Here is a 72089-nt window from a genome sequence, read left to right as displayed (position 1 = left end):
TTTATGGTTTAGCCTAATGTCATATCAGGATGACTGATCTGTTTCCCTTTGGGAAACCTCTTATAATGAGATGGGCCATGCCAGAAGTTGTTTCTAGGTTAGGTTCATGACAGTCAAAGCCCTGGAAGTTTTATTTACCATTCTTATTATTTAGAAGTGGTTTGATCTCTCTGAATTGAACATTCTAGAACTCATCCATGAGGACAGATGAGAACAGAGGAGTCTCAAGAATAAATCAGTAACTCTGAAGGTCCGTGCAGCAGCAAGCAGCCTGGGTTTTGCATTTTAAAATTCCAAAACCACATTCTCAGTATTTCCCACATCATTAACTTTCAGTGGCTTTTTGTGTTTCATTCACATTGATTTCCTCAGAAAATGTACTCTTACTTTATTTGGGGGTTTTTCCAGTTTTTTAAATATCATAAATAACAAATGCAAAGCCTTACACAGAATGGTTCTTTGCATGATGAATGATTTCATGAGGTGGATTCATAGATGTGAATTACTTAAACAAAGGATATGAGCTTTTCAAAAAATGTATATATATGTATTATGTACATGAATATATATGCAGTAAAATGCAAACCTTAAGTATATAGCTTGAATGAGTTTTTACCTATTTATATATGTATGTAATTCTTTTCCAAATCATAATATAGAATATTTCCAGTGCCTCAGAGGGCTCTCCTGTCTGCCCTCTCAGTCTTACCTTCAAAAGGAAACACTGCTTTGACGTTTATTGCTATGGAATAGTTTTGCCTGTTTTTGAACTTCATTATAAACATAAGGACATAGTTTTTAAACCCTTGTTTCTATTTCTTTTATCAATAGCAAGTCTGTGAGATTCATTTGTTATTGCAAAAACTCAATTGCTTGTTATTTTAAGTTTCTGTGTAGAATTCCATTCCTTAAACACTGACAGTCCGTGCCTCATGATGGTTCTACCCATGCTATTTCAACTTTATGATGGTGTAAAAGCAATACATATCCAGTAGAAACCATTTTGGATACTGAAATTTGATCTCTGGGCAGACTGTTGATATGCAGTATGATACTCTCTCATCATTCTGGGCAGTTAGTTGATGAACCCTGACTAATTCCATGTTAAGATTGGGAGCCATCTCATCACAAAGTCATGAAAAGTTCATTTCTGTTTTACTGTAAAATAGTAAGATTTCTATTTGGCCTGACCATAATTTGATGTTTAAATTCTTTCTTGGGCTTGATCTTAGACATGCCGGACTCTCCTTGACCAGATAACAAGCCTCCCTGAAATCCCAGCTGCTCCTCGTTAACTCTGATGTTAAGCCCATAGATCATTAACCTGCTATCTGCCTTTGTATTACGTTTGCCTGAACCCTGTCAGCTGTAAGTTCCCAAGACACCTGCCTTTGTAATTTTTGTTATAACACCCCCTCATCCACCACCAGCCCTTAGGTCAGATGTTGTCCTCTGGTGAGGCAGTTGCTGGTCAGCTCTCTTGTGTATGCAATATAAGCTTGCTTTGATTTGGTTTAAAATTGGAGTCAGTGGTCTTTTCTTTGCATAATGTTTCAACACAGTGGCAGTGAGCTCATGGTTTTGGAGTTCACTGGAGCACAGAGTAGGATCTGGTAAAGGCCCCCTGTGCCATATCACCTCACAGAGGGAACATTTATATCTTTGTCTGTGTGGTCTTTCTCCTTCTTCTGATAAAGCCACCAGGATTCAATCATCAACACTCCATGCTAATGATCTAATCTACCACAATCACTTTCCAATAGTCCTACCTTGAAATACCTTAGTTGGATTGTTTTCACCCAATTAATACCATTAATGTAAAGCTTTGAGAATTAAACCCCCATGTGAGTTCCGGGAAACAAACCACATTCAAACCATAGCAACCTTCTCATTCAACATTTTCCTTCAGCCAAACAATAAGCACTTACTATTCCACATCTCTCCCCATTTCTTTGCTTCTCTGCTCTTTCTTCTCCTCCTCTTCCTGTGACTGCAGGTCTCTCCTCCTCTTCCTGTGACTGCTCTGCCCTCTTTTAGCTCACTCTCCACGGAACTCTAGAGGTGCTTTTTATTTATGTAACTAACATGAACGGTGTGCACTTTTTCCTGTTATCTGTTCTACACATAGAGATGGTTTTCTAGGTTAGATCTGAGTCCAGAAATATACAAGTCAAAAACTAACACATGCAGCTTCTTCTTCTCTCTTTCTCTTCTTCTATCCGAGAAAACTGGGTTTGAATCTCTTCCCAGGCAGCTTAATAATAGTTATTCTTAGAAATTAAGTTTGCTTAGATATTTTTAGTCTTGAACTTCAGTGTTGAATTAAATTGATGTTTGTTCATATCCATTCCTATTTCATTGTCACAAAGCTGCTACCAGTCAAACCTTTCTATAGCAAGATTGATATATACTCAAATATGCCAAGAAACATTCAATCCAAATGAATTTTGTGAATTAATTTTTATAACATAATTTTCAGTTATTTCCTATCATATACTTTGGAATTAATAAAAAAATAACCATAGGCCTTGCTTTAAAGTTGAAAAAGCTGGGGCTCAGAGCGAATGAACAACTTTCCCATGATTATACAGCTGATAACCCGCAGATCTGAGCTTTACCTGGTTTGAAGTTCTATTCCTTCCTTTATTCTCTGATTTCCTTAAATGACTTATAGAAAAGTTACAGAATAATAACAACATTGACAACAGCTAACATTCTTTTAGCTCTTTCTATGTGCTAGCCACTATATACTTTAGTCAATGAAATAATTTAATAATCATAATAAGCCCATGATACTATTATCTTTTGAAGGAGTGGAAGCCAAGTGCAGACAAACAGATATGAGGGTATTAAAAGACTAATACTATCTATGTACCCTACAGTCAGGGAAAATTTAGCTCTTATTTATTCACGTGTTCCCTTCATCAATAGTATTAATTTGTGCTTTTTTCCTTTTAAGTTCATTTATATTGTTTTTTCAAGAATTGTTTTCACTAATACCAATCATTCTATTAGTTTATTGCTTAAAACAAAATATTCTTCACCTTTTAAAAAGTCTGAAAATATGAAATGAATCTTGACAATATAATAATCAAGCAACATTCTTTTGCTACAAAGAATTTTATATAAATTGCAAAGGCTATGCTCTGATTTTGCAGTTCCTGAGGGCAGCAGAAGTTCCAGCTATTTGAACTTTTTGATGAGCTATGATACAGTGCTGTCACCTCTTACCATACTGGAAGGGGTCTTTATTTTTACTTTGGAGAAAGAATATTCTGCCATAGTCTAAAGTGATAGAAATTATTGAAACTACAGAATATACTATGAAAATGTTAGTACTTGGGTTGTAATATTTCATAGTAACCATCTCAGAAAATTTAGTTTTAAGTTTTTGCCAGTTTGGCTTTTAAATGATTTTACACAAAGCAGAAATATAATAATATTTCTGAAAGGTTACTTGAGAATTGTTTATATATCTTTAGTGTGTCTACCACACTGAATTTTTCACCCATTTTGAATAGGATTGAACTAAGAAATGCAAACAAAGCCAGTAGCTGTACTTAGTCTCTGACATCTTATGTTTTGATGGGCAATTGCTATAGCAATTACAGGATGAAAAATGATGCATTATAAGCCTTTACCCTAAAGAACCTGCAGATCACAGAATAATCATATATCCTCTGGAACACATGACAAAAAGTTGTTTGGTTTTTTTGGTACTGGCATTTGAACCCAGGGGTATTCTACTATTGAATTATACCCGAGAATTTTTTATTCTTTTATTTATTCATTAGAGCTTTCTGGCTATACATAGTAGTTGGGTTCATTCTGACATATTCATACATGCATAGAAATCAATTTTAGTTCATGATCTCCCCTTTTCCTCCCCGTTTCTCTTTCTTCTCATCTACTAAACTTCCTTTCCCTTCTCTATCAATTTATATTTGATAGCTTTCTTATGTAATCCTATTCTTTCATCCCCCTTTCCTTTATTTTACTCTAGCTTCCACATATGAAAGATAACATTCAACCTTCGAGTTTCTGAGTTTGGCTAATTTCACTTAGCATGATATTGTCCATTTCCATCCATTTACTAGCAAATGCCAAAATTTCATTCTTTTTAATGGCTGAGTAGAACCTCCATTGTATATATACATTACAATTTCTTAATCCATTCATGTATTGATGGGCATTGGGATTGATTCCATAATTTAGCTGTTGTGAATTGTGCTGCTATAAACATTGACATGTCTGTGTTGCTGTAGTATGCCTATTTTCAATATTTGGGGGGAAATAACCAGGAATGGGATAGCTGGATCAAACGGTGGTTCCATTCCTAATTTTTTGAGGAGTCTTCACACTGCTTTCCAGAGTGGTTGTACTAATCTGAAGTCTCACCAACAATGTACAAGTGTTCCTTTCTTCCCCACAACCTCTCCAGCATTTATGATTGTTTGTATTCTTGATCATTGCCATTCTGAGTGCAGTGAGATGAAATCTTAGTGTAGTTCTGATTTGCCTTTCTCTGATTGCTAGAGATGTTGAACATTTTTTCATGTTTATTAGCCTTTTGTGTTTCTTCTATTAAGAAGTTTCCTTTTAGTTCTTTTGACCATTTATTGATTGGGTTCTTTTTTTTCCATGTTAAGTTTTTTGATTTCTTTGTGTATTCTGGATATTAATCCCCTATAGGAGAAGTAGCGGGCCCAGATGTTCTCCTATTGTGTAGGCTCTCTTCATACTCTTAATCATTTCCTTAGTTGCACAGAAGCTTTTTAGTTCAATGGCATCCCACTTATTGATCATTGGTTTTATTTCTTGTGCTTTGGGGATCTTGTTAAGCAAGTCTGTGCCAGTACCCATATGATAGAGTGTTGACCCTATGTTTTCTTCTAGCAGTTGTAAGGTTTCTGGTCTAATTCCTAAGACTTTGAACCATTTCTATTAGAGTTTGGTACAGGGTGAAAGTGGTCAAATTTAATTTTTCTACATAGAGCTCTTCAGCATTCTCAGCACCATTTGTTAAAAAGGCTGTTTTTTTCTCTAAGATATATTTTTGGCACCTTGTGAAATATCAAAGGGCTATAGGTTTGTAACTTTGTATCTGTGTCTTCTACTCTATTTCATTGGTCTTCATGTCTATTTTGGTGGCAATACCATGCTGTTTTTGTTACTACAGCTATGTAGTATAATTTCAGATCATGTATTATGATGCTTCTTGCTTCACTTTTCTTGCTTAGTATTGCTTTGGTTATTCTGAGTCTCTTTCTTATTATTTTTTTTTTGAGAAGAGAGAGAGAGAGAGAGAGAGAGAGAGAGAGAGAGAGAGAGAGAATTTTAAAAAAAAATATTTATTTTTTAGTTTCCGGTGGACACAACATCTTTGTATGTGGTGCTGAGGATCCAACCCGGGCCGCACGCATGCCAGGCGAGCGTGCTACTGCTTGAGCCACATCCCCAGCCCAAATCTCTTATTCTTCCAAATTAATTTAAGAATTAATTAATTTAGGTTTTTTTCCTAATTCTGTGAAGAATGTTACTGGTATTTTGATAGGGATTGCATTGAATCTGTATGTTGCTTTCAGTAATATGGCCATTTTGAGGATATTGATTCTGCCTATTCAAGAACATGGGTGATCTTTCCATCTTCAAAGGTCTTCTTCAATTTCTTTCTTCAGTTTCTACAATTTTCACTCTTCAGCTCTTTTACCTCCTTGGTTAGATTAGATTAATTCTCAAGTATTTTAGGTGTTTTTTTTCAAGGTTATTGTGAGTGGGATGGTTTTCTTAATTTCTTCCTGGACTGAATCAGTGTTGGAGTATAGGAAAGCTATTGATTTATGGGTGTTTATCCTATATACTGCTACTTTGATAAATTTGTTTTCAGACTTTATAAGGCTTCCAGTGGAGTTTTTTTTTGATCTTCTAGATATAGGAACATATTTTTCTTTTCCTATTTGAATCCTTTTGATTTTCTTTTGTTGCCTGATTGCTCTGGCTAATGTTTTGAGAACTATATTGAATAGGAGTGGTAAGAGTGGTCAACCTTTTCTAGTTACTGAATTTAATGAAAATGCTTTTAGTTTTTCTCCACTTAGTATGATGTTGGATTTGGGTTGGTCATAAATGGTCTTTATGGTGTTGAAGTAAGTTCCTTCAATCTCTAGATTCTCCAGTATTTTTAACATAATGGATGTTGAATTTTACCAAAGGTTTTTTCTGCATCTATTGAGATAATCATGTGATTTTTGTTCTTAATTCTGTTTAAGTGTTGAATCATGTTTATTGATTTGTGTATTTTAAACCAAACTTGCATCCTTGGAATAAAACCCAGTTGATCATGGCATATTATCTTCTTAGTGTGGTTTGCTGATATTTTATTTAGAATTTTTGCACCTATATTTGTCAGAGATATTGGTCTGTACTTTTCTTTTCTTATATTTGTGTCTTTGTCTGGTTTTGGTATCAGGGTTATAGCAGCTTCATAAAAGGTATTTGGACATGTTTCCTCGCCTTCAATTTCATGGAATAGTTTGAGAAAGACTAGCATTAGTTCTTCTGTAAAGATCTGGTAGAATTCAGCTGAGAATCCATTGGGTCCAGGTATTTTTTTTTTGGAAGGATTTTAATTTTCAATTTTATTACTTGATATTGGATTGTTCAGGATTTCTTCCTGATTCAATTTTGGCAGTCCATATATGTCTATAAATTTGTGCATGTCTTCTAGATTTTCCAATTTGTTGGAGTATACATTTTCAAAATAAGATCTGATAATCCCCTGGATTTCAGAGGGGTCTGTGGTATCTCCTTTTTCATCCCTGTTCTTGTTAATTTGCTTCTTCTCACTCTTTGTATTAGTTAGTTTGGCTAAGGGTCTGTCAATTTTATTTATCTTTTCAAAGAACCAACACTTTGTTACATTGATTCTGTGTATTATTTTCAATTTTATTGATTTAAGCTCTGATATTAATTATATCCTGTCTTCTAGTGGTTTTGGAGTGGATTGTTCTTCTTTTTATAATGCTTTGAGATGGAGAATAAGCTTACTTATTTGGGATTTCTCTAATTTTTTTAATGCAGGCACTTAGTGCTATAAATTTGCTTCTTAGAACTGCTTTCATAATGTCCCAGAGATTTTTTTTTTCTGGGGAAGCAACTTTCTTTAACTGAGTTTATAACAGCAACAGGCAATTACATTGGATGGTGAAGAAAGGGATTCAGCATGGAGAACAAGGAGGGACAAGCCACAGCCAGATTGTTCTCACATGCAACCAGGATATATAAAACCTGCTTTCTGGTTTCAGCTCAGACAATAATTGGAAGCTTGACTTCTGCAGCTCATTTTACCTCTCTAAGCCTAAAATGAGGCTCTTTTTTATTTTTTAAATTAATTTTTATTGTAGGTTGTTCAAAACATTACATAGTTCTTGATATATCATATTTCACACTTTGATTCAAGTGGGATATGAACTCCCATTTTTACCCCATATACAGATTGCAGAATCACATCAGTTGCACAACCATTGATTTACATATTGCCATTCTGGTGTCTGTTGTATTCTGCTGCCTTTCCTATCCTCTACTATCCCCCCTGTCCCCTCCCCTCCCCTCTTCTCTCTCTACCCCCTCTACTGTAATTCATTTCTCCCCCTTATATTTTTCCTCCTTTCCCCTCACTTCCTCTTGTATGTAATTTTGTATACCCCTGAGGGTCTCCTTCCATTTCCATGCAAATGCAATTTCCCTTCTCTCTCCCTTTCCCTCCCACCTCTCATCCCTGTTTAATGTTAATCTTCTTCTCATGCTCTTCGTCCCTACTCTGTTCTTAGTTACTCTCCTTATATGAAAGAAAACATTTGGCATTTGTTTTTAAGGGATTGGCTAGCTTCACTTAGCATAATCTGCTCTAATGCCATCCATTTCCCTCCAAATTCTATGATTTTGTCATTTCTTAATGCAGAGTAATACTCCATTGTGTATAAATGCCACATTTTTTTAATCCATTCGTCTATTGAAAGTCATCTAGGTTGGTTCCACAGTCTTGCTATTGTGAATTGTGCTGCTATGAACATGGATGTAGCAGTGTCCCTATAGTGTGCTCTTTTTAGGTCTTTAGGGAATAGACCGAGTAGGGGAATAGCTGGATCAAATGGTGGTTCCATTCCGATCTTTCCAAGAAATCTCCATACTGCTTTCCAAATTGGCCGCACCAATTTGCAGTCCCACCAGCAATGTACAAGAGTACCCTTTTCCCCACATCCTCGCCAGCACTTGTTGTTGTTTGACTTCCTAATGGCTGCCAATCTTACTGGAGTGAGATGGTATCTTAGGGTGGTTTTGATTTGCATTTCTCTGACTGCTAGAGATGGTGAGCATTTTTTCATATACTTGTTGATTGACTGTATGTCCTCCTCTGAGAAATTTCTGTTCAGGTCCTTGGCCCATTTGTTGATTGGGTTATTTGTTATCTTATTGTCTAATTTTTTTAGTTCTTTGTATATTCTGGATATTAGGGCTCTGTCTGAAGTGTGAGGAGTAAAGATTTGTTCCCATGATGTAGGCTCCCTATTTACCTCTCTTATTGTTTCTTTTGCTGAGAAAAAACTTTTTAATTTGAGTAAGTCCCATTTGTTGATTCTAGTTATTAACTCTTGTGCTATGGTGTCCTATTGAGGAATTTGGAGCCTGACCCCACAGTATGTAGATCATAGCCAACTTTTTCTTCTATCAGACGCCATGTCTCTGATTTGATATCAAGTTCCTTGATCCACTTTGAGTTAACTTTTGTGCATGGCGAGAGAAAGGGATTCAGTTTCATTTTGTTGCATATGGATTTCCAGTTTTCCTAACACCATTTGTTGAAGATGCTATCCTTCTTCCATTGCATGCTTTTAGCCCCTTTATCAAATATAAGATAGTTGTAGTTTTGTGGATTGGTTTCTGTGTCCTCTATTCTGTACCATTGGTCCACCCGCCTGTTTTGGTACCAGTACCATGCTGTTTTTGTTACTATTGCTCTGTAGTATAGTTTGAAGTCTGGTATCGCTATACCGCCTGATTCAGATTTCCTGCTTAGCATTGTTTTTGCTATTCTGGGTCTTTTATTTTTCCATATGAATTTCATGATTGCTTTCTCTATTTCTACAAGAAATGCCGTTGGGATTTTGATTGGCATTGCATTAAACCTATAGAGAACTTTGGTAATGTCACCATTTTGATGATGTTAGTTCTACCTATCCATGAACAGGGTATGTTTTTCCATCTTCTAAGATCTTCTTCTATTTCTCTCTTTAGGGTTCTGTAGTTTTCATTGTATAAGTCTTTCACCTCTTTTGTTAGGTTGATTCCCAAGTATTTTATTTTTTTTTTGAGGATATTGTGAATGGGGTGGTTGTCCTCATTTCCATTTCAGAGGATTTGTCGCTGATATACAGGAATGCCTTTGATTTATGCGTGTTGATTTTATATCCTGCCACTTTGCTGAATTCATTTATTAGCTCTAATAGTTTCTTTGTAGACCCTTTTGGGTCTGCTAGGTATAGAATCATGTCATCTGCAAATAGTGATAATTTGAGTTCTTCTTTTCCTATTTTTATGTCTTTAATTTCTTTCGTCTGTCTAATTGCTCTGGCCAGTGATTCGAGAACTATGTTGAACAGAAGTGGTGAGAGAGGGCATCCCTGTCTTGTTCCAGATTTTAGAGGGAATGCCTTCAGTTTTTCTCCATTCAGAATGATGCTAGCCTGAGGCTTAGCATAGATTGCTTTTACAATATTGAGGTATGTTCCTGTTATCCCTAGTTTTCTAGAGTTTTGAACATAAAGGGGTGCTGTACTTTGTTGAATGCTTTTTCCACATCTATCGAGATGATCATATGGTTCTTATTTTTAAGCCTATTGATGTGGTGAATGACATTTATTGATTTCCGTATATTGAACCAGCCTTGCATCCCAGGGATAAATCCTACCTGATCATGGTGCACAATTTTTTTGATATGTTTTTGTATCCGGTTTGCCAGAAGTTTATTGAGGATTTTTGCATCTAGGTTCATTAGAGATACTGTTCTGTAGTTTTCTTTCTTTGAAGTGTCTTTGTCTGGTTTAGGAATCAGGGTGATGTTGGCCTCATTGAATGAATTTGGAAGTTCTCCCTCTTTTTCTATTTCCTGAAATAGCTTGAAAAGTATTGGTATTAGTTCCTCTTTAAAGGTTTTGTAAAACTTTGCTGTATACCCATCCGGTCCTGGGCTTTTCTTTGTTGGTAGTCTTTTGATGGTTTCTTCTATTTCCTCAATTGATATTGGTCTGTTTAGGTTGTCAATATCCTCCTGACTCAATCTGGGCAAATCATATGACTTAAGAAATTTATCGATGCCTTCACTATTTTCTATTTTATTGGAGTATAAGGATTCAAAATAATTTCTGATAATCTTCTGAATTTCTGAAGTGTCTGTTGTGCTATTGCCTTTTTCATCCCATATGCTAGTAATTTGAGTTCTCTCTCTTCTTCTCTTCGTTAGCGTGGCTAAGGGTCTGTTGATTTGATTTATTTTTTCAAAGAACCAACTTTTAGTTTTGTCAATTTTTTCAGTTGTTTCTTTTGTTTCGATTTCATTAATTTCAGCTCTGATTTTAATTATTTCTTGTCTTCTACTTCTTTTGCTGTTGTTTGCTCTTCTTTTTCTAGGATTTTGAGTTGAAGTATTAGATCATTTATTTGTTGTTTTTTTCTTTTTTTAAGGAATGAACTCCAAGCAATAAATTTTCCTCTTAGAACTGCTTTCAATGTGTCCCATAGATTCCGATATGTTGTGTCTGTGTTTTCATTTATCTCTAAGAATTTTTTAATTTCCTCCTTGATGTATTCTATAACCCATTGATCATTCAGTAATCTATTGTTCATTCTCCAAGTGATGCATGATTTTTCCTTACTTCTTTTATCGTTGATTTTCAATTTCATTCCATTATGATCAGATAAGATGCATGGTATTATCTCTACTCCTTTATAATGTCTAAGAGTTGCCCTGTGACGTAATATATGATCTATTTTTGAGAAGGATCCATGTGCTGCTGAGAAAAAAGTGTAACTGCTTGTTCTTGGGTGGTATATTCTATATATGTCACTTAAGTCTAGGTTATTAATTATGTTATTGAGTTCTATAATTTCCTTATTCAACTTTTGTTTGGAAGATCTGTCCAGTGGTGAGAGAGGTGTGTTGAAGTCTCCCATGATTATTGTATGGTGGTCTATTAGACTCTTGAACTTGAGAAGAGTTTGCTTGATGAACATAGCTGCACCATTTTTTGGGGCATATATATTTATGATTGTTATGTCTTGTTGGTGTATGGTTCCCTTGAGCAGTATGTAGTGTCCCTCTTCATCCCTTTTGATTAACTTTGGCTTGAAATCTATTTTATTTGATATGAGTATGGACACTCCTGCTTGTTTCCGAAGTCCATATGAGTGATATGACTTTTCCCAACCTTTCACCTTCAGTCTATGTATGTCTTTTTCTATCAAATGCGTCTCCTGAAGGCAGCATATTGTTGGGTCTTGTTTTGTGATCCATTCTACTAGCCTGTGTCTCTTATTTGTTGAGTTTAAGCCATTAACATTTAGGGTTATTATTGAGATATGGGTTGTTCTTCCAGCCATATTTGTTTATTTATGTTACTAAACATGGTTTGTTTTCCTCTTTGATTATCCTCCCCCCCTTTACTGTACTACCTCCCGCTGTTGGTTTTCATTGATATTTTCCATTTCCTCTTCCTGTAATATTTTGCCGAGGATGTTTTGAAGAGATGGTTTTCTAGCTGCAAATTATTTTAACTTTTGTTTATCATGGAAGGTTTTAATTTCATCTTCCATCCTGAAGCTTAATTTCGCTGGATACACAATTCTTGGTTGGAACCCATTTTCTTTCAGTGTTTGAAATATGTTATTCCAGGATCTTCTAGATTTCAGAGTCTGTGTTGAAAGATCAGCTGTTATCCTGATTGGTTTACCCCTAAATGTAATCTGCTTCCTTTCTCTTGTAGCTTTTAAAATTCTCTCCTTATTCTGTATGTTGGGCATCTTCATTATAATGTGTCTAGGTGTGGATCTCTTATGATTTTGCACATTCGGCATCCTGTAGGCTTCTAGGATTTGGGATTCTGTCTCATTCTTCAAGTCTGGGAAGTTTTCTCGTATTATTTCGTTGAATAGATTGCTCATTCCTTTGGTTTGGACCTCTATACCTTCCTGTATCCCAATGGCTCTTAAGTTTGGTCTCTTTATGTTATCCCATATTTCTTGAATGTTCTGCTCATGGTTTCTTAACAGCTTTGCTGAGCTGTCTATGTTCTTCTCCAGTTGAAATACTTTGTCTTCATTGTCTGATGTTCTATCTTCTAAGTGTTCTACTCTGCTGGTAGTATTCTCAATTGAGTTTTTAAGTTGGTTTATTGTTTCCTACATTTCCAGGATTTCTGTCTGTTTGTTTTTTATAACCTCTATCTCCCTGTATAATTGATCTTTTGCTTCTTGGATTTGTTTATGTAATTCATTGTCGAAGTGGTCGAAGTGGTCTTTCATTGTCTGATTTTGCTGTCTAATGTCTTCCTTGAGACTCCAGATCATCTGAAGCATGTATATCCTGCATTCTTTATCTGACATTCCATCTGCTGCAGATATTACCTCTTATAAAGTTGAGTTGACCTGCATTGCTTGTGGTTCTTTCTTTCCTTGTCTTTTCATACTGATCGCGTTTCTTTCTGCTTGGTGAAACTGTTGTGTTATTGATTTTTCCCCCTATATATTTATATTGCTCTTGTATAGTTGCAACGTCTCCCTCGCAGGCTTTGGCAGTGGTTCTGCCCCTCCTCCAATTGGGGCAATGTGCCTACCACGCCGGCAGGCCGCTGTGCCTGTACTTTCGGTGGGCCTGTTCTTTCGGTGGTCACAGGTCCACCTACCTTGCAGGCGTGAGCAGCGGCTCTGCCCCTCCGCTGGCCGCTAGGCCTGTTCTGTCTGTCGGTTGCAGGTCTGTCTACCTAACAGGCGCTGGTGGTTGCTCTGCCCCTCCCCCAACTGGGGCGATGTGTCTGGCGGGCCACTGGGCCTGTTTTGTCAGTGGTCACGGTTCCGCCTACCTTGCGGGCGCGTGGGGCAGCTGTGCCCCTCCGCAGGTTGCTGGGCCTGACCTGCTGGTGGGTCGCAGGTCTGCCTACCTTGCAGGCTCGGGGGGTGACTCTGCCGCTCTGCGGATTGCTGTGCCTGTTCTGCTGGTGGGTTGCGGGTCCGCCTACCTTGTAGGCGCCAGGCGGCTCTGCCCCTCCCCCAACCGGGGCGATGTGTCTGGCGGGCCACTGGGCCTGTTTTGTTGGTGGTCACGGTTCCGCCTACCTTGCATGCGCGTGGAGCAGCTGTGTCTCTCCGAGAGTTGCTGGGCCTGACCTGCCGGTGGGTGGCAGGTGCACCTACCTTGCAGGCGCGGGGGTGGCTCTGCCGCTCCGCGGGTCGCTGGGCCTGATCTGCTGTTGAGTCGCAGGTCTGCCTACCTTGCAGGCGCCCGGTGGCTCTGCCCCTCCCCCAACCAGGGCGGGGCGATGTGTCTGGCCAGCTGCTGGGCCTGTTCTGTCGGTGGTCATGGTTCTGCCTACCTAGCAGGCGCGTGGGGCAGCTATGCCCCTCCGCAGGTTGTTGGGCCTGACCTGCCGGTGGGTCGCAGGTCTGCCTACCTTGCAGGCTCGGGGGGTGGCTCTGCCGCTCTGCGGATTGCTGTGCCTGTTCTGCTGGTGGGTCGCGGGTTCGCCTACCTTGCAGGCGTCCAGCGGCTCTGCCCCTTCCCCAACCGGGGTGGGGCGATGTGTCTGTCCGGCCGCTGGGCCTGTTCTGTTGGTGGTCACGGTTCTGCCTACCTAGCAGGCGCATGGGGCACCTGTGCCCTCCGCAGGTTGTTGGGCCTGACCTGCCGGTGGGTCGCAGGTCTGCCTACCTTGGAGGCTCTGGGGGTCTGCGGATTGCTGTGCCTGTTCTGCTGGTGGTCGCGGGTCCGCTTACCTCGCAGGCGCCCGGCACCTCTGTCCCAGAGATTTTGATATGTTGTGTCTTTTTTATCATACATTTCTAAGAATTTTTAAATTTATGTTATCATTTCTTCTTTGATACATTCTTTTAAAAGAGAGTATCATTCAATGTGTTTATGGGGTTTCTATTATTATTATTTTCCTTTTAATTTCTAGTTTTATTCCATTATGATACTATAGGATATGTAGGATTATATCAATGTTTTAATATTTGCTAAGGTTTGCTTTGTGGCCTAGAATAAGATCTATTTTGGAAAAAGTTCCATTCATAGCTGAGAAGAAGGTAAATTCAGCTGTTTGGGGGTAAAATATTCTGCAGATGTCTGTTAGGTCCATTTGATCTATGGTTCTTTTTAGGTTGGAGATGTGTTTGTTGATTTTTTGTTTTGATGACCTTTATATTGGTGATAAGGATGTATTGAAATCCCCCAGTGTTATTGTGTTGGGGTCTATGTGGTATTTAATATCATGGAATATTTTTTTTCCATGTGATTGGCTGCGTTGACATTTGGGACATAAATGTTTAATATTGTTATATCTTCTTGTTAAATTTTTTCCTTTATTGTGATGTAATAGCCTTTTGTGTCTCTTCTAATTTTTGCTTGAAATCTACTTTGTCAGATATGAGAATACATACTCCTGTTTGTTTTCTTGGACCATATGCCTGGCTATATTTGCTGTTCTTCTACCTTTAGCCTCTGGGTGTCTTTGCCTATGGGTCTCATGTAAACAGCATATGCTTGGATCTTGTTTTTTGATCCAGTATGCTAATCTACATCTTTTAATTGGGGAGCTGAAACCATTAACATTCAGCATTAATATGGATATGAGTTTGTGGTTTCCTGCAATTTTTTTTTGCTACATTTAATTCTGTCTTGATTCTCATTTAGTAGATTATTCTTCTACTAAACTTCCTGTCTTTGTGAGCTTTGGGAATTGTTTTTAAATTCCTCTGTGCAAGGTTTATCTTTGAGTATTCTTTGTAATGCTGGTTTGGTGCTCATGAATTCTTTTAGTTTATTCTTGTTGTTGAATGTTTTTATTTCCCTCTCAAATTAGAAACTGAATTTTGCTGGGTATACTAATCTTGGCTGATAGTTGTTTTCTTTCAGGGTATGAAGTATGTCATTCCAGGTCCTCCTTGATTTTAGGGTCTAGGCAGAAAAATTAGAAATGAGCCTTATTGGTTTGCCTGAAAATGTGAACTGGTGTTTCTTTCTGTGGCTTTTAATATTTATTTTTTTTCATGTTTTCTATGTTAGGCATTTTGATTTTGATATGTCTTTTTGAGCTTCTCATTTGGCTGTGTCTCTTTGGGGTCCTATAAGCCTCCTCTACCTCTTTTCTAATATGGGAGGAGTTTTCTGTAACTCTCTCATTGAAAAATTTTCTTACAAGAAATACTAATGGTCAACAAATCTATGAAAATATGTCCAATATCTCTGGCAATTAGAGAAATGCAAATTAAAACTACACCAAGATTTTATCTATTCCGGGTAATTATCAAGAATACAAGTAACAATAAATGTTGGTGAGGATGTGGAGGGGAAAGATGCACTCATACATTGCTGGTGGGACTGAAAATTGGTGCACCAGTGTGGAAAGCAGTATGGATATTCTTCAGAAAACTTGGAATGGGACCACCATTTGACCAAATTATCTTATTCCTTAGTATATATCCAAAGGATTTAAAAACACCATGCTACAGTAACATAGCCGCATCAATGTTTATAGCAGCTCAATTCATAATAGCTAAGCTATTGAACCAGCCTAGATGCCCTTCAACAGATTAAAAATGTGGCAAATATACACTATGGACTATTATTCAGACATAAAGAAGAATTAAATTATGATATTTTCTGGCAAATGGATGGAACTGGAGACGCTTATGCCAAGTGAAAAAGCCAGTCCCCCCAAACAAAAATAAAATGTTCTGTTATGTGGAGGCTAATACACAATAACGGTGGAAGAGGGAAGAATAGAAATTCATTGGATTAGATAAAGGTCTTGCCCATGGCCTGCACAGGCAACAGAAGCTGGGTTCCCCTGTGTGGAGTGGGCTGGCTGAGAAATACAGTGAAAAATCACTCGACCAAAAAATAGTTTTAAAGACATCTCTGACCTTAAGAGTCAAGCTTCCACACTGGAAAGAGAGCATTTGCTTTATTTAAATGAGGGAACTTCAAAGGCTTTCTACAGAATGTTCTTAGCCAATTCTGGTAGGAAGTGGGCTGTCCAGTTCCCAATGGGTCACCCCAATTTCGGAGCTAGATCTGTCTTCCTAGCCAATGAAAGACAGGGGTCACAGGCATTGTGTGATCCATTAAGTGGAAGGAGCCACAAAATAGCTTGCAATGCCAAACCAAAATTTCCTTGGCTCCAAGGCTGAGTGAAGATGCTCAAATAACTCAGGGGTGGCTCCCCACAGAAAGGGAATGAAGGGAAGAGATGGAATGGAAATAGGAAAGACAGTAGAAATGAATTTGACGTAACTTTCCTATGTTCATATATGAATGCCCAACCAGTGAAACTCCATATCATGTACAACCACAAGAATTTGATCCTAATTATAATAAGTTTGTATAATATGTCAAAACACACTTGACTATCATGTATATCTAAAAGGAACAAAGAAAAAAGAAAATGTTCTTTATGCCTTTAGTTTTTATCTCCAAGTTGATTCTCAGTTTTGGTTTTTTAAAGTTTCCCCAGAGTTCTTGAATATTCTGATCGAGTTCTATACCTTTTACTGCCTTCTGTGTATTCTAGATCACAGAGCCTGAAGGAGACAAGATGGTGGGTTATCAGGAAGTGGCTTTTCTCTCCATGACTTGGGATTCAAACAGTGAGGAAACTATGTCTTTCTAAAGTCAGTGAAAAAAAAAACAAAACACCCCACCAATATTCAGTATTGGACAGAGAACCTTGAAGACTGGGAAATTTGGGGTACATCAGACAAGGCTAAGGAACAGAATTGGAGCTGAGCTCCAGGCGAGAGTGGGGGAAATTAATACAAAAGATGGGAAAAGATCAAAAGTGCCTGGAAAGTCTTAGTGTAGGGAATCCCAGGATAACAAGGGCAGCCTTCCCTGGAGGCTACTCAGCTCATTCAACAAGTGCACGAAAGTCATGGTCCACCAGCCATCACAGGGAGTCCAAGCTGGAGACATTTAACAGCTCCACGCGACAGTGGTGTCACCTCCTACCAGGAACGTAGATCTAGGGGTTCTGGGTTGAAACTTATATAGGAATCCAGCAGAGGCCAACTGTGAGAACTAAATGAGCCTAGCAAAGCAGGAGAATTTCTGGCCCTGAGATCATTTTGCCTGAGGGTAATGCAGATCAGAGAGGCTGGAGAAAGCCTATCCGGCTCTTCCACTCCCTTGAACATGGCAGAGTGCAGGGAAAGTGGCAGGAGAAACTGAACAGGGCACAGTGACTGAGCACAGTGCTTGGAAACAGTTCTTGAGAGACCACAAGGGCGTTATCCCTTAACAACACAACAGGGGAAGGACTGACTCCCTCTTCCCACGTGTGGTGCTCTTGGGAGCCTTGTGGGGTACAGTCCTAGACGTGCATTGGTTCAATGATGCCTGAAACTCCCCATGCAATAAAACACCTGGGGCAATAGGAGACCAAATCCCTGTCCTTGGGAGGTTCATTTGTAGAAACTCATTTCGGAGGACCCAGGGGCTACAATACCCAGGAAGTGGGAGTCCACTGAACTGGTATGAATGAACAAAACTTCCACAGCTCCTCACACCACCCCATTGAGAAGGGAAGCTGAGAAACAAAAAGGCAGTTTGGCACAGACAGCAGGAAATACTCTCATTGACTGTTCTGTTATTTTTTTCTGTTTTGTTTTGTTTTTGAATGTGTACTCACAGATACATGATGGACATTTATACATTTGTACACATATATATTTGTTTCTGCATTTACATTTTTAGTGTTTCTTGAAGGTAGCTATTTTTTCATGCTCTGTTTTTTGAGGGTTAGAGTTTTTGGTTATTATATTTTGGATTATTTTTCTACTGTTTCTTCCACAGCTCTGTCTTCCTTTGTTTCTATTTCTCTTTTTTCTTGCTAACAGCCAATTCTAGTGCTCTGTCTCTCAATCTTCCTTGAATTCTTTTACTGCTATTGTTTTCTTCTCTGCCTTTATAAACACATCCCACATCTCTACATTTGCTTGATTCACCTCTTGAATCTACAAACCCTTTTCTACCATCTCATTTCTTCTTCTTAACTCTTTAAGAACTCTATTTTTAGCTAGGCACAGGACATGTGCTTGTAATCCCAGTGGCTCAGGAGGCTGAGGCAAGAGGATCTCAAGTTCAAAGCCAGCCTCAGCAAAAGTGAGGCACTAAGCAACTCAGTGAGACTGTCTCTAATAAAATACAAAATAGGTCTGGGGATGTGGCTTAATGAATGAGTGCCACTGAGTTCAATCCTAGATACCCCCCTCCCCCACAAAATCAATAAATTGGATTTTATCAATCCATAAAATTTATTCATATCAAAGGACAAGATCAAGAACATGAAGAGAGAGCCCACAGAATGGGGGAAAATTTTTATCACCTCCACCTCAGAGCATTAATCTCCAGGATATACACAGAACTCAAAAAACTTACCCCCCTCCCCAAAAAAACCCCCACAAATAGCCCTTTCAAGAAATGGGCAAAGGAACAGAACAATCACTCACTTTATAGAAGAAGAACTATGAATGGTTAATAAGTAATTGAAAAAATATTCAACATCTCTAGCAGTTAGAGAAATGCAAATTAAAACTTGCCAATTTCATTTCACTCCAGTCAGAATGTCAATGATCCAGAATACAAGTAACAATAAATGTTGGTGAGGATGTGGGTGGAAAGGCCCACTCATACATTGCTGGTGGGACTGCAAATTGGTCCAGCCACTATGGAAATCAGTATGGAGATTCCTTAGAAAACTTGGAATGGAACTACCATTTGACCCAGTTATCCCGTTTCTTGGTATGTACCCAAATGAATTTAAATCAACATACTACAGTGATGCAGCCATATCAATGTTTATAGCAGCTCAGTTCACAGTAGCCAAGCTGTGGAACAATCTAGATCACTTCAATAGATGAATGGATTAAAAATTATGTGGTATATATACACAATGGAAAATTACTTAGTCATAAAGAAAAATGAAACTATGGCATTTTCTAGTAAATGGATGGAACTGGGGAATATTATGCTAAGTGAAATAAGCCAGTCCCCCCAAAAGAATAGTCTAATGTTCTCTCTGATATGTGGGTGCTAACCCACAACCAGAGAGGATAGGGAGGGAAAGAATGGAAGTCTAATGGATTATATAAAGGGAATGAAGGGAAGGGAACGAGAAAGAGAATAAAAAGACAGTAGAATGAATTGGACATAAATTTCCTATGTTCAAATGACTGGTATAATTCCACATCATGTACAGCCACAATAACGGGATCTTAATTAGAATATTTATACTCCATATAGGCAGAATATGTCAAAATATATTCTATTGTCATGTGTATTTAAAAAGACCAAATAAAAAATAATTTTTGAAAAATTATATAGACTGTCTTCAATGCCTGAAGTTCTGTCTTCAAGGGCTGAAGTTCTGTTTTCTACAACACTAGTCCATTATTGATGCCTTCAAATGAGACTGTTCTTATCCTTCACTTTTAGGAGTTCTGGTTGTTTTATTTGCATTTTCTATTCCTTTATTAAAATGGTCTTTCACGTCCTGTATTTGCTCTCTAAATTCCTTCTTTAGATTTTCTTTTAGTTCATTGAATATTTTAAAGTTTTTTTAAAATAATCTTTCTCCGGGATTTAATCCACATCACTCTCAGTGGGATCCTTTGTTGGGATATTGTGGATTTGGGGGGAAGATTTGTTTGCCTATATCCTTATGTTTTGAGAGGTCTTGGGTTTGAACATCAATTGAGATGGATTCTTCTACCTCTTTATATATGTCCTTTTGTGTGTAATTATCTTCTTTGTTCTGGGACTTCTCTCTGTTTTTGATATGAGTAGATGCCAAGGAGTGGGACCTAAGGTTTCTCTCTGATTGTTTCTCCTTGGGCCCTTTTTTATTGATTTGGGGATTTTGTCTTCTTAATTCTTTGAGTTGGAGTAATGTCAGGGCTCAAGTGGAGCTAGATTGTGAGTTGGGGGAGATTTACTGTTGCTTGGTTGAGATGTATTTCGCAGATGCAGGATCTCTACTCTGTGATCTTGAAGTGTCCCAATCTCTTTCTGGCCCCTCTTAAAGAGAGGGGGAACTAGGAGTGGCACATGGCACTAATGTCAGCAACAGTGGTACAGCTTTTAAAATAAGCGTCTTGTGTCTGCTTTGACATCTACAACACTAATTACCACCTCATTGGGAAGCTGTCTTTCCATTTTGTCTTCATAAGATTTACTCTGGGAGTCCACTGAACTGGTATGAATGAACAAAACTCCAACTGACAGTCACTTGTTTCCTGATCTTAACTAACTTCCCGTGCCTTTGTATCATCTTAGAAACCACAGAAACTATGACTTGAATTGTTACTGTTATGTGATCAACTTCTAGCCCAAAAAATGTACCTAAAAGAGCTGCAGGGATTTTGGAGTTAAGTAAAATATATTTAATGCATTGAATATATGTATATACATTTTACTCATAAATAGGTATCCATATAAAGTTGAAGCATAATATATTTTTTAATGATGATTTATTTTCAAAATTGTATTAGTGTGCATTTGTAATAAGAATTATGCTGACATTTTTAGTATGACAATATTTCTTTTTATAAAAGCTCTGTGGGGATTTTCTGAATGTTGTAATAATATGTGTAATAAGAATTTCCACACATTATTTGGCTTGCTTATTATTTATGATATTTCCTTTTTAAAATTTTTTGTTTATTTATGACATGTCTACATTTCTATTTCATAGATTTACCCACTCAGGCATTTAAAAAAATTTTTTATGGTAGTTGAAGATGGACAGCATACCTTTATTTCATTTGTTCATTTTTATGTGGTGCTAAGGATTGAACCCAGTGCTTTACACATGCTAGGCAAGTGCTCTGCCACTGAGCCCTAGCCCCAGAACCTCAGGCATGTTTTTTGTTGTTGTTGTTGTTGTTGTTTGGATAAACCCTCAAAGATGAAATATCTTGATAAAATGGTATGTATTTTGAGATACTTAGACATACTACTTTCTGCTAAAAATCAGCACAGTATATTTTATTCCCACCTTAAAAATATAAATACAGATTCATTCTTTAACTCTGTATTACTTTATCAATTACACTTACAGATAATCTAGTTTTTAATTTTTTTTCACATTTTCAGCCCTTATGTGATTTTTTAAAAATTTTGAGACATTGTCTTGCTATGTTGCTTACAGCCTTTTCTAAGTTGCTAAGGCTGGCTTCAAATTTGGAATGCTCCTGCCTCAACCTCCCAAGTTCTGGGATTACAGGTGTGTATCACCTTGTCAGGCAATAATCTAGTTCTATATGAAGCCCTTTTATGCACTTTTCTTGCTGTGATTATGTGATTTCTGTCCTCTACATTCTAGGAAGTTTCAAAGCAGAAATATTGCTCCATTATAATTTGGAGTCCACCACACCACCATGAATACCCAGTTAATATCACTTTGAAATGAAACCAAATGATCCAGCAACCAAACCTGTGACTTTACTTGTAATATGGCAATTTCAGGTCACATATTGATTTCATTAATTTAAGTATTTCACAGCATGCAAACTTTAATCTCTCTTCTTCTTGTTTCTGGACTTCATATTCACCCTTCAAACTCACTCAGATCATACAGAAGTGCTTCCTTTTGTCAGCACCAAGCTCCAACTTTGGATCTATACAGTGTGTTACGAATAAATGAGGTTGGACAGGCGGAGCCAAGGGCCAAAGGATCATGTTTCATCCAAGGTGCTCCTTTTTCTCGTAACAGAGAAGCAGACACACAGTTGTCACAGCATTGCTGCTCACTGTCCCTGGCATTGCTGCTGCACACAACACCCACAGCATTGACTGAGAATGAAGTATATTTTATTAAGATTTATTGAGAAAATGAGTTGGAATTGAGAGAGAGATAAAATCAACAACATGGACAAAGAATCTTGAATAATTATTTTCTTTTTATACTCTTATACTATTTTTAGATCTTTTCATGTTTACTACTCTTCTATAACAGGAGAATTAACACTTGAGGAAGTTTTCGCCATCACAACCTTATTTTCAAGGTTCAAATGAATTTAGAATCCTGGTACCCATTTATGAACTTCTGTTACTTCATGAATACATGGCTCTATGAACTACTAAAACATTTCAGATAAACTCCAAATGCCATCTGGCAAAATCTCTGCTCTTAATCCTTGTCCTGTCTTCTAGAATTTTAGATGAGTCAATTGGAAGAGAAAGGAACACATGATTGGGTACCTGCATTCAAATATCACAAGGACATAAGAGCCTGGTGCAATACCTGTAAGGCCCAGAGGTAACCCTATCAACCTCTAAGGGTTACTGGGCAGCACTGCTCCCTGTATCTGTCTCTCTTTGAAAACCAGTCTAATTTTATGTAATATTTTCATTCAAGTACCATCTTCTAAATTCAGATTATTCAAGGGGAGGATGTAATTGGTTTGGCTTAGATAAGAGATCTCCCCTATCTATCTATGATAGAGTAATGACTCCCAAAGATTATATCTTACGCCCTGGAAAAAATGAATATGTTCCTTTGCATAGTAGAAGGCATTTTGTGATGTAATTAAATTTAAGATCTTGAGATAGGAAGATTATCTTGGATTATCCAGTAAAATGAAATCTTAAAGAGTTTTGATTTGCATTTCTTTAATTGCTAGTGATGATGAACATTTTTCATATATTTGTTGATTGATAGTATGTCATCTTCTGAGAAGTGTCTCTTCAGGTCCTTGGCCCATTTATTGATTGGGTTATTTGTTTTTTTGGTGCTTAGCTTTTTGAGTTCTTTATATACCCTGGAGATTAGTGCTCTATCTGATGTGTGAGGGGTAAAGATTTGCTTCCAAGATGTAGGCTCTCTATTCACCTCACAGATTGTTTCTTTTGCTGAGAAGAAACTTTTTAGTTTGAGTCCATCCCATTTATTGATTCTTGATTTTAATTCTTGTGCCACAGGAGTCTTATTTAGGAAGTCAGAGCCTAATCCCACATGATGGAGATTAGGGCCTACTTTTTCTTCTATTAGACACATAGCTTCTGGTTTAATTCCTAGGTCCTTGATCTATTTTGAGTTGAGTTTAGTGCATGGTGAGAGATAGGAGTTTAATTTTATTTTGTTGTATATGGATTTCCAGTGATCCCCATACCATTTGTTGAAGAAACTATCTTTTCTCCAGTGCATGTTCTGGCAACTTTATCTAATATAAAATAATTGTAATTTTGTGGGTTAGTCTCTGTGTCCTCTATTCTGTACCACTGGTCTCCTAGTCTATTTTGGTGTCAATACCATGCTGTTTTTGTTACTATAGCTCTGTAGTATAGTTTAAGGTCTGGTATAGTGATGCCACCTGCTTCACTAAAGGATTGCTTTGGCTATTCTGGGTCTCTTATTTTCCAGATGAATTTCATGATTTGATTTTTCAGCATAAAAGGGCATATGGAGGGAGCCATGCCAAGATTGTTTTACTGGTCAATAGCCAGCATAATAGTGGAAGTTAGTTATACAACTACAAGGAACTGAATTTTGTCAACAGTGTGAGCTTGAAAGATGGCCCCATACTACAGAAGTGAATGTGATCCAGCTAACACTTTGAGATCCAGTTGGAAAAGCCAGTTCAGACATGCCCAGAGTTCTGACCTAGAGAAACCATGAGCTAATAAATGGGTGTTCTTTCCAGCCACTAATTGTATGGTAATATATTATTTTGAAACAGAAAAATAATATAGATTGTGAAGAAATGTTTCATATAATCAACCAGCAATAGCTGTGTTTATTTTTTTCAAGCACACTTTTACAAATTTAACTTAAATGTGAAATCAAGGATGTTCAGAAAGAGATTGCTTTTAGTTAATAAGGAAAAACTTCAGGGACTAGAGGGAAGTTCTAGAACTTTTTCAGTGACATGAAGGAGATGGGTGTGTAGAAATAGAAATGTCACTTGGGAGAAGATTTTGACTTATAGAAAGGCATAGAAGAGACTGATTAATATAATGCTTCTTGCTAAAACCTTTTTTAATGGAAAACTCATTTTAAAACAGAAAGGATTGTAAAAATAGAAGCAAGGTGTAATATAACTTAGAAAACTCTAAATATTGGCTAAATGCATAATTTGTTCATTTCTATTTCTGATATTCATACAAAGGAGATTTAAGTAGAGGTTTTAACCAACACTTTTTGTTATAAAAATGTGATGAAGACATTTTAAGGACTTCATTATCAATTGGGACCAGAAAACTCTTCCCTGCAAGGATGACTAAGGGTAGGTATGCCACACTCAAACCTATGATAAATCTTTTCCATTCTAAATTCTGGACTTAGACAACTCCATCTGAAAATCCTAGAGGCATTTTAAACTTGTCATGTCTATTGCTAAACTTATTGATTGATTTGAATGGGTTTGAATATCTGCTCCTTCAAAACTCATATTTACAATTAGTTGCCATTGTAACAGTATTAAGAGGTGGGACCTTTAAGAGGTGATCAGGACTCTAGGGCCCTGTCCATATAAGGGCATTAAAAAAGCTATAACAAGGTGAGTTCTACTCCCTCTTGCTCTCTCCTGCCTTCTTTCCTTCTACCAATGAGGTGTCACAGCAAGAAGTTTCTTTCCATATGTGGTACTTTGATATTGGACTTCTCAGCCTCCAGAACGGAATCAATACATTTCTGTTGAGTATGAATACTCAGCATTAGGATTTCTGTTATAGCAGCCAAAGGCAGAATAAGATAACTATCTTCACCACAAATACCCTATGAAGGAGGTGGAACTTACAGCCCCTCAGGAGAAAAAGGAAACTGAAGACTCTGATCTTTAGCAATTTCTCTTATCTGCAAAAATTCCCCTGAGAGTCAAAAATATCTGACAAATTCCTCCCATGATGTGGCTGGGCTACACCTTATGAACTCAGGCCTTTGTAACCAGTCACCATTTTCCCCTTGAAAATGTGCCCCTCTGCTGCTTAATAAAACATCATTAATCTTTTGGGGGTCTGTCTCTGTGTCCTTTTCTTTTTGTGTTCTCTTTAATTTGCTTTTATTTGATGCCAAAATCCAGGAGAGGATTTGGGGTCCCCCACCCCTCCCTGTCCTAATGAATATCTATTGTCTTTTATCTTCCTATCTCCCCTCTATTTCTTTCATTCTTTCCTCTTAATACAGGGAGACTCTTCAAACCCTCCAATGTCCACTATAGCTAAATGGCAGCCAGTACAAGACCCTAAATCGACGCCATTCATGGGCTAGATTTTTGTTGCCTCACTACCATGAAGACAGAGCAAGAACCTGTATCAGGACCTTAATTGGTCTTGAAGGCAACCTCCTTTTAAACTTAACCCCGCCAGTTCCTTCCTTTCCTGTACACTGAGACTTCTCCATCAGGGGATGCTTTCTGTCATTTTTTTCCTGCCTGCAATACAGACCTCCTCAGTCTTCAGAGAGGTAAGGTCTTTTCTGATCTCTTGAAAAAGTGCCCTGCCTGAGACCTTCTGCCTTTTTACTTGTCTGGATCCCTGGGATCCTCCACCACTGGAATTGTAGAAAAGGACACCTTCTCATTCTCAAGTGGAACTGTTATTGTCTGCTCATGGTAGACATCAAGGGGCACTTTGATCTGGACTGCCATCCTGGTCAAACCTCTCCAATATGGGGGCTAACCAGTACATCCCATGGGACCTCCACCTTAGTTAGTCTCATTAAAACAATTAAAAAAATTTTTAAATTCCACTTCCAATTCAATCTCAAAAGTAAATGCCTTATCAGGCTGAGTACTCAGATCAGGCCACAATATAAATTATTCAACCTAAGTCAATGGCCTGAATTTGGAATTTGGGAATTTGAGAGAAGTCTCTTAGCTCCTCTAGTGCTATCTTCCAGAATGTTGGCAAGTATCAGGAATTGGAAGTATCAAGGACATCTCCCTCTCCTATAACCATCCCCTTCACAGCATGTGCACTGGTCAGATTTCTGTTCTCCAGGGTCTCATTTGTCCCCCTGATTGGAATGTCATGTGGCTCAGATTCACAAAGCCCTTAGAGAAGTCTCCTTGTTCCTTGGGTTCAAGCTGACTCAGAGGGTAAGAGCCAAATATTGGCTATTTTTTTCTTGGCTCTTTTACTTCCTTAACTTTAGTCTCTAAGTTTTGGTCTTAAACATCTACTAAGTCAGTTTCGCCAGATTCAGAGTGAGAGTCCTGGGTTTTACCTTTAATGTTTATAATTTTATAGGTATTTTTACTCCTTCTATTTAATTGTGGTCAATATTAGTGCTGGCATTCAGCCTTATATCTTGTTTATCCTATGGCCTATTATGATTGTGCTAATTATAGCCAAATTAGTCACACACAAACTTTTTGAAATTTACCCTTCACAAATCTTCTGCAACTTACCTAGACATTTTATAACTTTTTTACTTTACCACACAAGACTTTATCATCCAGAAACATTTCTTTTTCCTTCTACTTCCCATACTAAAATATATTTGCATACCTAGAATCTTCTTATATCTCTTTTCTATTGTACACCTTTTATGAAACTAATGACTATATTTTAAATAATTATTGAGTCCAACATCTCTAGACATAGAGACTAACTATAAATGTCTTAATAACAAAAACTTGCTCATAGATGGTGTATTGTTGATATTGGGAACTGGTAACAGTGTCCTTCCCCACAAAGGAGAGATCTTGGAACTATGCAAGAGCAATATAAATCTATCGGGGAAAAACAATAACAAAACAGTCTAACAGAGCTGGAAAGAAATGAGAGCAACATGAAAAGACAAGGAAAGAAAGGACCACAAACAATGCAAGACAATACAACACTAGAAGAGGTAACATCTACAGTAGAAAAAATGTCAGATAAAAATTTCAGGATATACATGATTCAGATGTTTTGGTGTCTCAAGGAAGACATTGTACAACAAATACAGATAATGAAAGATCACTTTGACAATGAGTTGCATAAACAAATCAAAGAAGCAAAAGATCACCTCTACAGGGAGACAGAGGTTATACAAAAAACCAAACAGAAATCTTGGAAATGAAAGAAATAATAAACCAAATTAAAAACTCAAATGAGAATATTACCAGCAGAGTAGACCACTTAGAATATAGGATATCAAACAACGAGGACAAAGTATTTCATCTCAAAAAAAAAAAACAAAACAAAAAAAAAAAACAGACAGCACATTGAGAATGATAAGAAACCACAAATAGAACATCCAAGAAATATGGGATAACATAAGAAGACCAAATTTAAGAGTTATTGGGATAGAGGAAGGTATAAAGGTCCAAACCAAAGGAATGAGCAATCTGTTCAATGAAATAATATCAGAAAACTTTCCAGACATGAAGAATGAAATGGAAATTCAAATCTAAGAAGCCTACTGGACGCCAAATGTGCAAAATCATAAAAGATCCACACCAAGACACATTATAATGAAAATGCCCAACATATAGAATAAGGAGAGAATTCTAAAAGCAACAAGAGTAAGTAATCAGATTATATATTGGGGAAACCAATTAGGAAAATGGCTGATTTTTCAACACTGACCCTGAAAGATAGAAGATCCTGGAACAACATATTTCAAATGATGAAAGATAATGGGTTCCAACCAAGAATCTTGTATCCAGAAAAATTAAGCTTCAGGTTTGAAGATGAAATAAAAACCTTCCACAATAAACAAAAGTTAAAAGAATTTACAGCTAGAAAACTGGCACTACAAAACATCCTTGGCAAAATATTTCATGAAGAGGAAATGAAAAATAACAATGAAAACCAGCAGAGGGAGGTAGAACACTAAAGGAAAAACTAATCAAAGAGGAAAATCATGTCAAGTTAAATAACAAAAATCAATAAATATGGCTTGAAATACAAACCATGTCTCAAGAGTAACCCTAAATGTTAATGGCTTAAACTCACCAATCAAAAGACATAGGTCAGAGACTGGATTAAAAAAAAAGATCCAACAACAATATGTTGCCTTCAGGAGACTCATTTGATAGGAAAAGACATACACAGACTGATGGTGAAAGGTTGGGAAAAATCATACCACTCACATGGACTGCAGAAGCAAGCAGGTGTCTTCATACTCATATTGAATAAAGTAGACTTCAAGCCAGGTTAATCAAAAGGGATAAAGATGGACATTACATACTGCTCAAGGGAACCATACACCAACAAGACATAACAATCATAAATATATATGTCCCAAACAATGGTGCAGTAATGTTCATCAACAAACTCTTCTCAAGTTCAAAAGTCAAATTAACCACAACACAATAATCTTGGGTGACTTTAACACACCTCTCTCACCACTGGACAGATCTTCCAAAAAAAAGTTGAATAAAGAAACTATAGAGCTCAATAACACAATCAATAACTTAGACTTAATTGACATATATAGAATATATCAACCAGCATCAAGCAGATATACTTTCTTCTCAGCAGCACATGGATCCTTCTCAAAAATAGACTATATACTATGCCACAGGACAGCTCTTAGCAAATACAAAGGAGTAGAGATACTATCATGCATTTTTTCCAATCATAATGGAATGAAATTGGAAATCAATGATAAAATAAAGAATAAAACTTCCTGCATCACATGGAGACTGAACAATATGCTACTGAATGAACAATGGGTCACAGAAGACATCAAGGAGGAGACTAAAAAATTCTTAGAGGTAAATGAGAACACAGACACAACATATAGAAATCTCTGGGACACTATGAAAGCAGTACTAAGAGGAAAATTCGTTGCATGAAGTTCATTCCTTAAAAGAAGAAAAAGCCAACAAATAAATGATCTCACACTACATCTCAAAGCCCTGGAAAAAGAAGAACAAATCAGCAGCAAAAGCAGTAGAAGGCAAGAAATAATTAAAATCAGAGGTGAAATCAATGAACCAAAACACAAGAAACAATTGAAAAAGTTGACAAAACTAAAAGTTGGTTCTTTGAAAAAATAAATAAGATTGACAGACCCTTAGCCATGCTAATGAAGAGAAAGAGAGAGAGAACTCAAATTACTAGCATATGTGATGAAAAAGGCAATATCACAACAGACACTACAGAAATACAGAAGAATATTAGAAATTATTTTGAAACTTACTCTAATAAAATAGAAGATAGTGAAGCCATAGATAAATTCTTTAATTCATATGATCTGCCCAGGTTGAGTCAGGAAGATATACACAACTTAAACAGACCAATATCAAGTGAGGAAATAGAAGAAGCCATCAAAAGACTACCAACCAAGAAAAGCCCAGGACTCATTGGATATACAGCTGAGTTTTACAAGACCTTTAAAGAAGAACTAATACCAATACTCTTCAATCGATTTCAGGAAATAGAAAAAGAGGGAGGACTTATAAATTCATTCTATGAGGCCAATATCACCCTGATTCCAAAACCAGACAAAGACACTTCAAAGAAATAAAACTTCAGACCAATATCTCTAATGAACATAGATTTAAAAATTCTCAATAAAATTATGGCAAACTGAATACAAAAACATATCAAAAAGATCGTCCACCATGATCAAGTGGGATTCATCCCAGGGATTCAAGTTTGGTTCAGTATACGGAAATCAGTAAATGTAATTCATCACATCAATAGACTTAAAGATAAGAACCATATGATCATCTCAATAGATGCAGAAAAAGCATTTGACAAAATACAGCACCCCTTTATGTTCAATACACTAGAAAAACTTGGGATAACAGAAACATTCTCAACATCATAAAGGCTATCTACGCTAAGCCTCAGGCCAACATCATTCGAAATGGAAAAAAAACTGAAGGCATTCTCTCTAAAATCTTGAACAAAAGAGGGATGCCCTCTCTCAATACTTCTATTAACCACAGTTCCTGAAACATTGGCCAGAGCAATTAGATGAAAGAAATTAAAGAAATAACTATAGGAAAAGAAGAACTTAAACTAGCACTATTTGATGACAATATGATTCTATACAGAGAAGACCCAAAAAACTCCACCAGAAAACTTCTAAAACTAGTAAATGAATTCAGAAAAGTGGCAGGATATAAAATCAACACCCATAAATCAAAGGCATTTCCTGTATATCAGTGACAAATCCTCTGAGAAGGAAATGAGGAAAACTAACCCATTCACAATATCCTCAAGAAAAATAAGATACTTGGGAATCAACAAAAGAGGTGAAGGATCTATACAATGAAAACTACAGAACCCTAAAGAGAGAAATCAAAGAAAACCTTAGAAAATGGAAAGATCTACCTTGTTCATGGATAGGCAAAATTAATATTATCAAAATGACCATACTACCAAAAGCACTATAGAGGTTCAATGCAATTCCAATCAAAATCCCAATAGCATTCCTCATAGAAATAGAAAAAGAAATCATGAACTTCATCTGGAAAAATAAGAGACCCAGAATAGCTAAAGCAATTCAAAGCAAAAAGAGTGAAACCGGTGGTTTCTCTATACCAGTCCTTAAACTATACTACAGAGAAATAGTAACAAAAACAGCATGGTACTGGCACCAAAACAGGCTGGTAGATCAATAGTACAGAATAGAGGACACAGAGACTAACCCACAAAATCACAATTATCTTATATTTGACAAAGGTGCCAAAAACATGCACTGGAGAAAGGATAGCATCTTCAACAAATGGTGCTGGGAAATTGGAAATCCATATGTAACAAAATGAAATTGAATCCCTATCTCTCACCATGCACAAAAGTTAACTCAAAATAGATCAAGGATCTAGGAATTAACCAGAGACTCTGCATCTAATAGAAGAAAAAGTAGGCCGTAATCTCCATCATGTGGGATTATGCCCCAACTTCCTTAATAAGACTCCTTTGGCACAAGAATTAAAATCAAGAATCAATGAATGGGATGGACTCAAACTGAAAAGTTTCTTCTCAGCAAAAGAAACAATGCGTGAGGTGAATAGAGAGCCTACATATTGGGAGCAAATCTTTACCCCTCACACATCAGATAGAGTACTAATCTCTAGGGTATATAAAGAACTCAACAAGCTAAGCACCCAAAATATAAATATTCCAATCAGTAAATGGGCCAAGGACCTGAACAGACACTTCTCAGAAGAGGATACGCATCAATCAACAAATATATGAAAAAATGCTCATCATCTCTAGCAATCAGAGAAATGCAAATCCAAACTACTTCCAGATATCATCTCACTCCAGTCAGAATGGCAGCTATTATGAAGACAACAACAAGTGTTGGTAAGGATGTGGGGGAAAAGGTGCATACATTGCTGATGGGACTGCAAATTGGTGCACCAATATGGAAAGCAGTATGGAGATTCCTTGGAAATCTGGGAAGGCAACCACCATTTGACTCAGCTATTCCTCTTCTCAGACTATATTCAAAGGACCTAAAAACAGCATACTACAGGGACACAGTCTCATCAATGTTTATAGCAGCACAATTCACAATAGCTAAACTATGGAGCCAACCTAGATGTCCCTCAGTGAATGAATGGATAAAAAAAATGTGGCATTGATACACAATGGAATATTATTCAGCACTAAGAAAGAACAAAATCATGGCATTTGCACATAAATGGATGGCGTTAGAGAAAATAATGCTAAGTGAAGATAATGCTAAATAAACAAATGCCGAATATTTTCTCTGCTACAAGGGGGGTGACTCAAAGTTGGGTAGGGAGGGAGAGCATGGAAGGAAGATTATTTCTAGATAGGGAAGAGGAGTGGCAGGGAAAGGGAGGGGGAAGGGGATTAGCAAGGATGGTGAAATGTGGTGGTCATCATTATACAACATACATGTTTGAAGATTTGAATTTGATGTCAACATGCTTTATATACAAACATATGAAAAATTGTGGTATATATGTGTATTAAGAATTATAATGCAAAAAGAGTACATGTATAATGGCATAATTTGTCGTGAACATACTTTATATACAGAGTTACAAAAAATTGTTCTGTATATGGGTAATAATGAGTGTAATGCATTCCACTATTGTCATATATTTAATAAATAAATAAATTAAAGGTAAATGCTTAATTGCCCTAAAATGCTCTAGTCTTCCACATTGAACCTTTGGTCTGGGGCAACTTCCCCAATTTTCCTTCTGTCAAATTCCTCCTTCTCCTTTAAATTAAGGAGTAAATATTTGCATTATGTAACAATCACTATAATTGCAGAATGGAACTTTTAAGTGAACTGTAATCACAGAATAGAACATTTCCACTTTCTCCATTAGCTGCTAGCCTGCAGGAGGCAGATGATTGTTATTCCCTTCCTTCTTCACTCTCTTCCTTTTCCTCAGAACTATTGCAGAAATGGAAACAGAGCTTTCAATCTCTCTTGTGCTCTCAAGTCAACTAGTGTATTCTTGAGTGACCTCTGTCTTTGAGAGTCCCCAAGGGAGAAGATAGCAAATGTAAAACAAATTGGTCATGGACTCCTCCGAATTCTTAGCTAGTCATTGTTGTTTGAAGATTTTTGGAAAGACAAAACCCATACCACCATACCAAAGGTCTTAGAATTTCCTTTTTTTTTGGTAATAGGGGTTGAACCCAGGGGCACTCAACCACTGAGCCACATCTCCAGCCTTTTTTTTTAACTAACAAATTTTAATTTGTTATATATGACAACAGAATGCATTACAATTCATATTACACATATAGAGCACAATTTTTTATATTTCTGGTTTTACACAAAGAAGAGTCACATCTTTCGTGTCTTCATACATGTACTTAGGGTAATGATGACCATCACATTCCACCATCTTTCCTACCCCTATGCACCCTTATTCTCCTCCATCCCCTTTTCCCCTTTGCCCTATCTAGAGTTTATTTAAGCCTCCCATCCCTCACCTTCTGCAGCATATTATGAATCAGCATCCTTAAATCAGAGAAATCATTCGGCATTAGGTTTTAGGGGATTAGCTAATTTCACTTAGCATTATCTTCTCCAGCTCCACCCATTTACCTGCAAATGCCATGATTTTATTCTCTTTTAATGCTGAATAATATTCCATTGTGTACATATACTACATTTTCTTTATCCATTCATCTGAAGGGCATTTTTTGTACTTAGAGAAAAGGTCTTTTATACTTAGAGACAGGGTCTTTTATACTTAGAGACAGGGTCTCAGCTAAATTGTTTAGAGCCTCGCTAAATTGCTGAGGCTGGCTTTTAACTTGTGATCCTCCTGCTTCAGCCCCTGAGCAGCTGGGATTACAGGCCTGCATGTGCCATTGCACCTGGTAAAAGTCCTTTTGTTAATGAAAGGATTTATTTCCCTCCAGAGTTTGTTTGTTCTCATTTACTGAGGCTTGAATTCAGATACAGAAGGCATTTCAAAACTGTGGTTCTATCTCCTTATGTCATTTCAATATCTGTTAATTACTGGTTTCTGAAAGACTTGTATTCTTTAAATAATATATTTAGATAAGAGTTATTTGGTGACCTCTCTGACCTGCTTTCATGGATAATAAAGTTTCTGTGTAATTGGTTGACTTGTCAATACTTCAAGGAACAAGCTGGAACACACAAACCAGTCTTTCTGTCTTTAATTAACTTTGTTTTGAGTTAGCTCTTTGGGGTATTGAGCAAGCTCTGGGTTCCCTTGAGAATTGTGCAGCTGTGAGATGTCTTCTGGGTGCTGAGTCCCAGGGAATGAAATGAGCCAGCCACACCCATGCCCACATTTCTTCTCCTAGGAACATGATTTGGCCCCACTGTACAGCTCCTGCTGTATTCTTGCCCCACCAATTTTTGTTTCTCTTTGTTTGTGATAGCCTACTTCCTGAGTATTGTTAGATATTTGATAGCAAACAGAACTTAGTGTACTTTGATAAAATTGCTACTTTAAGATTTTTCCGGGAACACCTAACAGAGGTTCTAATAGGTTGTTAGAGGTGCATAGAGCCTTTGTTAACAGAATTTAATAATCAGGCTTAGAAGTCTGTAATTATCAAGTATAGACCTGTTCTCAGTTGCCTTTGACTTCCAGGTGACTCTCAGTCCCAACAGCAGTTTCAGTGACTTGTAAAGTCTTCAGAAGTCAATGCAGAGTTCATCTGTTATTCGTCTTTGTCAGTGTATTAAGGAGCTAAGTTGGTGTTTCAGAGTTAGTAGGTAAACCATCTTCCTAAAATTCTTTCTCTTTGAACTTTGAAAATTTTCTTCCTTCTAGTTAAGCTCTTCACTGATACCTAAAAGTGAGTGCAAACTATGTACATTAAGAGTTACTTTTTTTTTTCCTTTCTTGGACTCAAGCAAATATGGAAATTCTTGATTCAAGAGTCAAGCTTTGCTGGAAACCATCCCAAACCCCAACTATGTGCGCTCTTCAGGCTGTCAGGATGCGAGCCACTCTGTGGATGTTTTGATGTCATCTCCCTCCTTCCCCACCAATGTCCATGTAACTTAGGTTCTGCACATGTGACCTACTCTGCCCCCACCACATGGAAGACTGTGTTCCTGTGTGAGAACACTAACAGTTCCCATCTGTGACCTGCTCCCCTGACTCCCCCAACTTGGGAGGGTGGAGGGTAGAAGCTAGATGAGGCCTGTGTACCACCAGCCAGATCTCATGCCCACAAGTGTGAAGTGGAAGTTAGAACCAACCCTTCCTTCTCTGGACCTCACATCATCAGTACCAATGTAAAAAATCACACAATCCCTAGCAAAGGGTGGTCTCCTTAAGAATGTATTATTTTTGGTACATTCTGAAAGCTCCCTTGATGTTGAATACATCCTCTGACAAAGCAAATACACATTGTCTACATTTCCATGGCATTTCAACACTTTAAAGTTTTTTTTTTCACTAGCATCATACCATTTAATCTTTTTTTTAATTTTTTTTTATTGGTTGTTCAAAACCCTACAAAGCTCTTGACATATCATATTTCATACATTAGCATACATTAGCTTCAAGTGAGTTATGAACTCCCTTTTTTACCCCAAGTACAGATTGCAGAATCACATGGGTTACACATCCACATTTTTACATAATACCATAATAGTAACTGTTGTATTCTGCTACCTTTCCTATCCTCTACTATCCCCCCTCCCCTCCCCTCCCATCTTCTCTCTCTACCCCTTCTACTGTAATTCATTTCTCACCTTGTTTATTTTCCCATTCCACTTACAACCTCTTATATGTAATTTAGTATAACAATGAGGGTCTCCCTTCGTTTCCATGCAATTCTCCTTTTCTCTCCCTTTCCCTCCCACCTCATGTCTCTGTTTAATGTTAATCTTTTCTACCTGCTCTTCCTCCCTGCTTTATTCTTAGTTGCTCTCATTATATCAAAGATGACATTTGGTATTTGTTTTTTAGGGATTGGCTAGCTTCACTAAGCATAATCTGCTCTAGTGCCATCCATTTCCCTGCAAATTCCAAGATTTTGTCATTTTTTAGTGCTGCGTAATACTCCATGGTGTATAGATGCCACATTTTTTTAATCCATTCATCCATTGAAGGGCATCTGGGTTGGTTCCACAATCTAGCTATTGTAAATTGTGCTGCTATGAACATCGATGTGGCCGTATCCCTGTAATACGCTCTTTTAAGGTCTTCAGGGAATAGTCCGAGAAGGGCAATAGCTGGGTCAAATGGTGGTTCCATTCCCAGCTTTCCCAGGAATCTCCATACTGCTTTCCAAATTGGCCGAACCAATTTGCAGCCCCACCAGCAATGTACAAGAGAACCCTTTTCCCCACAACCTTGCCAGCACTTGTTGTTGTTTGATTTCATAATGGCTGCCAATCTTACTGGAGTGAGATGGTATCTTAGGGTGGTTTTGATTTGCATTTCTCTGACTGCTAGAGATGGTGAGCATTTTTTCATGTACTTGTTGATTGATTGTATGTCCTCCTCTGAGAAGTTTCTGTTCAGGTCCTTGGCCCATTTGTTGATTGGGTTATTTCTTATCTTATTGTCTAATTTTTTTAGTTCTTTGTATATTCTGGATATTAGGGCTCTATCTGATGTGTGAGGAGTAAATATTTGTTCCCATGATGTAGGCTCCCTATTTACTTCTCTTATTGTTTCTCTTGCTGTGAAAAAACTTTTTAGTTTGAGTAAGTCCCATTTGTTGATTCTTGCCATTAACTCTTGTGCTATGGGTGTCCTATTAAGGAATTTGGAGCCCGACCCCACTATATGTAGATCGTAGCCAACTTTTTCTTCTATCAGACGCAGAGTCTCTGATTTGATATCAAGATCTTTGATCCATTTTGAGTTAACTTTTGTGCATGGTGAGAGGAGGGGGTTCAGTTTCATTTTGTTGCATATGGATTTCCAGTTTTCCCAACACCATTTGTTGAAGATGCTATCCTTCCTCCATTGCATGTTTTTAGCCCCTTTATCAAATATAAGATAGTTGTAACTTTGTGGATTGGTCTCTGTGTCCTCTATTCTGTACCATTGGTCCACCCTCCTGTTTTGGTACCAGTACCATGCTGTCTTTGTTACTATTGCTCTGTAATATAGTTTGAAATCTGGTATCGCTATACCGCCTGATTCGCACTTCCTGCTTAGAATTGCTTTTGCTATTCTGGGTCTTTTATTTTTCCATATGAATTTCATGATTGATTTATCTATTTCTACAAGCAATGCCTTTGGGATTTTGATTGGCATTGCATTAAACCTATATAGAACTATTGGTAATATCGCCATTTTGATGATGTTAGTTCTGCCTATCCATGAACAGGGTATATTTTTCCATCTTCTAAGATCTTCTTCTACTTCTCTCTTTAGGGTTCTGTAGTTTTCATTGTATAAATCTTTCACCTCTTTTGTTAGGTTGATTCCCAAGTATTTTATTTTTTTTGAGGATATTGTGAATGGAGTTGTTTTCCTCATTTCCATTTCAGAAGTTTTGTTGCTGATATACAGGAATGTCTTTGATTTATGCGTGTTGATTTTATATCCTGCTACTTTGCTGAATTCATTTATTAGTTCTAGTAGTTTTTTTTGTAGACCCTTTTGGGTCTTCTAGGTATAAAATCATGTCATCCGCAAATAATGATAATTTAAGTTCTTCTTTTCCAATTTTTATGCCTTTAATTTCTTTCGTCTGTCTAATTGCTCTGGCCAGTGTTTCGAGAACTATATTGAATAGAAGTGGTGATAGAGGGCATCCCTGTCTTGTTCCAGATTTTAGAGGGAATGCCTTCAATTTTTCTCCATTCAGAATGATGCTAGCCTGAGGCTTAGCATAGATAGCTTTTACAATGTCAAGGTAATTTCCTGTTATCCCTAGTTTTTCTAATGTTTTGAACATAAAGGGATGCTGTATTTTGTCGAATGCTTTTTCTGCGTCTATCGAGATGATCATATGGTTCTTATCTTTAAGTCTATTGATGTGGTGAATAACATTTATTGATTTCCGTATATTGAACCATCCTTGCATCCCAGGGATGAATCCTACTTGATCATGGTGCACAATTTTTTTGATGTGCCTTTGTATCCAATTCGCCAGAATTTTATTGAGGATTTTTGCATCTAGGTTCATCAGGGATATTGGTCTGTAGTTTTCTTTCTTTGAGGTGTCTTTGTCTGGTTTCGGAATCAACGTGATGTTGGCCTCATAGAATGAATTTGGAAGAGCTCCCTCTTTTTCTATTTCCTGAAATAACTTGAAAAGTATTGGTATTAATTCTTCTTTAAAAGTTTTGTAAAACTCCGCTGTATACCCATCCGGTCCTGGGCTTTTCTTGGTGGGTAGTCTCTTGATTGCTTCTTCAATTTCCTCCATTGATATTGGTCTGTTCAAATTGTGTGTATCCTCCTGACTCAGTCTGGGCAAATCATATGTCTTAAGAAATTTATCGATGTCTTCACTATCTTCTATTTTATTGGAATATAGGTTTTCAAAATAATTTCTAATTGTCTTCTGTATTTCTGTAGCATCTGTTTTGATATTGCCTTTTTCATCCCGTATGTTAGTAATTTGAGTTCTCTCTCTTCTTCTCTTTGTTAGCATGGCTAAGGGTCTGTCAATCTTGTTTATTTTTTCGAAGAACCAACTTTTAGTTTTGTTGATTTTTTCAATAGTTTTTTTTGTTTCAATTTCGTTGATTTCCGCTCTGATTTTAATTATTTCTTGCCTTCTGCTGCATTTGCTGTTGTTTTGTTCTTTCTTTTCTAGGGCTTTGAGATGAAGTGTGAGCTCATTTATTTGTTGGTTTTTCTTTTTTTTTGAGGAATGACCTCCAGGCGATGAATTTCCCTCTTAAAACTGCTTTCATTGTGTCCCATAGATTCCGATAAGTTGTGTCTGTATTTTCATTTATCTCTAAGAATTTTTTTATTTCCTCCTTTATGTCTTCTGTGACCCCTTGATCATTCAGTAACATATTGTTCATTTTCCATGAGATATAGGATTTTCCCATCCTTCTTTTATCATTGATTTCCAGTTTCATTCCATTATGATCAGATAAAATGCATGGTATTATCTCCACCCCTTTATATTTACTGAGGTTTGCCCTATGGCATAATATGTGGTCTATTTTTGAGAAGGATCCATGTGCTGCTGAGAAAAAAGTATATCCACTTGAAGATGGTTGATATATTCTATATACGTCAGTTAAGTCTAGGTTATTGATTGTGTTATTTAGATCTATAGTTTCTTTATTCAACTTTTGTTTGGAGGGTCTGTCCAATGGTGAGAGAGGTGTGTTGAAGTCACCCATAATTATTGTATTGTGGTCTATTTGATTCTTGAACTTGAGGAGAATTTGTTTTATGAACGTCGCAGCACCATTATTTGGTGCATAAATATTGATAATTGTTATGTCTTGTTGGTGAATGGTTCCTTTTAACAGTATATAATGCCCTTCCTTATCCCTTTGGATTAACTTAGTCTTGAAGTCGATTTTGTTCGATATGAGGATGGCCACACCTGCTTGTTTGCGAGGACCGTGTGCGTGGTATATTTTTTCCCAACCTTTCACCTTCAGCCTGTGTATGTCTTTTCCTGTCAGATGTGTCTCCTGGAGGCAGCATATTGTTGGATTTGTTTTTTTAATCCATGTTACCAGTCTATGTCGCTTTATTGGAGAGTTTAAACCATTAATGTTTAGAGTTACTATTGCTATATGGTTTGTACTTTCATCCATGTTTGATTATTTGTCTCTCTCTCTTTTTTTTTTTTAAATTTAGTTTATTTCTCCATGATTAGCTTTCCCCCCTCCGTCAGTCTTTACTGGGGCACTTCCCACTGTTGGCTTAGGTTATTGTTTCTCATTTCTTCCTCGTGTAGTGTTTTGCTCAAGATGTTTTGCAATGCTGGTTTTCTGGCTGCAAATTCTTTTAGCTTTTGTTTATCATGAAAGATTTTTATTTCGTTGTCGTACCTGAAGCTTAATTTTGCTGGATACAGAATTCTTGGTTGGCATCCATTGTCTTTCAGTGTTTGAAATACGTTGTTCCAGGATCTTCTCACTTTCAGTGTCTGTGATGAAAAATCTGCTGTTAACCTTATTGGTTTACCCCTGAATGTAATCTGCCTCCTTTCTCTTGTAGCTTTTAATATTTTCTCTTTGTTCTGTATATTGGATATCTTCATAACAATGTGTCTTGGCGTTGGTCTACTTTGATTTTGTATGCTCGGTGTTCTGTATGCATCTACAATTTGTATATCTGTTTCCTTTTTTATTTCTGGAAAGTTTTCTGTAATTATTTCATGTAGTAGATTACACATTCCCTTGGTTTGAATCTCTGTGCCTTCCTCTATCCCAATGACTCTTAAATTTGGTTTTTTAATGTTATCCCATATCTCTTGGATGCTTCTCTCGTGATTTTTAACCAGCCTATCAGAGTTGGCTAGACTCTTTTCAAGATGATATATTTTGTCTTCATTATCTGACGTTCTGGCTTCTACTTGCTCCACTCTGTTAGTGATACTCTCATTTGAGTTTTTAATTTGGTTTATAAGTTCCTTCATTTCTAAGATTATTGTCTGATTCTTTTTTATAATCTCTATCTCCTGATAAAGATGCTTAACTTCTTCTTTTATCTGTTTTTGTAATTCATTCTCAATGTGTTCTTTCGCTGCTTGAATTTGCTGTCTCATATCCTCTTTAAGGTTCCATTCCATCTGTCTAAGGTATTCCTTGAGGTCTTTATATGACCATTTTTCTGATGAATCTATATTCTCCTGGATATTTAGGCCTTCCTGCATTGTTTGTAGTCCTTTCCTTCCTTGCTTTTTCATATTGCTTCTTGTTCTGTTTGACTACTGAGTTGCTGATTACTCCTATAAATTTATTTGCTGCTTGGGAGGAAAGGTATTATAGGGGGAGGGAATAAGTCACCAAAGAGAATGAGAGTAAGCAGGCAGAATTCAAGGAAGGGGGAATATGAGAATTGAAAATAAATGCAAAGACAGAAGAAAAAAGGAGAGAGAGAAAGGAAACAGAAAATTAAAAAGAATTAAAAAGAAATCATAATTGCAATAATAAAAATGAAAATTAGTATTAAAAAATAAAATAAAATGAATTAAAAAAAATTTGGGGAAAACAACAACAACAAAAACAAAACAAAACCAATAAAAAAAAAAAAGAAAAAAATTTTTAATACATGCAGTCTTAGAGTTCGATTCACTATTCTTCCAGTAGGTGGAGCTCTGCCCACCGGGCCACGCTTCTCCTCTCAGTAGGCGGGAGCCAGTCACTGTGCAGCAGCTCTTCCTCCTGGACTGGGCGGGTCTCTAATCCTGAGTGCACCGGTGATGCTCACCACAATATTGGCTACACACCAAGTCTGCTGTTCCTGTGAGCCCTGTTTTCAAGAACGCCTGGGCTCATTCTCCCTGTCTGCCATTCCCTTGGACCCTAAGTTTGTAGCGCTTGGGGCTGAGAACCCCCAGCAAATTTGCTTGCCCTCTGGTAGCCACGCCCCTGGAAGCTGGTGCAAGAGACCTCAGTTGTCAGCACTGGTGATAGCGGTAGCCGGAATTCCGCGCCGCGGGTCCCGCGCCACTCCTGATTCCCCGGTGCAAGAGCCGGGCGGGCGGGGCCTTTAGCAGCGCCCGGCAGGCGGGGACTGTCCACACGAGCGCGGGGTTGGGGGTTGGGGTGGTTGTTTCCAGTGCCAAACCGCCAAAGGCGGCTCACAGAGCTGGGAAGGCAGGGCCCAGCCTTCCGTATGCTCGCTGCAATGTGTGAGCAGCGGTTTTTCGGCTGGGCCGGCGGGACTGCGCCCCCGCGGGAGCTGTTCACACGAGCGCGGGTGGGGGGGGGTGGGGGGGGGCGGGGGTCGTTGTTCACAGCGCCGAGCCGGCGGGGGGGGGGGGGGGGGGGAGGGGGTGGTCTTTTGCAGCGCCAAACCGCCTCTGCGCTAGGCCGGCTGGGGCCCAAGCAGGCTGTGGCCGTTTGTAAGTACGCTGCAAAGTGTGGGCAGCAGCGGGAGTTCGGCGTTGGCCGTGAGTTCCTGCTGAGGTTCACTCGCTGAGATTCACTGTCTGGGACAAAGTGACCCCTCTAATAGACTTACTAATTCCCGGCAGGTCTCCTTTCAGCGGAATTTTGCTAGAAGTCCCTCAGCAGGCCGCATGCAGGTGAATTAATGGGCCTCTCTGCTCCCGTTACTGCGGAGGCATTGAAAGTGCTGCCTCCTTGCCGGCAGCCATGTTGGGTCCCCCCCCATTTAATCTTTAAAAGAAAACTTTTTGATGTTTTTATTACTGCATTATAGTTATACATAATGGTTGGGATCATTTTGACATAACCATACATGCATAAAATTTGACTCGCTCCATTTCAGTCCCCTGTGCCTCCTTTTCCCTCCCACCCCCTTCCTCTGTAAAACTGTAATGATTTGATAGAGTAATTTCATTAAATCAAATAATCAACAGGTTCAGAGAGTTTGAGTGACTTTCTGAAGGTCACAAAGTAAGTAGTAAGTTTTTTACTCTAAGTCTAGTGTCCTTTTTACAAAATCAAAGAGATCATAGATATAGCAATAACACTTTTGAAGATAGCTACCAATCCTTTAAATAAAAATAAGAATAGAATGCAATACTGGAGATAAAGCTCATAATGTAGATCTTCTTCTGCTAGTGGGAAAGCATCAACAAATGGGTCTGAACATAGCCAAAATATTCAATTAACCCAGGATTATAGACTTGGTTTAAGTCATGGTTGTTAATAGAAAAGTTCTAGATAGAAAACAATTTTTGCAAAAATGTATGTACATGTATCTATATCTACTTAGAAGATATACTTCTTGGGGGTGTTTATGCCATTGCTAAGTTACCATCTTAAATGCTGTGTTCACAGTTGCCTGCATTCCCATGCCCCCTGGACTTTAAGAGTCATCACATAATTTTTAACAAAAAAGAGTGACACCTTAGTCATTAACTGTCTAGCCCATAAAGGGCCTTCATGAATATAAATCACAGATTTTTAAAATATGGTCCAGGAAGAGTTTATTTTCCACATTTACTATTCAAACCTCACATTTATCACATAAACATAATACCTGATTTTATTTAAGAGAGCAATTACATATTCACTGCAAAGAAAGAGTATAATGGCAGTAAACAAAACATTTCCCATCACAGTGTGAGAATGTGTGACATTTCCTTTGAGTTACTAAGAAATTCTCTGGATTCAAAAGTGCTGAACATTCTACATTTTAAAACCCGAGTCTATCCTTTACCACGCTATGGTGTTGACCTTGACTTTGATACATTTTACAGAAAGGAAAGTACAGACAGTGGAAATAGAGACAGACACAGATGACTTCAAGCACAATTGCCTGCTGTGTTTATGCTGGGGACAGGTGGAAGATCCCCTCCACTTAGTGTAAATGACTGATGGTTAAAAAGAGAGAAAAAAAATATATAAGAACTCACAAGAAATAGCCTTCCTCAGTAGGAAAGATGGCATAAGTCATATGCTTAAGATGAAAAGCTTACTAGCCTCAATCACCTGCTAATGTTTAATAAATCTCACTTGGATTCTAAACATTTGCTTGAAAAAAATGATTTCACAGGAATTTCTGATTTTCCAGAGAAAGCTTGTATGTGTAATTTTATTGATTCCATCTCTAAGGAACAGAATTGATGATGTTTTTCTGGCTGGTATTCTTGATGATATAGAGAGGAGTCGGAATACTGCTCCAAGGCAAGGCATCTGGATAGTCTCAAAATGTCAGGACGGTCCGGATACTGAAACAGGAAGGAAAAGACATTTTTATCAGTTAGGCAATTCACACACTTCCGTGTGAGTGAATTAAACATTTGATGTGTCTCAGTGAAAATCTGTGTTCCCAGACATTCCTCTGCCATCTTTGTGTATTAAGTTCCTTATGTATTAAGGTAGTATATAGCAATTTGTCCTTTCTGGTTCTCTCTTGTGTTTTCTCCAATCTTAAACCCACTCACAACACCCTGAATATAACTACCACTTAGAGTTTAGTTCTACATTAGAATCCTTTAAACAAAACAATATGAGTCTGTATGCCTGCCATAAAATATGAAAATAAATAATAACTTGTAATGCATTCCCGTTATTTGTCATGTTCTTTGTGGATGCTCTTCAAACATTATCTCATTTTATCTTCAACCTAAACAATAATGCTACTAGTTAGTTTTTCATATTATTTCCATTTTAGCTCTGATAGAAACTGAGACTTAGATTTATAAACTTGTTCTAGTCACACATCTAGCATGGGGATGGGATTCAAACTCAAATACAAATTATAAGATGATAGATAACTTGCCAAAGGGAACTGATAGTTTGGTAAGTTAAGGCCATGTCAAAGGTTTAATAGAGCTTTGGTGCAGAGATGGTTAAAGATTCTTAGAAGTAGATGATAAAGTTGGTACAGATTAATTCTAAGAAAACTTCATTCTTGGGAATATTGGAAATGTAACATTTATTTGGGAACTAATGCCAATGTGAAAAACCATCTTCTAAGAAATACAATGGTCAAAAAATATATGAAAAAGTGTTCAACATCTCTAGAAATTAAATAAATGCAAGTTAAAACTACACTGACATTCCACCTCACTCCACTCAAAATGGCAATTATAAAGAATCAAGTAACAATTAATGTTGGTGAGGATGTGGGGAAAAGCTTCACTCATACGTTGCTAGTGGGACTATAAATTGGTGCAACCAATCTGGAAAGCTGTATGGAGATTCCTTAAAAAACTTGGAATGGAAACACCACTTGATCCAGTTATCCCACTCCTCAGCTTAAACCCAAAGGACTTAAAATCAGCATACTACAGTGATGCAGCCACATCAATCAATTCACAATAACAAAGGTATGGCCCTTCAACAGATGAATGGATTAAAAAAGTGGTATATATACATAATGAATTATTACTCAGCCATGAAGCAAAATGAAATTATGGCATTTTCCTGTAAATGGATGGAACTGGAGAATATGCTAGGTGAAATAAGTCAGTCCCCCAAAAACAAAAAACAAAGATTGAATATTCTCTCTGATATGTGAATGCTGACCCATAACAAGGGAAGGTAGGGAGGGAAGTTCAGAAGTTCATGGGATTAGACAAAGGGGAATGAAAGGAAGGGAGGGGGATGAGAATAGGAAAGACAGTAGAATGAATCGGACATAACTTTCCTATGCACATATATGAATATACTACCAGTATGAATAAACTTCATATCATGTTCAACTACAAGAATGGGATCAAAATTGTAATGGGTTGTATCTCATGTATGTATAGTATGTCAAAGTACACTCTACTGTCATTTATCCATAAAAACAACAAATAAAAAATAAAAATAAATAAAATTTTAAAAAACCACCTTCTGATGGAAAAACAATTTTAGAAAAATTGATCTTCATGTCTTTTTGAAAATTTTCAATAGATACCCATATATGTGTGTGTGTGTAAATAATTATATATAGTTAAATTAGCAAATACTGTATTGTGTAAAGATGAAAGTAAAAATAACCTGTAATTCCACAACTTAGAGATAACCCTTGTTAATATTTTATTTAATCATTTTTTAGACATATGTATACTTTTTCTGTTGTTTTTGAAAATTTGGGATCATTTTGTGTATGCAAGTTTGTAATTTCTATTTTATGAGAATTATATAATTTTATCTAAAATTATGTTATGAGTATTTCCCACTGTAATAAAATCATTTTTCTTTTTCGTGGTGTTGGGGATTAAACTTGGGACTCACATATGCAAAGCAAGTTCTCTACCACCCAGTTACATATCTAGCTTGGCTTCATTAATTTCTAACATGTGGTTGGTATTTAAAGATTCTCTTAATATTAGACGTCTACAATGTTTCTAACTTTTGATACTACTGGTAGCAAGTAAACATGTAAACATATATGTGTGTTTACACATTTATTTCTGTATAATAGGCTTTTAGAAATAGAATTCCTGACACAAAGGATCTATTTTTAAAAAAGTTTCAAATTACAAATTATCTAATTGCTTTCCCCCAAAGAATATAACAATTAATATTCCTACAAGCAGTATATGAAAGTGACCATATCACCTTATCCTTACTAATACTGAAAAGTATAATTTTTATTCTTTGCTTATTAACAGGTTTTGTGTTACTTAAATATTCACATTCAGTGGAAGGACGTTTCTTAAAGAGCATTCAGGCCTGCTTAATGATTCACCTGTTGTCCAACACTGCCATCTGGTTTTGATATTTCTACGTTTGCCATCATTCTATTTAACCAGCTGCTGCTGCTGCTGCTAACATTTGATAACTGTTTGTTCCATAGCTCTTGAGCTCTTGAGAGGCAGTGTGGTTTCACAGAAAGTAAATCAACTTTGCTATCCAACAGATCTAATTGTGATTTCTGGCTCCCCTGGCTATTACCTGTATGACTTGGGCTAAACCATATTCTCTCTGAGGTTCAGCTTTTCTCCTAAGATAGTGACAGGGGACCAGTATGCCAGCATTGCTTGTGAATCACATGAGGTAATGCAGATAAGAGCATTAGGAAGGCAGCTGGAACTCTGAAGAAGCTATGTTCTTTCTCGCCTCAAGAATATGGTAAGATGAATATCTACTATAGTATTTTGTCAGAAATGCTATTTAAAGTTGAAAATCTCATGAGAAGAAGTTGTGGGGGGGGGTAGCAGAAAATACATAATGGAACAAGAAGGTGGGAGGCAGATGTAACTCTACCTAGCTGTCACATAAATGCAGGTGACAAAACTCATTCAATTAGGTGGTTGTGTTAAATGTTAGGGGTAGAAAATGGATTGACTTTTTGGTGGGTAGGGATTGAACTGGGGATTGAACAACCCAGGGACACTCAATAACTGAGCCACATCCTCAGCCCTATTTTGTATTTTTTTTAATTAAGAGAAAGGGTTTCATTGAGTTGCTTTGTGCCTCACTACTGAAGCTGGCTTTGAACTCGTGATCCTCCTGTCTCAGTCACCTTTCTCCTATGCTTTGGAGAAATTATAAGACTTAAACATTTAACATAGCATTTTGTACCCATCCCCTTATTATAATTTTTATTTGTGAAAAAGTCTTTGTAAACTGCAGAAAGAAATAACAATAATAGTAGTATTTTTCATGAAAAACTACTAGTATCTGTATATAAAATCATCCCAATGTAGTTCCTCTTACTCCTATAATGAAAGTTTTTGGGTATGTCCAGAACATTATGTATAGCCATTAATGATCAGCCTTAGATAGCCAAGCTGAGGCTTCAGTGACTCCATATTGTAGCTATGATTGTGTGACTCTGACGCTTTCTCTGGCAAAAGTGAACATTCTGATCTCTGTCTCTGATCACTCAGATGTATTGACATCAACGTCATTTGGCTTTAGCTGGATAGGAAACCCCAAGCAACTGTTCTTAGATTCTCACAATGTAATCTGAGATGTGCTATCTGCACAGACTGAACTGGTGATGGGAAACCAAGAGACATCAACTTTCTCCTCATCCTTTCACTTTTTCATTCTCTGTTAGAAAGTCCCCTACCATAAAAAGAAACTTAAAATCTACCTCTTTCCAGAACGAAGCAGTTCAAATCCTTCATTTATTTTTTCAAAAGGTAAAACATTCGTTATTAATGGATCCAGTGAAAACCTCTTAGCCATAAAATCAGCCACAAGTTTGGGAACAGAATCTTTACTCTTAAAACCTGAAAAGAAGACAATATCATTGTTAGAGTTAGTCGGAGTAAGCAGGAAAATTGGAGAGGAGACTTTCCAATGAAATTAAAATAAAAGTCTGTAAAAAGTCCTACATTCTGTGGACTGCTATTAGTGAAGTCAGACAATGAGCCCTTCAATACCCTTTTGTAGTGCTTTGACTTTTTTTTTTTTTAATCCTCCCAGATAAAGTAGGGTCCTTAGCTAGCTTTCGGGTGCCTATTAGCTCTACACTGAGAAATTACAATACAGATAAGTATGACCAAAGACAAAAAAGCAAAGTTTGCAATTGTCTAAATATGCAGTGAATATAGGCATAAATTATTGCTACACATTTCCTGTGTCCTACAAAGAATTTTTGTGCCTTATGTAACGAGTATGAAAAGAGCTGATGCTGAAAGGTTTATGGGGATACCAGAGTATTCTGTCTTGGGACTTTCTCTCTTCATTAGTTCCACATATAATTAGTTTGGAGCCTATAGATACAATAGAAATTTTAGTTCATTTTAAAAAATAAATGTTCAATGTAGTAACCGCATTGTTTTTCAAAACCTGACCTTGTCACTTGTAAAATGGAGGAAATTCTGAGGTTAATGAAAATTTAATTCTCAGGCTTAACAACTTACCACCAAAAACTCCTCCTTTCCAGATGCGTCCAGTCAATAGCAGCATAGGATTCATGGAGATGTTTTGGGAATCAGGAGGTACCCCGACGATGACGCTTACACCATATGAATCTTGACAACATAACAGGGCAGAAAGCTGAAATAAAAAAAAAATCAATATTTTGCATCCTTAAAGTAGATTCTCAGATAGATAGTACCTACTCATAATTCACAGGATATTGGAAGAAGGAAATTGTCTTTTGCTTCATTTCCCATTGTATCTAGGATAGTGTTGCTGCTTGGAGAAATACCCAGAAAGTTTTTTTTTTTCAGTGAAAGAATGGATGAATCATTTTGTATGTACTTCATTTTTCTTTATAAACTAATAAATAGGCAAATATCATTACACACATATGTAAAGTCTGGGTTTTCACAAAGTTTTTCACTGTTTGATCATCACATGATTCTCAGGCAATCTATGAATTCATTATTTGATTTTTTATTTATCTATTAAGTATGTATTTTGAACAGGTTTTTGATTGGTGAATAAGATATAATGATTATGTCATCAAAATCTGTCTCTTGTCCACTTAGTAATCTCTCTTTTTAGTAAATTCCAATTCTGTTGTCCATTTCTAAAATGGACATGCTTTACATGATGTTTGCCTCTCTCCAATGTATATGAGTTTTACTTTAAACAGAATATATTATTCTGGATATTCAAAAGACAGTCCAGGAAACTGTCCCCTCTAGTCATTTTTAAACATAGTCTGTAGTAAAAGAGTGTGTTAGAATTTCCAAAGATACACATTTTGATTTTGAAGAACGACATTCGGAAGACCAGATCTCCTCAGAGCATGTGCCTAAAAAGCATTTGGCATCTTCAAATAAAGCAAAAACCCAGTTCCATGAGGGAAAATAGAAGAAGGGCACAGTGAGAAAAGCTACAGCCTCGGAAAAAGTTGGTCTCTCTTTGAACCTCCATCATCTACGGCATATTATCCCAGGTCAAGTCTGCAAAGAACTTTACTCACAGGGCACAGATCCCAATTACCAATACCACTAGGTTTTCCTGGTGAACCTCAACAGTTGGGTCTTATTGGTCTCTGGTGACTTTTTCAGCAGAATTCTAGAGAGCTCTGGTTAGGTAAAATACAGCTAGAAATGTATTACACACAGGAATTGATATTTGGAATTATTTGAAAGTAATGTCATACATATTCCAAAGATGGTGTAAGAACTGCAAGCTTGTAGTGTTTCATATGCATATCACCAGCTGACATGTATTGAGAGTGACACTGTGATAAATATTTTACTTGCATTAGTTCATGTAACCCTTACAAAGCTATGAGACATGTCTCTCAAATTTGTGGAGTGGCAAAAATCTGTTGATTTTTTTTAAAGTATTCACTTCAATATATACATGCTGATGCTCTCTATGTACCAGGCACTGTACTGTTTCTGTGATAAAATAAAATGATGTGTGAAGGCAGTAAGTTTCCTTAGGACATATTTTCTGTTGGTAAAATAATAGTTGGCCCCAAATTGCTCTTTTCTCCTTTTAACTAGCTAATGATATTTGAAAAAAATTCAGAATTAATTAAAACAAAAAAGTTTATTAAACCATATTTGTTAAGAATGTGGAGGAAAATCAAATTTGCCAAGTTAAAAAAATTGTATTATGTATATATTTACTTGTTGAAGTTTTGTGTTTTTTTACTGAAAACCAATAAAGCTACCAACAGCTTGTTTAGTTTTTGAAATATAACTCAGGTGACAGTAACTGGAGGGCTGACCTACTAGGAATATACTGATTCTTGCAGTAAATAAGTATATTAGTGGTTTTTCCAGATAGTACAGAATAGGAAAGCATAAGTCAAATCAAGGGAAAATTATTTTTGATCCTGTGCTGAATAAGACAGAGACACATAGAGGGTGCCTGAGGCTGTGGCAGGGGAAAGAGTGCCTGTCGTATGCCCCACTCTCCATCCATAGATTGAGAGCTTCCAGCCTGGCTGGACTGTCCCCCCACCCCTGAATAAGGATTCCTTTCTTCCTTTAACTACAGGGTTTGGACCCAGGACCAACCCAATAAGTACCTTTTGGAGTGGGATGTTCAGAATGATAATAATAGTCTTATTTCTATTAGTCCTACCATAGAGATGGCAATATAAATGAGATACTTACTAAGGCCTGACCCTCTTCTAAGTTGTTGAAATGTACTGACTCACATTAAAACATGCAAACGGACATGTTTTACAGGTGAGGATGCTGAGACACAGAGCTTGAGCCACTTGCTCAAGGACCCTTAGCTGGTGGGCCATTGAATGGCCTCCTGAATTGAATGATGCTCTATGAACTAGCAGGAACACTGCCACTGGATGCCTCACTTCTTCTATTCTGATTGAGAAATGGGGGCTCATCTCTTCTTCTGGATCGATGTAACAGAACCTTCCATCTATAGTGGATGTCCAGAGCAGATCTACTGATATTCCTAATGGAAACTCTGAATAGCCATTTGGATTTGAATCTTAGGCTCAGAAGGACAATCACTAGAGTAGAGTGTTGATATTTGAACAAGCTAGAAATCCTAGCACAAAGATTAGTAAGATTAAATTCCTTATGGGCAGGAATTTAATTTAATAGATATTAGAAACACTGAATCACTTTCAGACACATATACTTTTCCTGCTAAGTACCAGAAAATATTCTGTAAAGATAAAAAAGGACAAGAAAACCAATAAAGTGAATTTGTAATGGCTCAATTAAAAAATGAACCCTTTCCCTTATTAAAAGAGAAATCTTACTTGAGACAGGTTTGATTAGCTGAAAAAATGAAGGATTTCTCATAGCAATAAATTAAGTAATCCAAGTAATAAAAAGAAGATGGAAATCACTATTCCAAAAGCATATTGTTATATAATATTTATTTTCTGCTCCATACTCTAGATTGCAAAAGTGAAAAGCTCAAGGCGTGTGAGGGTACGTACCATGGTGTCCAGCCGACCAATGACTTCAAAGGAAAAGTCCACACCTCCGTCACTCAGTTCCTTCAACACCTCCTCAATGGGCTTGTTGTAGTCTTGAGGGTTGATGCACTCAGTGGCACCCACTTCTTTGGCTTTTGCAAATTTGTCTTTGTTGATGTCCACTCCAATGATCCTGGATGCTCCAGCTGCTTTACAGCCCATGATAACAGACAGGCCAACTCCTCCCAGGCCAAACACAGCACAGGTGGAACCTTGGGTGACCTGTTTTTGAAAATGCAAAAATGGATTACACAATCATCGCAGTGCCCAAGCTGTATAAATTGCAGCCTTGGATGCTCCCAGGAGCTGTTCAGACTGTATCCAAACTGCTGTCAAAATCTCTTTTGGTTACTCATGCTTCATATTTAAACAGGGTGAGGAGTCGGGTGGCTTTTCAGCTTTGCTACACAGTGGATACACCTAGAGAGCTTAAAAATATCACAATGTCACAGTCCATACAAATTCATTCAGAATCTCTATAGGTGAAATGCCATCCCCAGTCACTTCAATGGGGAGCCAAGGCTGAGAGCCATTGAACTGGATGATCTTTAAGCTACAAAGGTCAGTGCCTCTAATCATTTTTTTTTTCTTTTGAGTTGTGATAGACACAATACCTTTGTTTTATTTATTTATTTATATTTGGTGCTGAGAATCGAACACAGTGCCTCATGCATGCTAGGCAAGCACTCTACCACTGAGCTACAACCACAGCCCCCAATGACTCAAATCTTGAAGAAGCTCTCAATGGCTCATTGATAGTCAGCTTCAGTACATTATACATATACACAAGCAATTTAGTGGGGGTAGGGAGTAAGGGATGAAAAAAGTAGACAAGGTCACTCCAGGAGACCAAGAAGTAATCCAATCAAGCTACCAATAAGCAACCCCTTCCCTGGTCCATTAACACACAACCAATAATCACAACCAGTATGAAGAGAGCAGAAATTAGATGTGAAGCATTTAAGAGTTATTCTCGGCTTAAAGCAAAGCATAAACAACAGATGAAATTCAGCTGACATCTTTAAGATAAAATAGGTTGTGACTAATGTGATATTTGTGTATCTTCATTCCTGAATTAACAAGTAAGCACAGAGGGGCTGGGGTTGTGGCTCAGTGGAAAGATTGCTTATTTAGTATGTGTGAGGCAGGGGGCTCAATTCTCAGCATTGCATATAAAAAACAAACAAATAAAAAACCAAAGGTTCGTAGACAACAACAACAAAGGAAAAAAAAAGAAGAAGAAAATTAAAACAACAAAAAAATGCACAGAACAATAATGAACCATAAAGTTGGACTGTATTTGAATAATGAATGAAGTCCATTTTTGTGAGTATCCTCTGTGTGTGTGTGTGTGTGTGTGTGTTCATGGCAGGGGAGAAGTGCAGCAGTGAAATCCCATAATGGGTGGAAATAACACATTGCTAAAGCTTCATTGCATTTCTCTTTGGATCTGCAGAGTGGGTGGTCCCCAGTTTGAAAGACATCAGATGAGGCTTTGGAATATATTATTGATCCTAATCCTGGGAGTAAGGTATCCATGGTTTTTGGCTCCTCAAAGGCAAACACTTCATTTTATTTGCTTTGACTGCTTTAGAACCCAGTAGAACCTATTGGCCTGATGTGTGTATAGTTACTCTCTAATTGTAGAATGAATAAGTGACGCCCCAGTCATAAAAGTTAGTAGTCCCACAAAGAAAGAAATATAAGATAATAATTATTGAAAATGAAATATTTGGTTTTTCTTAACTTATTCTTAACTTAGTATCAACAGCATTTTCATCTGTGATAAACAGGTAAATTTTCTAAGACATGGTCTCAAAGTTTTCCGGGGACTATTTTTCTATTAATAATCAACACTACAAACACCCATAAATTAAACACTTTATATATATATCAGTGTTGAATCCATTGAAAGAGAAATTAGGAAAACTACACCATTCACAATAGCCTCAAAAAAAATTGGGGAAACAAATTAACAAAACAGGTAAAGAACTCTACAATAAAAACTACAGAACACTAAAGAAAGAAATTGAAGAGGACCTTAGAAGATGAAAAACCTGCCATGCTCTTGAGTAGGCAGAATTAACATTGTTAAAATGACCATACTACCATAAGCATTATACAGATTTAATGCAATTTCTATTAAATTTCTTTTTTGTGTGTGTGGTGTTGGGGATTTAACCCGTGGCCTTATGCATCCAAGGCAAGTACTCTACCAATTGAGCTATATCCCCAGCCTACAATTTCTATTAAAATCCTAATAATATTCTTCATAGAAATAGAAAAAGCAATCATTAAATTCATTTGGAAAAATAAGAGGTCCAGAATAGCCAAAGCAATCCTTAGCAAGAAAAGTGAAGCAGGAGGCATCACAATACCAGACCTTAAACTGTATTACAGAGCCACACTAACAAAAACAGCATGGTATTGGCACCAAAGCAGATACATAGACCAATGGTGCAGAACAGAGGACACAGATAACGGATAAATCCGTTATCTCATACTAGACAAAGGTGCCAAAAAAATTCATTGGAAAAAAGATAGCTTCTTCAACAAATAGTATGGAGAAAACTGGAAATCCATATGTAACAAAATGAAATTCAACCCCTATCTCTCACCTTGCACAACACTCAATTCAAAGTAGATCAAAGGCACTAGAACAGAGACCCTATAATAGAAGAAAAAATAGGCCCAAATCTTCACCAGGTTGCCTTAAGAACTAACTTCCTTAATAAGACTCCTAAAGCACAACAAGTAAAATCAAGAAACAATAAATGGGATGGTTTCAAACTAAAAAGCTTCTCAGCAAAGGAAACAATCAATAATGTGAAGAGAGAGCTTATAGAATGGGAGAAAATCTCATGCACTTCAGAAAAAAGCATTAATCTCCGGGATATATAAAGAACTCAAAAAACTTAACACCAAAAAACAAACAAACAAACAAACAAAAAAAACATATAACCCAATCAATAAGTGGGCTAAAGAACTGAACAAACACTTCACAGAAAAAACACAATTGATCAACAAATATGTAAAACAATGTTCAACATCTCTAGCAATTAGAGAAATGCGAAACTACGCTGAGATTCCATCTCACTCCAGTCAGAATGGCAATGATCAAGAATACAAGCAACAATGAATGTTGGAAAGGTACACTCATACATTGCTGGTGGGACTGCAAATTGGTGCGGCCATTATGGAAAGCAGTATGGAGATTCCTTAGAAAACTTGGAATGGAACCACCATTTGACCCAGCTATCCCACTCTTGAAATTATACACAAAGGACTTAAAATGCAGCATACTATACAGACACAACTACATCAATGTTTATAAAGCAGTTCAATTCACTATAGCCAAATTATGGAACCAACTTAGATGCCCTTCAACAGATGAATGGATAAAGAAAAGGTGGTATATATACATAATGGAATATTACTCAGCCTTAAAGAAGAATGAAATGATGGCACTTGCTGGTAAATGGATGGAACTAGAGACTATCATGCTAGGTGAAATAAGCCAAACCCTAAAAACCAAAGGGCAAATGTTTTCTCTGATATGCAGATACTAACTCAAAATAAGGGGTCATGCTAAGGAAAAATAGAGGTACTTTGGATTAGGCAGAGGGGAGTGAAGGGAGGGGAGGGGTTTGGGGGTAGGAAGGTCAGTAGAATGAATGGGACATTATTACCCTATGTACTTATATGATTACATGACTCATGTGATTCTACAACATATATACCCAGAAGTATGAGAAGTTGTGCTCCATTTACGTACGACGTGTCAAAATGCATTCTACTGTCATGTATAACTAATTAGAACAAATAAATAATTTTAAAAATTAATAATACATACAAAATCAACACTATGAATCCATGAAAATAATCTCTGTTTCCTATGAGAAATTGATCCCTTTTTGGTCCTTACTGTCTTAATGTTAACGGGTTTCGTTGGCCACTGTCAATACTACCTTGGCAACTTTGACTGCTGAGCCATAACCAGTTGTAAATCCACAGCCGATGAGGCAAACTTTCTCCAGCGGGGACGCTGCATCAATTTTGACCACCGCCATCTCATCCACCACCGTGTACTGGCAGAAGGTGCTGGTGTGGATGAAGTGGTTGATTGGCTTCCCCCTGCAGGTGAACCTGCTGGTGCCATCTGTCAAGGTCCCCCGGGGTTGTTGTAAACTGATCAGTGGAACACACAGACACACAAGGGACATGAAACAGGAGCAAACAAATGTGCAACAACTTTGTTAGCTCTGCAAGGAGAGTATAAGAGACCTACCAGCTTTTCAAACAGACATTGCCTTCTGGGTGTTTACAAACTTTGCATTTTCCACACTGGGGATTAAAGAGGGGGATGACTTTATCACCTGGAGGGGAAAAACAATTTTTTCTTAAATTTCTGTCCAGGAATTAATAAAGCAAGAACTTAACCTTACATGAAACAATGTGTATCTTTTAAAAGGCTACAAGAAATAGCATTCAATCAGCCATGCCTTTCCTCTTTTGGGTTTAAGATGTATATGAAGATTCCCAAAGAAGAAAAATGAATGTAGAAAATAACATGGATTTTAAAAACTATTTCCACTACATTCATAGCTAATGTTTATGGCACACCCTGAATTTTCCTGGGGACTTAACACACATCATCCCATTTAATCCTTACTTAATTAAACCTGAAATATTCCTGCTGTCAGTATATATATAAATTTCAGTTGCAATTAAACATAATTGTTTTTAATCATCTATACTACCTATCCAACCAGACAAGAAAAACGGTTGGCCCATTACATTTTATAGACAAACTTTATGTGGAGATGATGGCATGATAATTTTCTGTTTATTTATCATTTAACTCCAAAAGCATGTTAATACAAAATAAAGATAAAACAAATATTAAAAATAAAATAATTAGCCATTTGTAACCAGTCACCTTTAACTTGGAGTAAAGATAATAAAAATGATATGGTTTATGACCGATGCCTTCCGCCCTTTCTTTGGTTTCCTTCCATCTAGTGTGTTTTATTTGTTCTGTGTTTGAGAAGGAAGGCCATACTGGAAAAGGAAGATCGTGTTGACTCAGTCCTAGGCTCACAGCCCCAGTTTGTGAACTTAGCACAGAAGTAACGGTTTCCATAGCTGATCTAGAGTCTCAGGATCTAGACTTGGGTTTTTTCCCCTTGGCCCATTTGTAGTTCTAAAATGGAAGGTATGAAGTCATGACTCCACTCTGGCAGGCTCTGTGTCTCTTTGGATGCTCAGATACCCCAGCCACTAACCTGGTGCCTGGTATTTAGTAGCTACTCAATAAAGAGTTGTTGAAGGAGAAAATACAAGATCATCGGACTGTGCCTTGCCTGCGTCAGACCAGGGAGAAAGGGAAGGAGGGAACCTCTCTAGCCCACCTCATCTGTGAGCTTGCGCCAGTTTTATGGCACTTATTGCTTCTTTTTTCTCATCTGGTTTGGATGATCTTGGGATCTTGAACTAAAGCACGTTCCTGGAATGTGCATGCTGTACCTGGTTTTACTGAAGTCACCCCTTCTCCAATGCTCTCTACGATGCCAGCTGCCTCATGGCCTAAAATCACAGGAAGAGGCCAATGTAAGTTTCCACTGACCACATGGTCATCTGAGCGGCAGATTCCTGTGGCCACCATCTACAAATCAAAGGTCCAGTGATTAGGTCCAGAGAAGATCATGACTCTCAGAAGGACATAACATATCCACATGTGTGAAATTCTGCTTCTGAAAAGTTTTTAAGTCTTGCTAATTGTCCCCCTTCTCTCCAAATGCAGAAGATTGTTTGTCCTCAGGATTGTTCAAAACCCTTTTCTACCTTCCTTTCCTGAATTAAATAATTTAGAACAATTGATCCTGAAATATTGTGGAACACGATATACAAGAATGCATGCTTTTCTGGAAGGAAAAATTGCAGATTATCACCAAGAAAATATTTAAGGTTAATTGATTTTGATACCTTGTATATAACCCCTTGAATTTCTCCATGGATGCATAAATTCTTTTTTGTTTTGCTGGGATTATACTGTACATGCTCTTTGGTTACTTTTCAAAAAATGAACAATATATTTATAGCTTAACTTAGCAATAATTGTAACACATTATATGAACAACAATATAAAAAGTGCCTGTTAATGGATTTTTTTTGGTTGTTTCTATTTTGAATAGTCTCTGAATTTTTTTTTTTTCATAGACGGTATCAGGGATTAAACTCAGGGGTACTCAGCCACTGAGCCACACCCCCAGCCTTATTTTATATTTTATTAGAGACAAGGCCTCACTGGGTTGCCTAGTGCCTCCTGGTTGCTGAGGCTGGTTTTGAACAGGTGATCCTCCTCTTAGCCTCCTGAGCTGCTGGGATTACAGGTGTGCACCACCATACCCGGCTCTGAAAAATTTTTAACCTAAAATTAAATATAAGTTAAAAAAATTCACCTTAATACGAACTTCATGGGCCTTAGGGGGTGCAACTTCCACCTCTTCAATAGAAAAGGGTTTCTTTCGCTCCCAAAGCACAGCTGCTTTGCATTTTATTACCTGGAAAATCAAACAGAAAGATGATACTCTCGAAATAAGGAATTAGTTCTTCTCACTTTTGTCAAACATCCGTTCCCCCCTTCACCTACTATGTCACAAAGTGCTCCATAGAAACAAATAGGTATGGTTTACAAAAACATTTAAAAAAAACTTTCAAAAATGTGTGAAGCATTATCACAGGAGAGAGAATCATAATTAACTGTAAGACACAGTTTTTTAGGCCATCCTTACAGATATCCTAATGTCCTGAAATCGGTTGTTTGCCTGCGACTTGTTGACTTGTACATGAAGTTCTGATCATTATTTTTCTCACTTGCTCAATTTCTGCTAAAGTCCACAGGATCTGACTTTATAATAATTTCATATTTCTCTTGCCACATATGATGCCTTTTTTTCCCCAAATGGCCTCTTCTCCTCCTCTAATTTCCTTTTTCCCGTGGTCAATGGCAAAACAAATATGAGGGTACTTGAAAATAATATACTAGTTGTAGGTGGGATCTGATTATTGGGTGTCTATGATGTGGCAGGCACATGGTGGTCTGTGCAGGTTTTACCATCTTTAAACCTGCCAAGGTTGCTACCAGGAAAGTATTATTGGATTATTGCCTTGTTTTGTATTTGAAAAGATTGAAGCTAATTGACTTAGTGATTGAGTAAGTTTTCCAAAGCTACAAAGTTGGCTGTTAAGAAAATTAAGATCAATCCAACTTTATCTTCAAAGTGGAGTGAAAAGAAAACAAACAAAAAGCTAGATAACAATAGTAATAGGAGTGACTAAAATACATTGACTTATTTCAATGTGTCAGATGCAATTCTAAATGTCAATAGTACAAATTTATTAAATCCTCAACTACCTTATGAGGTTGATGTTGTTTTTAGCACCATTTAGCATTTGAGGAAAACAAAATGCAGTGTAAACATACATGAAAGGTTTTCAAAGAGTGAAGTATTGGCATTCCACCCGAAAGGATAGATTGCTTATTATCATTTTCATTGATATGATTTGTTTACAATTTTTCTCTATAAATTTCCTATTTTTTTCAGCCAAGTTTTGACAAACTTAAATTTTTCTTTTTCCCAAGAACTTTTCTTTTTGAAATATTGTAAATACAAATGAAAAACCACAAGATGAAATCAGAACACTGGCAAATGTCAAGTGGTCCCACTGTGATCAGTATGGGGTTGCAGTGCCACACAGTGTATAGAGAACCCTCAGAATCTGTAAAGAGACTTACCATAGTGAGGTATTGTACGGTGCAAGCCACTCTTCAAACAATAAACACATTGGAAACAGTTGTACAGGCTTTTGCAATTGAGCCATTAAACAGTATGAATTAGATATATTGAATGACTACATGTATTTCTCTGTACCTCAATCAGAATTTGCATGTTGATGCTGTCTTTCTGAACATTGATGATTCTAATGCTTTGAGAGCAATATGCCTTTTGTCAGAGATTTTGACAGGCTTAAAAGGAAATTTCAGTTTTCTGAATCAAATTCCTCTCATAAAACTTTAGTCAAACTTGACTTCCCCGTGTTTGTAAGAAGAATAAGATTACAAAGGATATCATTTAAATTATGGTTTCTCAATATAAAAATAACCTTTGATGACAGACATTTCCAATGTTCGGTAGATTTGACAATTAGTTACAAGAGACTTGGAATTAACTATCACTTTATTGCAAATTTATTTAAGTAGGAAATAAAGATATTAATAGACTCATTCTACACATTCTACACATTGTTGAAGTTATTTAGGAATAGTTTATTTTCATTGTAGTTCAGTAAGTATCATATATCGTAATATACATTGCATATTGCACTAATATATATTATTTCTAGTTTAATTAATTTTAGATTATTCATCAAAAACTGTATCCTTTTACATGTTATGCTAATAAGAGCATATGTCCAATAGTAAATCTTTTTTGCTTACTTTGCCTGCTGTGCTCATGTTATTTCTGTCTTCTCTGCGGTCCAGGAGACTGAAGAATACCAGCAGACGTCTTCCCTGCACCAGTACATACAGCCTCTGGGTTGCAAGGGTATTTTGTTTGCTTGAGTGCCAGTGGATTCTGCACGTGATCTGGGTTTTTAAGCCACGCCTATCAGCTTATACTCAGAACAAGTTAGAAAGCAAAGGACACTGACCTGTAATGCAAAATAGACCTCGATTTTGTAATGTGCCCACTGTACATAACATTTTGTTTCCATTAGGTTAAATATTTTCTTACACACTCCCTCCCCTCATTCCATGTGTCCCCTCTCTCAGTCCCACTCAGGTCAGAGTTCTCTTTTCCCTTGTCTGCCCCAGACTCCAACTTTGAATCTTCCTGCTGCAGTTAGGGAGGAGAGGAGTAACTCAGCAGGGAAATGAAGCAGGACAGGCAGAGCCAAGGGCCAGAGGATCGTCTCTGATACAAGTTGCTCCTTCTGTTTTTAGCAGAGAAGCAGACACACAGTCAGCCACAGCAAAGCTGCTCACTGTCCCTAGCATTTCTGTTGCATACAACACCCACCAGCATTGACTGACAACCTCCCTGTGTCAGGCACTAAGCTGGGTCTGGGGGCAAAGTGATGAGTCAGAGATGGCCTCTGCCCATGCTAAGGGGCAGTTTGGGGCAGTAATTTGGGCCTTTGGCCTGTTCCTTCCTAGATATGTGAGCTAGGACTTAATATGTTATTATTCTTTGCCGTGGCTTTCTTGTCTGTAGGGTGAGAATGGATAACAGCACCACTTCTAGAACTATGGTAAATAAATGAAAAAATTATGCAAAGCAACTGTCATGGAGGCTGGCAGGTGGGAGAACACTCAATAAGTACTATCTACAATCATTACCCATAAAGGGAAGCTCGGGGTATATTGAGGGAGAAAGGCAAACAGGTAAACCATTACCTGGCTTATCAAGGGAAGAGCATCCTCACTGGAAGACGCAGAGGGAGCTTTTAGAAAGCAGACATTTGAGTTAGAGACTAAAGATTGATCATTTTGGCTAATTGACAAAAAATAAAAAAAAAATTCACTTGGACATTTCTGTTGTCTTTTGTTCAATGCTATGAGTTCAAGTAAGAGAATATGAGTTTGATTTTTTTAAATCAAATATCAAGTCTTTTACCAATACCCAGAGACCACAGTGCATATATCTGCTTAATTATATGTAGTCTGTCAACACATATACATAAACATAAGCTGTATATTTTTCTAGAGTTGTCAAAGGAACAATGATGTTGACTGTGTACAACTTTAATTATGCAGGTGCAAAGAGTCAACTAGGGGTACACAAAAGGTAAGAAAGCTCTGTGTCTCACTGTGATCAGATGATCAATGAACAGACATTAATTGTAGAGAATGGCCATCAATCTTCTCTCTCACCACACATCTTCATGTCCACTTGCTCCAAACTTGAAAGACTCCAGTTGGCTTTTTACAGAGTAATGGACAGACCACAGAATGGATTCAGATGTTATTTGAATTCTTAATAAATTGTTAGTTACTCTGTGAGGCATAAATTTACAGGAACCCAATGGCCAACTATTGTGTTTCCAGAACTCTATTTGGAGTTTTTCATACATTATCATAGATATTTATAACCTTTATAATACATTACAAGGAAGTTATGATTATGATTCTCATTTTACAGGTAAGAGAAGAGAGGCTCAGAGATTCCAGGTCTCTAAATGTCCTTTTTAAGATTAGCCTCAAGAACAGAACTGTATGCTGGGTGGTGTTCCTGAGAGAATTATTGAAGGAATATAATATGAAATCACACAGATTTTAAAGGATAATAAGTGGGGGGTATATCTTGAACAACTGGACTAATTGTGCAATGAGAGGCTAATTGACTCTCTCTACCTTCTTTCTCTCTCTGAATGAACTAAGACCCCAATTTTTCTGTCTTTTCAAGTAGAGTTCCTCTATCATTCAGGTGGGTCAGGTGGTCAGGCTAGATCTTATGAGAAAACATGTTCACCTGTCCAAGCCCAAAGAATGATCTAAGATACATAAGGAGCAGAAAAAAGTGAGGCTTTACTTTAATGACAGTCTAGCAAGATCAGGTGCCTGGTGGCCAGAGACCCCCAGACTGGGTACAACCACTGTTTTATCTCCTAGAGCACAAGATTCCTCCCCAGTTCCTCATTGGCTGAGTACTGTGGGGTGCACAATCTTCTTGAATGTGACAGGTTTTAGTATCTCCTACTGGGTTACTTAAAAGAAATATACCTTTAGTTATCCCCACCTCCCTTTGTTCTCTTGTGACAGGAAAGTCTCCCTGGGTTGAGTACCTTTTGGCATATATACAGTTTATCTCTGTTAGTCAGGTAGGGCCCCTTTTTTTCCCATCTGTCAAAGGGCTGTAAATCTTTACACTCAGTGTTAACTTTCCATCCTGTTTTCCCCTCCAGCTGCCTTTCTTACACCCCAAGTCTTTTCACATTTTAAAGCTAAAAACTATCTTTTGAAAATGGACCACCAGATTTTTTAATTTCTCAGAGTCTGATGTTTAGTCCCATGTTCCGAGGTGTCATGAAGCTGGTGAGTGGCCACAGCAGAATCCTAAGTCTCATCTGTCTGATTCAGAAGCCCTTCCACTCTTCTGAAAAGAAGGGAGTGGGTCTGGCCAGAGTTTAAGACATTTAGCTGTCTACTCACAAAAGCAGCCCCCACATTTTGTAAGGTCTAAGAAAAAAACAATATAGCTGGCAAGAACTTCAGGAATCATTCCATCCAAATTCCTCATTTTATTGGATAAAGGACTTGGCAAAGCAACATGGTTAATATTTACTTAAGAGAAATTTGGATAGAAAAAAGTACACTTGTTCTTGTGGGTGCGTACAGAGTCTAAGAGCTTTCAAATATTGTGGGTTCAGGCAGGACAAGGAGCAAAACCAGCCTTCTGGCTGCAGGCCCACCCTTCCCTCAAAAATTGATGTGTTTAATCTACCCAAATTCCACACTATAAATCAAGAATTTACTTAATATTTTGCTTTGATTCAAAATCGATGTGTTTAATCTACCCAAATTCCACACTATAAAGCAAGAATTTACTTAATATTTTGCTTTGATTCGAAAGCCCAAATCGGTGAGCATTAAAATTACCTTCTTTCCCCAAATTTAAAAAATATATTGCCAAACTGGACCCTCATTTTGATATGAAGAGAATGGGTAAAATGTTGGAAATGCTTGTTTATAGATACCACCTGAAAGGTCTTAGAAATAATCTCAGAGAAGCCAAAAAGCAAAACTGAACAGATATTCTTGGAAGCGTCTTTTAAATTTCAAATGAACAAAGTCTAAATATTCAGTGACATGCTGTAGATCAGCCTGATGAAGTCTATGCACATGATAACTTTTAAGATGATGCAGAAACAATAACATTACAGGACTAAAATAATGATAAATGGCATGAATTTCATAATTTCAACATTATAAAATCATAAAAAATATAAAAATGCATATCAGGGAAGGATATAATATCTAAACAGGAAATAGGATAAAAAATGGTGATTTTTTTATGACAGGGTATTAATTTTATTAGCCATCACATTATATTACCAATAGCTAGAATTTATCAGATGATTGCTTTATTAAGTGCTTTACTTAATATTGACAAAAAGCTCATGTTAGAAAATTATTATTAGAAATCTCTGAGAATGAGAGAGATTAAGCAAATTACTTGAGGTAAGAATGCAACAGGTTTCCCAGTCCTTGCCTGAATTGAAGTTCCTAAGGAATAATAATGATAGTAATAACAATAACAACTAACAGTTAGGTGGCACTTAGTATGTGCCAGGCTCCTAAGTGCTTTACATTTACTCAAATTGGTCCTCTAAGTTCGCTACTTATTATTCTCTTTTGTAGATGAGGTAACCAAGGTCCCCCAACCAGTCAGTGGCCAAATCAAAGTTGGAACTCAGGATCAGAACAGTCTAGCTTCAATGTTTTCAGGCTCAAGTGTTTACTGCCCTGGTCCCAATGCTTTGAGGAAATAAGGAAGAGAAGACAAAGAAAGAAAAAAGTAAGAAAATGAAGAAAAATTAAAATGATTTGTGATAAGTCCAGACCAACTTCCAATGTTGCAGTCTGAATGAATGGGAGAGAAATAAGTGCTTTTATTGGCTAAGAAGGGAGGTTGATTTGAACATGTTAAATTTTAGGTAAGTGTGAGATATTCTAAGTGGCATATTCAGGTGGCTGTTGGGAAACCTGGGCGTGTTATAGTTAATGTGAAAATGACTAATACTTAGACTGAGACCTCTAATTCTTAATTCTTCATCTGAGAGAGAAAATCTACCGAGAAGAGCAGTGTTTAAGAAAACTGGCAATAAGAAGTGAAGAGATGAAAAACAGCAATTGGAAAATTACATGGAAGATGAAGGAACAGTTATAAAGAACTCTGAGCAGGAAGTCAAGAGGAAAGACTCTGAAGGAAAGCACCAAACTTGGTTCCCAGAGGTTCTTTATGCCACTGAGGGAGTGGTGGGCCTGCAGCCAGAAGGCTGGGTGACCAGACAGGAAAGGATCAGAGCCACTCATTTGGAGGAGTTTGTCGGTGACAGAAGGAAGGAAGGAAACAGGAAGCGGCTGGAGGGAAGATTGGAAAGCTGTAGAGGTCCCTTCGCAGCAGTGTGTAACCTGTGCAACTGCAGCTGTTGAGGAAACTCTAGTCAGAATGGAGCTTCTGTTGGTGCTGGAGAATGGGCAACCTGTGGAAAAGGGGCCCCCCTGTACTTCAGGGCCCGGTGGAGGCATTCAGATTTCTAAAGTGGAAATGCTTTATGTGGGGCAACTGGAAGGAAGAGGGATGAGTATAAATGGGCCTTAAAAGAAACACAGAGAAATGTCACACAGCTTATTTACCTGTCGTTTCTCCCTGTTTACCCATCTGTAGTCTGCTTTATGCTGCTGGGGTTGTGATTCTACAGATTCAGTTTTCCAGACTCTTTTGACATCTGGCTTTGCTAATTGTTTTGCCAGTGAGAGGTACTAGAGCACTATGAAAGCAGGAGGAGGAAAGAGAGACCTGTATTTCAAGTTCCCATTAGTGTCACTCCATTCACACAGTTGGCTCTGGCACCAACCTTGCTCCACCCCCACAAAAGGATCAACACAGATGGGTCATGCTCTCTTGGTAGAGTAAATACGAGATTTGATATTTGCTTTTTGGGCAACCACAGGTTATAACCTTTCATGGGAGGCCTATGGTCCAATCCCCTACGGCCTTTTCTCTGACAGCGTAGTTCTGGTGGCCCCACCACTATCTTGTTTTCTTCCACTGCATGTTTTTAATGTTCTGAGTCACCTCAATATGCCCTTTGTAGTCTTTGAGGCTTCTAATGTGTCTATAATCAATTTTCTGTATCAAATCCACTTGGTTTAAAGCACAGCATTTTTTGCCTTCCTTACTGGGCACGCTGATGTAGTTCTTGGCACCGGTAGTGACCTCAGAAGCAGACCCTTAAGTAAACATACATGTTCACACAGATTGAGTTGATGTCTTTTTAATGGCTATATTTTGGTGAAATACCACTGAAGCAAGTAAGTTGATGGGATTTGAGAAGAAAAGAAAAGATGGAGAAGAGTCAATAAGGGGGAAACCAATAGAGAAGACTAGCAGGGCCCAGTTGCTCTATCTTCATTTTAGATTTGATAGATCCCGGTTCTGAGTGTTTTACCCACCCCTCCCTTTGCCTTCCTGTAGAAGTTTTCCAGAGCACTTCCAAGGTGTTTTAAATCCTATATGATATAGTCACTAAAACATGTAATCCCAGTCACACATACCTACTTGTACAATGCTATGAAATTTGTCTTAAAATTTTTATTTCTATTGTATTTTGTAAGTCCTAGACCCCAGCTCTTTCATTGTGTTCCTCATTTTCTAATTTTTGACTTTTCTAGTTTTCATTTTCATCCTGCATAATTACAGGCAAAAATATTTTTTTCTATGAAGATTCTCATGAAAAACAGCAATATTTGTTTCTCATTTTTTTTCCTATATTTATTCCTTTATAAAAGACACAACTTTCAACTTTCAAAACTTATTATTTTATTTAGATGTTTATCTCCACACTTCTAAATGGCATGTATATTTTGCTTTTCTTCTGGCATTTCTATGACAAGGATTTGTGGCAGTCACTATTAGAAACAGACCCTACTTCTCTTCCATTTCCTAATAACATACTAGAAAAATCTACATTAGCATGACCATGAAAAGGCTCATACAGATTTGTCATGTCATTTGCCATGAATTTTTTTCTCTTTACCTGAAAACTTTTGGTTTTCTGTAGATTAAATATTGACTTAGAATTTAGCCCCATTTAAAAAAATATTTATAGCTAATTCAATTCCCAAAGCATTGCCAGTTGGCAAGTTCCCTCCCAAGGCTTGCACATGTCAAGTATTCTGACAATTCTCCTTTAGAAAAATCTTTTCTGGAACCTTGGGAGTTTCCTATAAAACCAGATGTGCTCTACTTCAGGGCACACCTGCTGTGTTGGTTTCCCATGAGCTTTTTCAACATATTATTACAAACTGCATGGCTTAAAAACACAGGAGTTGATTCTTGCTGTTCTAGAAGCCAGAAGTCTGAAGTCAACATGGCCAGAATAAAAACAAGGCTCAGCAGATCAACGCTCCCCCTAGGGGCTCCTGGAAAGAATCCTTTCCCAATTGCCTTTGCCAGCCATTCTGGCTGTATTCCTTAGCTTGTGGGGGCATCACTCCAATTTCCTCCTTCTCTTCCTGTTTTTCTCCCTTCTTCCTTCTTTTAATTGTCTTTTAGAAGCTTGTAGGATGTTCTGTTTATCTCTAGTAGTCTGAAATTTTATTTTATGTTTTTTTGTTGTTGTTGTTGTTGTTTTGTAGCAGGGGAAGGGGGGAGGACCTGGCCCTGAGAATTAAGTTCGCATAAACAAACCAATTGGAGAAAAGCATATAAATGTATTTAATGAAAGTTTTGTGTGGCACTCAAACCTACATAAGGAGACAAAGGCTCAAAGACACAGAATTAAATACTTACATGCTAAACTGAACAGAGTTAAATTATAAAAATGTGACAAGGCAAAGGGGCTTGGGCTAGGGTAATTAATTGGTTAGAGAAATGTTTGGTTCTGTGTATAACCACCTATCTTCTCTATTCATTTATCTAGGTAGTTAAAGAGCTAGCTAACTAGATCTTATTGGTCCTATTTTTCTGGAGAACCCTGACTAATGCAGAAGGTAATCAGTAAAATCCAAATTCAAATCCAGTTCAGGTGCTAATAAATTTGATGCAACTTCTAATATTAATGGTCTGAGAGAAAAAAAAGTATCTTCTCAGCATGAACAATAAATACCTCAATCTCTGTTGTTCTTCTACCCAAGATGTTTTGCACTCAACAAAAATTATGACCCAAAGTGAGAAAAATACCACTTATAAAGAGATAAGTCAATCAGGAAAACAGGCTTAGATATGCCTCAGATATTTAAATATCAGACAAAGCTTGAATGTAATTGATTAACAAGTTAAAATATCTAGTCAAAGAGGTGAACAACACCTAGGAACAAATGGAATTTCAACAGGGTGATGGAGACCATAAGAAGGGTCAATTAGAAATGCTAGAAACTAATTTAAAAGCCATGATATTTTACAGGTGAGGGATTCCTTTGATAGCTTTATGAACTCACTGGACACAGCTGAGGAAAATCACTTAAACTGGTTAATAGATGTTCTACAAAAAAAAAAATGAATAGAAATATATCACAGAGCATTATGACTTATGAGACATCAAATGGTCTAACATACATGTAATAGGAGTTCCAGAAGTAGAGAAGTGACCAAGGGAATGAGAAGTATTTAAGAGATAATAATAAGAATTTTCCAAAGCTAATTAAGGAAATCAAATCTCAGGTATAGGAATTCTGAAGACTGTCCTTATGTATGTGTATATGCACACACACACATACACACACAAGCTTACACACACACATACACACGCACACACACACAGACCAGGCACACCTTAGTCAGACTGACTAAATAAGGAAACATTGTAGGAAGACAGAGAAAATTAAAACAATGTAGAGACACGAAGGTAAAAAATTATAGCGGAGCACCCATCAGAAACTATACAAACCAGAAGACAAATACTGAAAAGAAAAGCATGTCACCTCATAATTCTTCATTGAAAGCAAAAATAATTTTTAGAAAAATGAAATTTGGGTTTATTTACAGCAATCTGCACTACAAATATTGTCGCAGGTTCTTTAGGCAGAAGGATTATGATGTTATATGGAAATCTGAATCTGCACAGAAACGAAGATCATTAGAATGCTAAAAATGAAGATCTATGTAACTTTTTTCCTATTTTTAAACACTTTAAATTTTTTTACTGTCTAGAGTAAGCCTAGTAACAATGCTATTGGGAATAAACTGTATAACAGCAATAACACAAAGAATGAAGAGAGAATGGAAGTGTACTGTTGGAAGATCTTTATAATTTGGTGAAGTGATGTAACTGTACTTCAAGATAGATTGTAATAAATTAAGGAGATATATCATAAATTTTATAGCAACCACTACAATTTTTAAAAACTCAAAAGATTTAGTTAATAAGTAAAAATGAAAATAAAACAGAATTATAAGAATATCAAACCATTCAAACTAAGGCAGGAAAACTACCAATAAGAAAGTAAACAAATGGGTGAATAGAAAAAAAAAAATATAGTATGGACAAATTGTGGAAGAGGACTGTCTAGAAATTATCTCCTGGCACAGAAGTCAACATAAGTATCTGTGCACACATGAAAAATACCATAATAGTGTTAAGGAAAACAGAAGAGAATACACAAAAACTGGATATAGCACATAAATAAGAAAAGGTACAGTGAAGAGGGTAGGAGGGACAGTTTAAATTACCCATTGTTTCTCCCACAACCCGCAGCAGCAGAAGCATACAGATCTCTCTCTTATGTGGGGAAAAAGAATGAAGAGAGGATGGTACTTTATCTTACATCCCCAAAACCATACCTACCACAGTAATACTAGCAACTGGCAGGTCCCCACCTCAGGATCTTGGTCTGTACCTATGGATTGAGCCTCCAAACTATCTCATTGTTAGGCCAGACTCTTCCACATGCCAAGGAGTCAGGCATGCATTGTAGACTTGATCTCTAGTGTAATACTTCAGACCCACCCTGCACAAAGCCTGCCAGCCCTGCACTGGCCCAGCATCCAGAAGCTTTAGTTCTACTTCACCACTACACCAACCCAGTGGACATGACTTCAGTCTGGTCCCTGTGGATTGAGGCTGCAGACACACTCCATAGCCACAATCAATGGTATATCCAAGTGAATCCCTGCGAACCCAGGAACCAGGTCAATCCCTGCGAACCCAGGAACCAGGTCAATCAGATCATGTAGTCCAGATGACACAAGCCCTCCAATTCTAGACAGCCTGCCCTGAATCTCTAAGTGGGCTGACTCTTGAAGGGCCATCCCAAACAAGGCTGGTTTGTGAAGACTGTAATAAGTAACTTCTTAAAATGCACAGGCAACAACGCATGGCCACACGAATCAAGAACAGTTAGGAAACATAACATCATCACCAAGAGAACAATTAAATGCCCATGGCCATTTATAAAGAAATAGAAATGAACTACCTAAGAAAAATCATAATAACTGTTTAGGAAAGCCATGAAACTTCAAAAAATACAGGGAAATGATTCAATGAAATGTCAAAAACAAAATTATCAAGATGAGAAATTTAACAGAGAGATTGAAACAATAATAAAAAATCACACAGAAATTCTGGAGATAAAAAATATAATAAATAAAAAGAAAAAGAGCATCAATAGCAAATTTAATCAGTAGAAGAATCTGTGAATTTGAAGTGAGGTAATTTTAAAATACAGTTAGAGGAAAAAAAAACAATAAATAAAAGAAAATAAAGAAAGCTTATGGAATTTTTGGAAAATCATCTGAAGAGTAAATTTTCAAGTCACAGAAAGACAAGAAGAAGAATGGAAAAGTAAAAAGGTATAAAGCTTACTTAAAGAAATTATAGTAGAAAGCTTTACAATCCTGGAGAAAGATATAAATAAATATTCAATTCAGGAAGGTTAGAGAGCTCCAATCAGACTCAATTCAAATAAGACAAGCCCAGGATATAGAATAAAATTGTCAAAAATCAGTGACAGAAGACCATCATGAATACAGCAAGAGGAAGCAAGTAACATATAAGGGATATTTAATATAGCTAACAGATTTCTCAGCAGAAACCTTAGTGACCAGGAAATAGTGGAGTTATATATTCAAAGGCCGAAGGGAAATAACTGTCAACCAAGAATATGGTACTTTGCAAAAATGTCCTTCGAAAGTAGAGATTGAGAGTTTCCAAGACAAAAGCTGAGGGAGTTCATCACTACTAGACTTGTCTTACAAAAACTGCCTAAAGTTGAAAGACTAATATGCTAATAAGTAACACAAAAATAACTAAATGTTTAAAACTCATTGGTAAAAATAAGTACACACTCAATAGTAGTGGAATTCTAAAATGATGACATATAAATCACTCATTTTACTAAAGACAGTTAAATAAAACTATTGAAATACTAGCTACAATAATTTGTTAAGAAATACAAAATATAAGAAGTTGTAAATTGTGATGTCAAAAATTCAAAATTGGAAGTGGAGTAAAAGTGTTGTGTGTATGTGTGAGAGTGATCAAAGATTTATAGATTTAAAATAACCTGTTATATCTTTAAGATGTTTTTGTAAGCTTCATGGTAACCACAAAAACAAAATGCCAATAATAAGTTCATTAAAAATAAAAACGTGGAATCAAAACTATACTATAGGAGAAAAATCACTTAACCACAAAGTAAGTCAGTAACAGAAGAAGTAAGGAAAGAAATAATAAACAAAACAAACAAAAAACAAACCAAATAACAGCAACTGGAAAACAACTAATAAAATGATAGTAGTAACTTATTACCTTTTGATAATCACTTTGAATATAAGTGGATTAAATTCTCCAATCATAAGATATAAAGTTGATAAGCAGGAAAAAACACAAAAAACACAGCCATATGTTGCCTACAAGAGGTTTCACTATACCTGTAAGAACGCACATAGACTGAAAAAAAATATAGTGAAAAGATATTCCATACAAAAGGAAAACACAAAAGAATAGAAGTAGCTATGTTTACATCAGATAAATAGATTTTCATTTTAAACAACGTAAAAAGAGATGAAGATCATTGTGTAATGACAGAGATTAATTCATCATGACAATTGTAAATATACATGACCTAAATTCAGAGCACATAAATATGTAAAACAAATATTAATAGATCTGAAAGGAAGTTAGACTACAGTATAATAATATTAGAGAGTTTCAACACTCCATTTTCACTAACAGATGAATCATCCATACAGAGAAACAAGAAGGAAACATTAAATTTAAACTATGTTCTAGAAAAAAGGTACCTAACATACATGTACAGAATATTTTGTCTAACAGCTGCAGAATATTTTCTCAAGCACACATGGAATATTCTCCAGATAGGTCATATGTTACACCACAAAAACAAGACTTAAACTTAGGATTGAAATAAGTATTCTTCTGAAAATAATGATATAAAATTAGAAATTGATGTCAGAAGAAACTTTGGAAAATTCAAAATACATGCAAATTAAACAAAATGCTTCTGAACAAGTAATGCATCAATGAAGAAATCAATAGAGAAATTAAAAAATTTTTATCTTGAGACAAATGAACACACAACATACTTAAATTTATGGAATACAGCAAAAGCACCATCCCAAGTAATTAGAAAAACAAGACAAACTAAGTCCAAAGTAAATAAATGGAAGAAAACAATAAAAATCAGAGCAGAAATAAGTAAGACACTAGAAAAACAACAGAAAAATTTAAAAAAAACTAAGTTGTTTTATAAGATGAATAAAATTGACAAACATTTAGCTATACTAAAAAAGAGATTAGATTTAAATGGTGGAGACATTACAACTGATGACACAGAAATGAAGACTACTATGAAAAATTATGTTAAATATTTGGATAATTCAAAAAAATCATTAAATTCCTATTTATTCATAATATACATAACAACAAACCAAGGCTCAATCATGAACAAATAGAAAATGTGAACAGATCAAAAACGAATAAGAAGATTGATCAGTAACAAAAATTTTCCCAACAAAAAAATACCCAGAAGCTGATGGCTTCACTGGTGAATTAATCAAATATTTAAATAATTAATAATGATCCTTTTCAAATGCTTTAAAGAGCAGCTGTCTGTGGTGGTGCACAACTGTAATCCCAGTGGATAGAGAGGCTGAGCAGAAGGATCATGGGTTCAAAGCCAGCCTCAGCAATGGCAAGGCACTAAGCAACTCAGTGAGACCCTGTCTCTAAATAGAATACTAAATAGGGCTGGGGATGTTGCTCAGGGGTTGAGTGTCCCTGAGTTCATTCTCTGG

General features: G+C 37.0%; 1 protein-coding gene and 1 pseudogene across 1 annotated transcript; both read right to left on the bottom strand.

Annotated features, from left to right (window-relative positions):
- LOC143405754 (protein NDRG3 pseudogene) overlaps positions 1-199 on the bottom strand; it is a 1607-nt pseudogene extending 1408 nt beyond the window's left edge.
- Positions 200-43299: 43100 nt separating this feature from the next.
- Positions 43300-59615, bottom strand: LOC143405830 (alcohol dehydrogenase E chain). The gene is made up of 9 exons (XM_076864144.1): positions 59546-59615; positions 57507-57608; positions 56572-56710; positions 55334-55421; positions 55014-55233; positions 51007-51267; positions 48038-48173; positions 47263-47401; positions 43300-43453 (listed from the first exon to the last, which is right to left on the bottom strand). The coding sequence occupies exons 1-9, from the start codon at positions 59561-59563 to the stop codon at positions 43429-43431; spliced, it is 1128 nt and encodes a 375-aa protein (XP_076720259.1). The 5' UTR covers positions 59564-59615; the 3' UTR covers positions 43300-43428.
- Between the last annotated feature and the right edge of the window lie 12474 nt (positions 59616-72089).

This window comes from Callospermophilus lateralis, chromosome 8 (genome assembly GCF_048772815.1).
Source record: "Callospermophilus lateralis isolate mCalLat2 chromosome 8, mCalLat2.hap1, whole genome shotgun sequence".
Classification (NCBI taxonomy): domain Eukaryota; kingdom Metazoa; phylum Chordata; class Mammalia; order Rodentia; family Sciuridae; genus Callospermophilus; species Callospermophilus lateralis.
Note: the sequence above shows the minus strand (reverse complement) of the source record. Positions and strands in the feature narration are given on the sequence as shown.

Excerpts from the sequence above, each read along its gene's own strand:
- LOC143405830 (XM_076864144.1), bottom strand. Across the intron at positions 56,711-57,506 it reads CCCATGAAGTTCGTATTAAG|ATGGTGGCCACAGGAATCTG; the intron begins GTGAATTTTTTT and ends TTTGATTTGTAG. Across the intron at positions 55,422-56,571 it reads GGTGACTTCAGTAAAACCAG|GTGATAAAGTCATCCCCCTC; the intron begins GTACAGCATGCA and ends TTTCCCCTCCAG.